The sequence below is a fragment of the Aegilops tauschii genome, chromosome 7, assembly GCF_002575655.3.
Source record: "Aegilops tauschii subsp. strangulata cultivar AL8/78 chromosome 7, Aet v6.0, whole genome shotgun sequence".
NCBI lineage: Eukaryota > Viridiplantae > Streptophyta > Magnoliopsida > Poales > Poaceae > Aegilops > Aegilops tauschii.
In genome coordinates this window covers 421,663,337-421,734,605 of record NC_053041.3, presented here as the reverse complement: position 1 = coordinate 421,734,605, position 71,269 = coordinate 421,663,337, and the positions used below count along the sequence as shown (strand labels likewise).

Below are 71,269 nucleotides of genomic sequence, written 5' to 3'. Positions count from 1 at the left end.
CATATGGGCCAAAACGTGGGCCTATAATCAGCTTGGGCCATTAGCAGGTCTAAACCTATAGTAGTTTCCCGCCTTTAATAGGCCATGGGCTACATATTTACTATAGTGACACTGGGCTTCCTACGGGCCGTAGAAACAATGGGCCATCTACGGGCTGTATCATCAATGGGCCTTAGACGGGCCGTATGATCGATTGGCCAAACATGGGCCAAAAACAGACCGCATTATGGCTGTAAACGGGCTAGAGTTGGAGTCGTCCGTTCATGGGCCGACCATAACGGGCCGTCGTTAATAGGCCATATTTGATGACACTATAAAAACGGCCCAACGTATTAACGGGCCACAAACGGGCCGACTGTAACCACGGGCTGAATTTGGCCCACAAGCAGAAAATGGCAGTAACGGGCCGTAAGTAACCGAATGCTGGAAATGAGCCCAAGAATAAATGGGCCCTGAGAAGGCCGAAAGATAACATGGGCTGCAAACGGCCCAATGGATTAATGGGCCGTTAATGGGTATAAAGTGATACACTGTTCATTACGGGCCAGTTTCACCACGGGCCGTTAATGGGCCAAGAGTTACAAAGGGCCTCATCTGGGCCGAAAGACGTCATGGGCCATACATGGGCCGGAACTTAAAATGGGCTGGAATCATATTGGACGGCCCAGATGACGCTACTGGGCCTAATTCGGATAGGTCGTAACGGGCCCTAGGTTAGCGGGCTGTAAATGGGCTATATGCGAACATGCCGTTAACATGCTTTCCGTGGGCCGGCCTGCCACCTTTTGACCAAGTCAAACGGGCCGGCCTTTTCATAGGAATGGGCCTTTGTTGGGCCGTGCCACGTGTCGACGTATCATAGGCGCCTTCTGTCCAATGAGTGGATGACATCTGTCCCAAAGGTGAGCCGACACGTGTTTCCTCCAGCCAATGATGACTTTACACATGGAAAATCCCCATTGGTCGGGGCTGTTAGCGGGTTATCGGATCCAAAACCGGACCCGATAGCTTAACGGCGTTCCATTACGCTGGATGCCACGTGTTGGTCACCCTTGACGAAAGCACTTCTGTGACGCGCGATTTATCGTCATGGAAGTGGACACTTCCGTGATGATAATTTTGGTAATGTCATGGAACACTTCTACGACAGCACATGTATGACTATCTTGATTCTGTCATAAAATTGTCATGGATGTACATGCATGACAAAAAATGCGACCTACTGTGACAAACACGTATCATCACGGAAGTGTATTTTTTTGTAGTGCTAGCTGCGATGGCCTCACATCTAAGTCTTTTTTCGAGGGCATCCGCTGTGACAAAACAACGACAGGTTGGGCCGGGCTTGGGAGAAACAGTCCCTAGCAACATGGCCCCAACGTTTGCAGGCTCTACAGTTAATCCAATTTATGCAATTGGGCCGAGCGTGACTAGATGAGTGACAACAAACACATGAAGATTCCTGTGGGCGTTTTTGAAAATGTGTTGATCCCGCCTTGTTAGTGGTAATTGCTCTATTGATGGCATTAGCTCATGTGAGTCAAATTTGACCTGACGATGGAGCCTGGTCTGAAATCCCCCCATGAGCAGCAAAAGATCTAGAATTATTGTTGATCTGATCATGGTAGAAACTAGGTGTTCTAAGAGCTTGAAGGTAAGATTTCCTAGGATGACGACGAAAGATATGAGTCCATGCATCCTTTCTTTTGGAGATATTGACCGAGCTCCCAACAAGAATTCAGTCCATCGTTGCCCGAAGTAGGAAGTTGACATTGAGGAGAGGTAGAGAAATGTTACCTCCCTTGATGATCGAGAAACCAACCTCTTTAGATGACACCGAAAATCTTACAGATTCTTCCGTGAGTCTAATCTATGATCTAGTGAACTCAGCAACAAGGAGAAATTCCTCAAGATCTTTGTCTTCCTCATAATTGATTGGAACCCCCATTTCCTCAACACTTCGGCTGCAAAGTCCTAACCGATATCGAAGTTGAGATCCGCCAAGGCCATGGTGAGTAGATGAACACATTGTTGATGTAGATTGGGTGATGATGCAAGCTCGCCGGAGTAGAATAGGATCCGATGGGTGGATTGGATTGTCTGTAGGGGCCGAGTGGAAACCAGCGGCTAGGGCGTGGGGGCTAGGATTTCTGCCTCCCATCGGTGGCGCCGCTGATCTACCACGTTTCATGTGGCCTTAGGGCCATGTGTGCGTGCTGGATCCTAGACCTTACCGGCGGGAGGGCTCCGTTGTTAGGTGCTTCTTCAAGTTTTGTTAGGTTTTGTGTCCTGCTCAGTAAGACGAGACAACGGCGGCTCCTTGAATATGGAATAAGATCCCCCCCCCCCCCCCGCCTAGCCCCCGTCCCGGTGGTGCGTCATCGTCAGAGGGCGCGTGGAAGTGTGTATCCGACGAATCTCATGGGATTCAGTCAGTGCTTTGCCCGGATCCGGTCTTTGTTCGTCTTTGTTCGAGTGTCTTCAGGTTGGATCCTTTCAATCTACACTCTTCTTCATCCGCGGCAGTTGTTGTACTCATGTGTTGGTCCTATGGGGCCTTAGCACGATGACTTTCCGACTTTCTACTACAACAAGTTGTGTCCGGCTCCGGCGAGAGAGAGGTGACAATGGCGCCGTGCCTTCGACTCGCTTCAGTGCTAGTTGATAAGTCTCCAACGTATCTATAATTTTTCATTGTTCCATGCTATTATATTATCAATCATGGATGTTTTATATGCATTTATATGCTATTTTATATGGTTTTTGGGACTAACCTATTAACCCAGAGCCCAGTGCCAGTTTCTGTTTTTCCTTGTTTTTGAGTATCGCAGAAAAGGAATACCACACGGAGTCCAATTGACCTGAAATTTCACGGAGATTGTTTTTGGACCAGAAGAAGCCCACGGAGTACCGGAGATGGACCAGAAGAGTCCCGCGGCCACCACGAGGGTGGGGGACGCGCCCTACCCCCTGGGTGGGCCCTACCCCCCTGGGGCGCCCCCTACCTCGTGGCTGCCTCGTGGACTGAGGGAGTCCTGGATTAGGGGGTCCTCGGACAGCCGGACTATAACCTTTGGCCAGACTGTTAGACTATGAAGATACAAGACTCAAGACTTCAACCCGTGTCCGGATGGGACTCTCTTTGGCGTGGAAGGCAAGCTTGGCAATATGGACATGTAGATCTCCTCCCCTGTAACCGACTCTGTGTAACCCTAGCCCCCTCCGGTGTCTATATAAACTGGAGGGTTTTAGTCCGTAGGAAAACAACAATCATACCATAGGCTAGCCTCTAGGGTTTAGCCTCTACGATCTCGTGGTAGATCAACTCTTGTACTACTCATATCATCAAGATCAATCAATCAGGAAGTAGGGTATTACCTCCATCGAGAGGGCCCGAACCTGGGTAAACATCGTGTCCCCCTCCTCCTGTTACCATCCGCCTTAGACGCACAGTTCGGGACCCCCTACCCGAGATCCGCCGGTTTTGACACCGACATTGGTGCTTTCATTGAGAGTTCCACTGTGTCGTCATCATAAGGCTTGGTGGCTCATCTTGTTGTCAAGGACAACATCACTTCTGGGGGAGCCCTGGCTGTAGGCCAAACTCTCCGACTAGGCGGTTTCGTCATGACCGCCTATTCGGCCGCTGCGCCGACGATGACTTCTCGGGTCATCGAAAACAGCCTCCACGTCGACTCGGAATTCGCCGAGCAGTTGGATCCAATGGAGCTCTCTTCCTTGAACGAGCTCTTGGATCGCGTCGCCGCCTTGGGAGTCGCTACGGACTATGATTAGATCGGGCTTAAACCCGACCAAAGGGAGATCAACTCCCCGCCGGTCACCCATCAGATAGCGGTGGTGGAGGAGCAATGCGGCGATTCTTCCTCTTTCTTGAGGACAAACTATGTCCGGATTCCCGAGCTCTCCGAGCCGGATACCCGTCTACGGGAGGACATGGCCCAAACCTTGAACCTAGAATCAGGCAGCGGGCCAGACCTATTGGGCAACATCCCGGAGCCCGAACTTCCAAGATCGGAAACTCCTCCGCCCTTGGGTCTTAGATCGGGTCAGGGTTCGGACCTAAATCCACCCACCCACCCAGATATAAGCGATCTTTCCCACATTAGACAAGAGCCCCAGGAGACAGTACACCACTATTGGGCCAGATTCCTCCTTGTAATGAACAAGGTCAAGGACTGTCGCGAGGAAGACGCAATTTCATTGTTTTGCAATAATTGCACGGACAAGGGAATCCTCAACGCCATAAGTCGCCGTGTAGCACACTTCGCTGACTTGGCGGCCATAGTACGGAAGTACTGTGCGATGGAAAGCACCTGGAAAACCCAAACAAAATTTTGGGATCCTCCGGCTCTGACAAAACCCCGAGTCCGAACTAAAAGGGTGCACTCTCGTAAGGCACCTGATCCAATTACAAAGAAGCAAAAGCCCACTACAGGGCGTGGAACCGTATTGGAGGGATGGCTTAATGGGCCCTGCAAAATTCATAGTACAGCGGATACCATGCCAACACACAGCCTTAGAGCATGTTGGGTACTCCGGCAGGTGGCCAAGAGCGGTGAGGATCTCCTCATCAACAATACCGCAGAGCATCATCCCGTGGAAAACAACAATACAGTATTAACAGTCTTCGAGACCTTCGCCTCAAATAATAGGCGTAAGCGAGCACTCCGCAGCCTTGCCGAAGTCTGCCACGTGGCAGCAATAAATCCATGGAGCGATACGGCTATCACCTTTAATGCTAGTGACGAACCTAAATTCCGAACATCCCGAGCACCAGCTGCCTTGGTCCTTAGCCCAATTGTGGATGGCTTCTGGCTTACTAAAGTGCTCATGGACGGCGGCAACGGATTAAACCTCATCTATGAGGAGACCCTCCGAAAAATGGAAATAGACAGAAGCCGCATTGAGCAAAGCAGCACGACCTTCAGAGGAATCATCCCTAGTCGGGAGGCACGATGTGCTGGGAAAATCACACTAGATGTGGTATTCGGCACGCCGGAGAATTATAGGTCTGAAGAAATCACATTCCAAGTGGCCCCATTCAATAGAGGATACCACGCCCTTCTAGGGCGGGAGGCATTCACGATCTTCCAAGCTATACCCCATTACGGGTACATGAAGCTCAAAATGCCCGGGCCCAATGGAATAATCACTCTAATTAGTGATCCGGACATAGCACTCCGCGCCAAAAATAAAACAGCCGCACTGGCCCTCGAGGCGTTATCCGAAGCCCTTGCGGCCGAGGAATTAACTGCGCTGCGCTCTACAGTGGACAGAGACGATGTGACACTTGACAAAAGATCCAAATCCACCTCTTTTAAACCAGCGGATGAGATAGTCAAATTCCAAGTCCACCCAACGGACCCTACAAAAATAGCATCCATCGGGGCATAGTTAAACCCCAGAATAGACGCCGCACTATGGGAGTTCTTGCGCGAGAATTGGGACATATTCGCCTGGCATCCTTCTGACATGCCAGGAATCCCACGCAGGCTGGCCGAGCATAGCCTTAACATTTTAGAGGGGTTCAAGCCGGTCAAGCAGACTCTTCGGCGTTTCTCTGAACCTAAGCGACAAGCCATGGGAGAGGAGCTAGCCAAGTTACTGGAGGCCGGATTCATTAGAGAAATAAAACATCCGGACTGGCTAGCAAACCTGGTGATGTTACCAAAGAAGGATAAATCCTGGTGCCTATGTGTCGATTTCAAGGACCTTAACAAGGCTTGCCCCAAGGATCCCTTCCCCTCCCCCGCATCGATCAAATTATCGACGCTACTGCAGGACACGACTCATTGTGTTTCCTCGACGCATACTCCGGATACCATCAAATCAAGATGGCGGAGTCCGATCAAGCCGCAACGGCATTTATCACCCCATACAGCCCCTTCTGTTTTAACACCATGCCTTTCGGGCTTAAGAACGCCGGTGCAACCTATCAACGCATGATTCAGACATGTCTGGAAACACAGATCGGCAAAACAGTGGAGGCATACGTAGACGATGTGGTCATTAAAACCAGACACGTCGAATCATTAATAGACGACTTGAGGCTTACGTTCGACAATCTCCGAACATACGACATCAAGCTCAATCCGGAAAAACGCGTTTTCGCCGTGCCCGCCGGAAAGCTCCTGGGCTTCATCGTCTCTACTAGAGGAATTGAAGCAAATCCGGCTAAAATCCGAGCTATGTCACAGTTGTCTATCCCAACAGACCTCAAGCAAATCCAGAAATTAACTGGATGTGTGGCGGCCTTAAGCCGCTTTATCTCCCGATTAGGAGAAAAGGCACTACCCCTTTATCGCCTTCTTCGGCGCACCGAACACTTCGAGTGGACGGATGCGGCCACGGCCGGATTGGAAGAAATAAAATCCATCCTGGCCACCAACCCAATCTTGGCCGCGCCAAATGTCAGCAAACCGATGTTGTTATATATAGCGGCAACTCACCAAGTTGTAAGCGCAGTGCTCGTCGTCGAACGAGAGACGGACGGACATAAATTCCCACTTCAAAGCCGGTATACTATGTATCCACTGTCCTCACTCCATGCAAATCACGGTACCCACATTATCAAAAGATAGCATACGCGGTATTCATGGCATCCCGGAAATTACGACACTACTTTCAAGAGTGTTCAATTACGGTGGCCTTGGAAGTACCACTCAACGACATAATAAATAACCGCGATGCCACGGGCCGGATTGCTAAATGGGCTATCGAGCTCCTCCCGTTCGACATAACATATAAACCACAGTGAGCCATTAAGTCGCAAGTACTGGCCGATTTCGTCACCGAATGGACGGAAGCCGAACTCCCTAAAGAGTACGGCGCGTACTCCAATTGCATCATGCACTTTGACGGTTCAAAGATGCTGGCGGGCCTGGGGGCAGGCGTCGTCCTGACATCCCCCACCAGAGATACAGTCCAATACGTACTCCAAATATTATACACAGACTCCAACAATGCAGCGGAATATGGGCCCTGTTGCATGGTCTCCAGATAGCAGTCTCCATGGGCATTCAATGCCTAGAGGTGCGTGGGGATTCGAATCTCGCAATATCTCAAATAAATGGAGACTTTGATGCCAAGGACCCAAAAATGGTGGCTTACCGCAACGTCGTCCTCAAAATGTCAGCTCGGTTCGAGGGGCTCGAATTCCACCATGTGGTCCGAGAAAACAATCAAGCGGCGGACATCCTCGCCCGCATCGGCGCTAAGCGCGACCCTGTCCCACCCAATATCTTCTTGGAAAGGCTGTTTAAGCCATCCGTGGTATGGGAAGGAGAGACCGGCAACAATAGTCCGGACTTGGCCACAACACCAGATACCAAACACTCTGACGTAATCAGAGGCTCTGCCACCGAAATAACACCTTCCGCCCACGTGATTATGGCTGTCATCGCCCCGTGGACAGAACCCTTCCTGGCCTACCTAACTAGGCAGGAACTACCTGAGGACCCAAACAAGGCACGTTGCATTGTGCGGCGGTCTAAAGCCTACAAGGTCCACGAGGGAGAGCTTTATAACAAAAGCGCTACCGGAGTCCTTCAAAGGTGCATCTCCGAAGAGGAAGGACGGCAACTTTTGGCAGAAATTCATGCTGGACTCGGTGGTCACCACGCCGCACCTCGGGCCCTTGTAAGCAAGGCCTTCCATACAGGTTTCTACTGGCCGACGGCCCGAGCAGACGCACAGGACCTTGTCCAACGTTGCGTCGGTTGCCAGCTTTTTGCAAACCAAAGCCATATGCCGCCTACCGCTCTCCAAACAATCCCCATTACTTGGCCCTTAGCGGTCTGGGGGCTTGATATGGTCGGACCCCTCAAAGGGGGAAGCCATAAGAAAAAATACTTATTGGTCATGGTGAATAAATTCACCAAATGGATAGAAGCCAAACCAGTTAAAACGGCCAAATCCGGACCAGTGATAGACTTCATATCTGGGGTTGTACATCGTTATGGCGTCCCCCACAGCATCATCACCGATAACGGCTCGAACTTCACAGCCGACGAGGTAAAACTTTGGTGCAGCAACATGGGCATCAAGCTCGATTACGCTTCTGTCTATCACCCGCAAACTAACGGTCAAGTCGAGCGAGCAAATGGTCTTATCATGAGCGGCATTAAACCCAGATTAGTGCGGTCCTTAAAGGAATCAAACATGCATTGGGTAGAGGAGCTCGACTCCGTACTATGGGGGCTGCGGACCACGCCGAATCGCACTACTGGATACACACCGTTTTTTATGGTGTACAGCGCAGAGGCGGTACCGCCCTGCGACATAATTCATGACTCACCTCGAGTGCGCATGTATGAAGAGAAAGAAGTCGAGCTTCATTGGCAGGACAGTTTGGACGCCCTAGAGGAGGAGCATGACGTGGCAAAAGCCCGTTCCGCATTCTATCAGCAACAGGCTCGAAGGTATCAAAGCAGAGAAGTACGGGCCAAAACCTATAACGTTGGCGAACTCGTTCTACGCCTACCGGAGAAGAAAAAGAACAAGCTCAAGCCCAAATGGGAAGGCCCCTTCATTATTGACCAAGTTCTGACCGGTGGAGCGTACCGTCTGCGGGATGCATCGGACAATCGACTCGAGCCAAACCCATGGAACGCAGCCAGACTTCGAAGGTTCTACGCCTAGTGCCGGACTCTATGTTCGCCTCCTTACCTCCGTCAATTTTTTACATATCCGTTATCTGTCTTTTATCTCTTTCTTTTTTCCTTTTTCTTCAAGGCCTTAAAAGGCTAAATTGTGTCTTGACTACACAATCTTGACGCGCTAATCGCGCTCATTATACCTGGGGGCTTCTTATACATAAGCTTAATATAACTATTTTCCGGGCTCTATGCCCCACACATGTGTTATTCTTCCACATGTACCTTTTTTCGCCATTATATGCATCAATATGACTTAAATTTTGGCCAAGCTGGGTTGCCTGGCTCTTGTGTTTATGCCCCACGTTCCCGTTAATTCGGCTAGGGCATAAGGGGAGCACCTCTGTGATTGTTACTGCCGGGTCAGCCGGATGTGTACCTCAGACTGGGTGAAGCCGAAAGCTAGCGTTCTTAAGGGAATACTCGGTCGGTGAACAAAAGATGACTTTTATTTATTTTAATACATGCCCCCAGATGTTTATAGCCTGCGTCTCTTTTCGCAGTTCGGACATGCACATTAGGGCATGCGTACCCAGGGAAAGGAACCCTTAACGGAACTATTCTCCCTGGAAGATGTTTCTTACTATCCATGTAATATAACATAGCTAGTTGGGTACTTGTCTGTTCAAGCACTTATGACCCCTACGCCTGGTTTCCACGTATACCCCGGTTTTTACATAACTGAGCGGGTATTCGGATACACTCCGGACTGTCGGGTCTAGAGGTTGAAGCGAAAAGGTCCGCCATGACAAATGATTTACAATCCGGCTAGGGACAATACATGTCACTTGAAGTACACAGTCACTTAGACTGACTAAATTCTTCTTCTATACCATCCAACAGGCTGCCTAGCCTACAATCCTGTTGGGAATACTTTGCGGCTAATTCTACTTGGTCATACACCAAACTGACGGGGATCTCTTTCCCATCGGGCCCCACAGGTCTGACCTCGGCCATGTGGTTTGGGTCAGCCTTGGTATATCGCATCTTCACCATGGCCCAGGCTTCCCTTGCACCTTGTCGGCAGCATAATCGGAAGCGACGCCGCGCTCCCTTGAGCTTCTCTACGAGCTCCCCCATGCCCCTGGCAGGGAGGCGGATGGCCACAAGGCTTGGGCAATGCTCTGCATCACCTGTCGAACTTGTTCGTGCAGTTGTGAGAGCTCTGGCAGAAGATCACCTGCACACCCGGGCATTTCCTCTGCGGGACGACCCGTAAGCATACCTACAGATATAACTCTGTTAGTCGGTTTCTTCGCCGAACTCTATAAAAAGTTCGCTCAAGCACTTACTAAAAATGCCGCGTCGAAGCCTCTTATTCTCCTTTACGGAGTCAGCAAGTTGGGCCCGAACATCTTTCAGTTCAACACTCAGCCGGATATTGGCATCTTGGAGATCGTTTTTCTCCTGCCTAACCTGCTTAAGCACGCGCTCGCCAGCCTTTAACTGTCGTTGAGCATGCTGCCCATTCCCTTGCACTACCTCCGGATTAACCCCGGGATCATCTGCAGAATCTATTGTTAGATTTGCATGCATGCCGCATACTAACTGGTACAGGTCATTCCTTTTGATAGAAACAAGCGTTACCAGAGGGGGCCTTCTCGGACTCCTTCATTGCGGCAACTGTGGCCCGTAGCTAGGCTTTGCACTCTTCTAGCTCTTGAGACAATTGGGTATTCTTCTCCGTAAGAACCTGCACATATAATGATCCTTAAATCAGTTGTGTCAACTGCTTCAAGTCTCAGGGGCTACTGATATACATAATCATCAGATTTTCTTACCCGTATATCCTTTACATACTGGTCTGTGGCTCTGGCAAGACCATTTTGAGCAGCACGGATGTACGCGTCTCCTGAGTTGAAGGCATCGAACGCCTCTTGGGAGAAACAAGTGTCACGGAGTACGGCCCGGCGATGCCTGTGATTCATAGCGCTCTCCACTTCGGAATGTGTAGCGGATATCCTATCCGCATCCTCTGTAGGAGGAACATCCGGCGTTCGCCCCATGTTAGCGTCCGCCTCTATGTCCGGCTCTGGAGCCTGACTGGTGGAGGCATGACCGGCAGCCTCTCCGGATATAGTCCGGCGAGCGTTTTTCCTGCTAGAAAATATGGACGTTATTATATTTTAAAAGACGACAACCATGGAGCAGGGTTCTGTATCATACCTCTGCGACGGCGTCTCAGTCCTGACCGCCTTTCTTTTAAGCCTACCCGGCTTCAGTGCCCCTTGTTGGTGAATCACTGCGGGTTCGGCATGGCGTCCCGAGGGCCTTCCCTGTAAGACACCATTTGTGTGTGGTAGGTGAAGTGCAGAAAAGGGGATCCTTCTCGGAAGTTGGGACTCCGGTTTTACTTACATGCGATGCAGGGAGTAGTCCAGGATAATCAGCTATGATGGCCACCATGGCATCATCACAGCTCAATTGATAGAACGTCCTGTCAATCAATTCCACAAATATGTCCGGATCCTCGTCGAGTTCGGGATCGAGGGCCCGATCAGGGTCCTCTAGTTGTGGAGGCGGGCTGTGGACCTCCCTCACAGCTTTTCACAGCTCCTGCTATGAAATGGCAAGGTAAATATTTATGACAAGGAATGCGGGAAGGTCTGGAGTAAAAAGTGACAGCTCACCCAGCTTGGAGGGTTGTACATGGAGAATCCATCTCGTGGCTTAATGCGGATGAACTCCTCTTCCTCTCCCTTATATAAATCGGACAGTATCTTTGCTAGAGCAGCGACGGAGTCCGGCCCCTTACGACCGCAGCGGGTAGCATCGTCTTCTCCATTGAAGTGCCACATGGGTTGTCCCCGATATTGAAGTGGCTGCAGCCCCCGCATTATACATATTGCCATAACCTCGATTATTGTCAGTCCTGATTGAGCCAGCATTTTTATCCGGCCCATCAGGGAAAGGACTTCTCCGTAATCTTCCTCCTGGGGGCTCCGAGGGCGCCAGCTGCGGCGTTTCTTCAGGGGAGCGTTGTCGAACTCAGGAAGGCCCATCTGAATAGGGTCCGGAAGGGGGACGTCCTCCATATAAAACCACTCCGAAGGCCAGTCCTCGGATGTCTTCTTCGGGGTACCGGACAGGTATCCGGTCCCGGCGATGCGCCATATTTCGGCTCCGCCCACTTGGTATATTGACCCCTCCTATGTGCGGGGTACGAGGCAGAATAGCCTCTTCCATAGCTCGAAATGAGCTTCACAGCCCAGAAACAGCTCGCAAAGGGCGACATAGCCAGTGATGTGTAATATGGAGGCGGGAGTGAAATTATGCAGCTGGAGGCCGCAGAACTCCAGGAACCCGCGGAGGAACGGATGAATTGGAAATCCAAGCCCTCTTAATAAGTAAGGGACAAGGCATACCCGCTCCCCCATGGATGGGTTGGGAAAGCTCTCCGCCTGCTCCCTGCCATTATAGGTGGCGAGCCCGGCTCGAACGGGGACCATATACGCTGGAGGGAGAAATCCCTGGGTCTGTAACTCTACTAACTGGCTGTGGGGGACGGAACACTTCTTCCAATTGCCGGGCTTAGGGCTACGGGAGCGAGAGGAGGAGCTGCGATGGCCGCCCATGTTGGAATGGATTTTTTCCGGGCGCGCTCCGATGGATACTCGCTGCGGGAGGATGGTGTAATCTGGATCTGAGAATCCCTGTCTCTTTAATAGACGATTTACTCGCATGGCTAGGGTGGCAAATGCAAAAATGCCCCGGCTTCTCGCATTCGCTCGACACATGGAAGATAGACATTATTAGGCGCAGAAGCCAAGGAGTGCAACATTTATGGGAAGCCGGACACTACTCAACAGGTATTCAGAATTTGGAGAAGAACCCGCCTTGCAATGCCGAAGACAATCTGCGCGCCGGACTCATCGCCATTCAAGCCTGGTTCGGGGGCTACTGAGGGAGTCCTGGATTAGGGGGTCATCGGACAGTCGGACTATATCCTTTGGCCGGACTGTTGGACTATGAAGATACAAGACTCAAGACTTCAACCCGTGTCCGGATGGGACTCTCCTTGGTGTGGAAGGCAAGCTTGGCAATACGGACATGTAGATCTCCTCCCTTGTAACCGACTCTGTGTAACCCTAGGCCCCTTCGGTGTCTATATAAATCGGAGGGTTTTAGTCCGTAGGACAACAACAATCATACCATAGGCTAGCCTCTAGGGTTTAGCCTCTACGATCTCGTGGTAGATCAACTCTTGTACTACTCATATCATCAAGATCAATCAAGCAGGAAGTAGGGTATTACCTCCATCGAGAGGGCCCGAACCTGGGTAAACATCATGTCCCCCGCCTCTTGTTACCATCCGCCTTAGACGCACAGTTCGGGACCCCCTACCCAAGATCCGCCAGTTTTGACACCGACATGGACCCCCCTGACTTGTTCGCGATGCCAACACCTCTTATATATCCCCAAACTTCCAGAACATAACCTAGATCGGGAGTTCCGCCGCCGCAAGCCTCTATAGCCACCAAAAACCAATCGGGACCCTATTCCGGCACCCTGCCGGAGGGGGGATCCCTCACCGATGGCCATCTTCATCATCCCGGCGCTCTCCATGACGAGGAGGGAGTAGTTCACCCCTTGGTGCTGAGGGTATGTACCAATAGCTATGTGTTTGATCTCTCTCTCTCGTGTTCTTAATTCGGCATGATCTTGATGTATCGCGAGCTTTGCTATTATAGTTGGATCTTATGATGTTTCTCCCCCTCTACTCTCTTGTAATGGATTGAGTTTTCCCTTTGAAGTTATCTTATTGGATTGAGTCTTTAAGGATTTGAGAACACTTGATGTATGTCTTGCATGTGCTTATCTGTGGTGACAATGGGATATTCACGTGATCTACTTGATGTATGTTTCGGTGATCAACTTGCGGGTTTAGTGACCTTGTGAACTTATGCATAGGGGTTGGCACACGTTTTCGTCTTGACTCTCCGGTGAAAACTTTGGGGCATTCTTTGAAGTTCTTTGCGTTAGTTTAATAGATGAATCTGAGATTGTGTGATGCATATCGTATAATCATACCCACGGATACTTGAGGTGACATTGGAGTATCTAGGTGACATTAGGGTTTTGGTTGATTTGTGTCTTAAGGTGTTATTCTAGTACGAAGTCTAGGATAGATCGAACGGAAAGAATTGCTTCGCGTTATTTTACTACGGACTCTTGAATAGATCGATCAGAAAGGATAATTTTGAGGTGGTTTCGTACCCTACAATAATCTCTTCGTTTGTTCTCCGCTATTAGTGACTTTGGAGTGACTCTTTGTTGCATGTTGAGGGATCGTTATATGATCTAATTATGTTATTATTGTTGAGAGAACTTGCACTAGTGAAAGTATGAACCCTAGGCCTTGTTTCCTAGCATTGCAATACCGTTTACGCTCACTTTTATCATTAGTTACCTTGCTGTTTTTATATTTTCAGATTACAAAAACCTATATCTACCATCCATATTGCACTTGTATCACCATCTCTTCGCCGAACTAGTGCACCTATACAATTTACCATTGTATTGGGTGTGTTGGGGACACAAGAGACTCTTTGTTATTTGGTTGCAGGGTTGTTTGAGAGAGACCATCTTCATCCTACGCCTCCCACGGATTGATAAACCTTAGGTCATCCACTTGAGGGAAATTTGCTACTCTCCTACAAACCTCTGCACTTGGAGGCCCAACAACGTCTACAAGAAGAAGGTTGTGTAGTAGACATCAAGCAATTTCTGGCGCCGTTGCCGGGGAGGTGAGTGCTTGAAGGTATATCTTTAGATCTTGCAATCCAATCTTTTAGTTTCTTGATTTATCACTAGTTTAGTTTATAAAAGAAAACTACAAAAAAAATTGAATTGAGGGTGCTCATATGCTTCATCTTTTTAACGTCTTCCGTGAAAATAAGGATTCCGATAATTGTGCTCAATTGCTAGAGGAGAATGCATTACAGTGTTTGGCACTAAATATTGAATGATGAGCATGATTGCGATGTTGTTAGTATGAATTCTTTGAATATCCATGATGCTAATGATATGCAAAGCCACAAGCTTGGGGATGCTATGTTTAATGAAGATTATATTTTTAGTCCCCCAAGTTTTGATATGCAAATTTATTATGATGATAGCATGCCTCCTATTTATGATGATTATTGCGATGACACTTATGCTATAAAAAGTAGTGATGATTATATTTATAAAACTTGTCATGATTATGATTACCCTTTTTCTGAACATTACTCTTTTAATGTGGAAACAATTTATAGTATTCGAGTTTCTTGTGATACTCCCACTATTCCGAATGAGAAGAATTTTGCTTATGTGGAGAGTAGTAAATTTTCTATGCTTGGGGATCATGAAAAGAATGCTTTATGTGATGGTTATATTGTTGAATACATTCATCATGCTACTGAAAATTATTATGAGGGAGGAATATATGCTTGTAGGAATTGCAATAATATCAAGTTTCCTCTCTATGTGTTGAAAATCTTGAAGTTATGCTTCTTTTACCTTCCTATGCTAGTTGATTCTTGCTCCCATAAATTATTTGCGCACAAAATCCCTATGCATAGGAAGTGGGTTAGACTTAAATGTTCTATTCATATTCTTCATGATGCTCTCTTTATGTTTCAATTCTTATCTTTTATGTGAGCATCATTGAAATCATCATGCCTAGCAAGGGGCGTTAAACGTTAGCGCTTGTTGGGAGGCAACCCAATTTTTATTTTTGTTTTTTGCATTTTGCTCCTGTTTAGTAATAAATAATTCATTTAGCCTCTGTTTAGATGTGGTTTTATGTTTTAATTAGTGTTTGTGCCAAGTAGAACCTTTGGGAAGACTTGGGTGAAGTCTTTGCGATCTTGCTGTAAAAAACAGAAACTTTTGCGCTCACGAGATTAGCTGCCATTTTTTACTGCAGAGTTATTTTAGGTTGATTATTTTTTCAGATGATTAATAGACAAATTCCTCAGGTCCAAAAATTTATTTCAGAATTTTTGGAGTTACAGAATTATTCGGATGGTACAGATTACTACAGACTGTTCTGTTTTTGACAGATTCTGTTTTCATTATGTTGTTTGCTTATTTTGATGAATCTATGAGTAGTATCGGAAGGTATGAACCATAGAGAAGTTGGAATACAGTAGATATTACACCAATATGAATTTAGAATGAGTTCACAACAGTACCTAAGTGGTGATTTATTTTCTTATACTAACGGAGCTTACGAGTTTTCTGTTAAGTTTTGTGTTGTGAAGTTTTCAAGTTTTGGGTAAAGATTCGATGGACTATGGAATAAGGAGTGGAAAGAGCCTAAGCTTGGGGATGCCCAAGGCACCCCAAGGTAATATTCAAGGACAACCAAGAGCCTAAGCTTGGGGATGCCCCGTATGGCATCCCCTCTTTCGTCTTCGTTCATCGGTAACCTTACTTGGAGCTATATTTTTATTCACCACATGATATGTATTTTGCTTGGAGCGTCATTTTATTTTCTTTTGTTTTGCTTGCTGTTTGAATAAAATACCAAGATCTTAAATTCTTAAATGTTAGAGAGTCTTCACATAGTTACATAATTATTCAACCACTCATTGATCTTCACTTATATCTTTTGGAGTAGTTTGTCATTTGCTCTAGTGCTTCACTTATATCTTCTTAGAGCATGGCGGTAGTTTTATTTTGAAGAAATTGTTGATCTCTCATGCTTCACTTATATTATTTTGAGATTCTTTTAGAACAACATGGTAATTTTCTTTGGTTATGAATTTAGTCCTGATATGATAGGCATCCAAGAGGGGTATAATAAAAACTTTCATATAGAGTGCATTAAATACTATGAGAAGTTTGATACTTGATAATTGTTTTAAGATATAAAGATGGTGATATTAGAGTCGTGCTAGTTGAATAATTGTGAAATTGAGAAATACTTATGTTGAGGTTTGCAAGTCCCGTAGCATGAACGTATGGTAACTATTGTGTGACAAATTTGAAGCATGAGGTGTTCTTTGATTGCCTTCCTTATGAGTGGCGGTCGGGGACAAGCGATGGTCTTTTCCTACCAATCTATCCCCCTAGGAGCATGCGCGTAGTGCTTGTTTTTGCTGACTTGTATATTTTTGCAATAAGTATGTGAGTTCTTTATGACTAATGTTGAGTCCATGGATTATACGCACTCTCACCCTTCCATCATTGCTAGCCTCTTCGGTACCGTGCATTGCCCTTTCTCACCTCGAGAGTTGGTGCAAACTTCACCGGTGCATCCAAACCCCGTGATATGATACGCTCTATCACACATAAGCCTCGTTATATCTTCCTCAAAACAGCCACCATACCTACCTATTATGGCATTTCCATAGCCACTTCGAGATATATTGCCATGCAACTTTCCACCGTTCAGTTTATTATGACACGGTTCTTCATTGTCATATTGCCTTGCATGATCATGTAGTTGACATCGTATTTGTGGCAAAGCCACCATTCATAAATTTTCATACATGTCACTCTTGATTCATTGCCCATCCCGGTACACCGCCGGAGGCACTCATATAGAGTCACATTTTGTTCTACTATCGAGTTGTAATCCTTGAGTTGTAAATAAACAGAAGTGTGATGATCATCATTATTAGAGCATTGTCCCGTGTGAGGAAATTTAAAAAAAAAGAACGGCCAAATAAAAAAAAAAGAAGTCCCAAAAAAAAAGAGAAAGGCCAAAAAACAAATGAGAGAAAAAGAGAGGAGGGGCAATGTTACTATCCTTTTTTCACACTTGTGCTTCAAAGTAGCACCATGATCTTCATGATAGAGAATCTCTTATTTTGTCACTTTCATATACTAGTGGAAATTTTCATTATAGAACTTGGCTTGTATATTCCAACGATGGGCTTCCTCAAAATGCCCTAGGTCTTCATGAGCAAGCAAGTTGGATGCACACCCACTTAGCTTCTTTTATTGAGCTTTCATATATTTATAGCTCTAGTGCATCCGTTGCATTGCAATCCCTACTCCTTGCATTGACATCAATTGATGGGCATCTCCATAGCCCGTTGATTAGCCGCGTCGATGTGAGACTTTCTCCCTTTTTGTCTTCTCCACACAACCTCCATCATCATATTCTATTCCATCTATAGTGCTATGTCCATGGCTCGCGCTCATATATTGCGTGAAAGTTGAAAAGGTTTGAAAATGCTAAAGTATGAAACAATTGCTTGGCTTTTCATCGGGGTTGTGCATGATGGGAGCATTTTGTGTGACGAAAATGAAGCATGGCCAAACTATATGATTTTGAAGGGATGAGCTTTCTTTGGCTATGTTATTTTGAGAAGACATAATTGCTTGGTTAGTATGCTTGAAGTATTATTATTTTTATGTCAATATTGAACTTTTGTCTTGAATCTTATGGATCTGAATATTCTTGCCACAATAAAGAAGATTAAATTGATAAATATGTTAAGTAGCATTCCACATCAAAAATTCTGTTTTTATCATTTACCTACTCGAGTACGAGCAGGAATTAAGCTTGGGGATGCTTGATACGTCTCCAACGTATCTATAATTTTTGATTGTTCCATGCTATTATATTATCAATCGTGGATGTTTTATATGCTATTTTATATGATTTTTGGGACTAACCTATTAACCCAGAGCCCAGTGCCAGTTTCTGTTTTTTCCTTGTTTTTGAGTATCGCAGAAAAGGAATACCAAACGGAGTCCAGTTGACCTGAAATTTCACAGAGATTGTTTTTGGACCAGAAGAAGCTCACGGAGTACCGGAGATGGACTAGAAGAGTCCCGAGGCCACCACAAGGGTGGGGGCGCGCCCTACCCCCCTGGGCGCGCCCCCTACCTTATGGCCGCCTCGTGGACCCCCTGACTTGTTCCTGACGCCAACACCTCTTATATATCCCCGAACATCCAGAACATAACCTAGATCGGGAGTTCCGACGCCGCAAGCCTCTATAGCCACCAAAAACCAATCGGGACCCTGTTCCGGCACCCTGCCGGAGGGGGGATCCCTCACCGGTGGCCATCTTCATCATCCCGGCGCTCTCCATGACGAGGAGGGAGTAGTTCACCCTCGGGGCTGAGGGTATGTACCAGTAGCTATGTGTTTGATCTCTCTCTCTCTCGTGTTCTTGATTCGGCACGATCTCGATGTATCGCGAGCTTTGTTATTATAGTTGGATCTTATGATGTTTCTCCCCCTCTACTCTCTTGTAATGGATTGAGTTTTCCCTTTGAATTTGTCTTATCACATTGAGTCTTTAAGGATTTGAGAACACTTGATGTATGTCTTGCATGTGCTTATCTGTGGTGACAATGGGATATTCACATGATCTACTTGATGTATGTTTCGGTGATCAACTTGCGGGTTCAGTGACCTTGTGAACTTATGCATAGGGGTTGGCACACGTTTTCGTCTTGACTCTCCGGTAAAAACTTTGGGGCACTCTTTGAAGTTCTTTGTGTTGGTTTAATAGATGAATCTGAGATTGTGTCATGCATATCGTATAATCATACCCACGGATAGTTGAGGTGACATTGGAGTATCTAGGTGATATTAGGGTTTTGGTTGATTTGTGTCTTAAGGTGTTATTCTAGTACGAACACTAGGATAGATCGAACGGAAAGAATAGTTTCATGTTATTTTACTACGGACTCTTGAATAGATTGATCAGAAAAGATAACTTTGAGGTGGTTTCGTACCCTATAATAATCTCTTCGTTTGTTCTCCGCTATTAGTGACTTTGGAGTGACTCTTTGTTGCATGTTGAGGGATCGTTATATGATCTAATTATGTTATTATTGTTGAGAGAACTTGCACTAGTGAAAGTATGAACCCTAGGCCTTGTTTTCTAGCATTGCAATACCGTTTACGCTCACTTTTATCATTAGTTACCTTGCTGTTTTTATATTTTTAGATTACAAAAACCTATATCTACCATCCATATTGCACTTGTATCACCATCTCTTCCCCCAACTAGTGCATACAATTTACCATTGTATTGGGTGTGTTGGGGACACAAAAGACTCTTTGTTATTTGGTTGCAGGGTTGTTTGAGAGAGACCATCTTCATCCTACGCCTCCCATAGATTGATAAACCTTAGGTCATCCACTTGAGGAAAATTTGCTACTGTCCTACAAACCTCTGCACTTGGAGGCCCTACAACGTCTACAAAAAGAAGGTTGTGTAGTAGACATCACTAGTAGTCGTTGCTAGGTGGTCTACGGATCTGAATGAAATCTTTGTTATTTTTGGTGTTCGTTGTACTGCCATGATTGAAAATAAATAAATTGAAAGTTTCCCCATTTTCTTAGAAAATTGTTGTCATAGATGCTCTTAGGTAGCATGATGATTTTGAAGAATTTTCTACTGTGGCAATTCTAATGAGAATTAAATATTCTCTCTAGTACTTCCTCATTCACAAATATAAGTTTTTTACATTTTTTCTGAATATATGGATGTGTTTAATGTGTTTCTTTATTCATTTTAGTTTGTATGTAGTTTATATTAATAAAATATTAAAAACATCTTATATTTTATAGAAAAACATCTTGTGTTTGTGAACAGGGTAGTAATAATAAGGGCATCTCCAAGACGGACCCGCAAACCTCCAGCAACTGTCCGGACTGTGTTGTCTGGATCCCAAAAGTCATCCAACACGGTCTCGTATCGGTCCGTGGAGTGGTACAGACGTTGATTTCTCCCGCAAATTGAAGACAAATATGGGGCATTTGCGGGAGTTCGGGTCGATCCCAAGCCCGCTTCTGACCGCCCTGGCCCACCAAAAATCCCTTCGCCCACCCGTGCTCGCTTCCCGCCCGGCGCCAGCTGCCCGCATTCATGCCGCTGTACAGCGCGCCGCTCCACATTGAAGGTAGCTCAGGGCGCACTCGTTCTCTCACTGCCACCGCCATTGAAGCGGCACGCCGGCCGAGGACGACGCGTGCACGCCTGACTGAGTATGCCTCCTCGCCGCATTAAAACGCCTACATTAAACCCGCGTGGAAGCCGAGAAACCTCCTTCAGACACACATCCATTCACGAGCGGGCCAACATTAAACGCAACGCTGGGCAGGCTCCTCCCGTCCGCTCTGTATATAAACCAGGCCAGACGCCGGGCAATAATCGCACCACTCCACCGCTCCCTATCTCCTCCTTCCATCATTTTCTCCAATCTTTTGATGGCATCCGACGAGGGAATAACAGTTCTCCGGTATAAAAGCCGGCTGGGTGGCCACCCGAGCCTGGCCGGATACGAGCGTGGCACCTCGCTGCTCCACCTCCCTCACCTAGCCCGACGGAGTAAGTTGCCCCAAGACGGCGCGTGGTTCAGCAACTCGTCGCTCCAAGTCAGCTCGCGGAGGAGTGGCGACTTGCTCCAGGCCGGCACAGCGGGGAGCATGGCGGCACGGGCATCGTCGCCTCCAGTGCCTGCGACCGCGCCATTCGCCGTCAACGTGCGCATAGGCACGCCATGCAGGCAGAGAAAGAAGCCGGCTACGCGGATGTCGATGAGGTGGTGGCTAGCACATCCGCGCCCGCCGCCATCATCAAGGAGAAGTAGAACACGGGAGGCCACCGTCGCTTTGGTCCCAGGAAGGCCACCGCCGGTGACCTTATTCTTTATCTCAGACCATCCTGGGCACCCGACTGAGCCCCATGGAAGCACCCATCCCCTCCGGCTCAAGCACCCTCTTTGCAACTCTAATGAGCGACGCAACCGGCCATAGGGAAGATACGGGGAAGAATATGCCTCTGGGGCTCCCGGCAGTCCGGTTAGCAGGCTGCCGGACACGGGAAAGACAAAGGGATCCGCCGCAGCCGGTCGTAGACTAATGTAGGGTATCCATATCGTGGGAACGGAGCTCCGCATGACCGTACGTGTACATAGTTTTAGCTTTTTATAGTTGAAAATATGTTTAAAATGTAACCGTTTTCATCCGTTTTGTACGAAAGTATGAAATCCGGCCTTGTTTGCACGAATTTCATTCGATTTGTTGAAAAATAGTTTGAAATATATGCAGACGGCATTGGATAGTGTTCTTCCGCATTCATGACCGCGGACTGATCCCTATTATCCGTGGATGGATGCGGGAATAAATTTAGGGGTTCAAGTTGAAGATGCCCTGGGTAAAATATCTGAAAGTACCGCTGTCAAAGTCCGCCCCCACTCCCGTCACAAAGGTGCTCCCGTCGCTACGCCATGGCGATGGCGTCCTGGTCCTGGGTCCTCTCCGCGTGGATCCCGCGAGCAAAAACAAAAAATGAGGAGGAGTTCATACTCGCCAGCTCCAACTCAAAAGTCTCGTTAGGCGTGCGCGAAAGCGAAAATCTCGAGCCGAATCAACCGAAAAAGGAGGTTGAAGAAGAACAAGTCCGCGCGTGCCGGTGCCCGCCTACCCCCGCCCCCGCCCCACTACCCGCGCCCGCCGCTTCGTCGTCAACCCACCTTACCTGCCCCCCACTCCGTCTCCCCTCGCGCCGTTCGCTTACCCAGATCCGCCAAGACCATCTCCCCGCCTCCGCTTTCGGTTTCTTGGAAATGGGGGCGCCGCCGTGGAGGCTGCTGTGCTGCTGCTGCTGCCGCGAGTCCGATCGCAATGGGGTGGACGACCTCAAGCTCAAGCCCGACGCCGCCGGTGCGTCCCCGATCGGTTTCGATTTTGATCTCTGAGCATCCTTCCTGCCTGTGTGCTGATTGAGGAATTTTCAGATGGGGAGGAGGGGGCGGCGGGGGACTGGTACGACCTCCCGCCATTCCAGGACTTCACCTTCCAGCAGCTGCGCCTCGCCACCTCGGGCTTCGCCGCCGAGAACATCATCTCCGAGAGCGGCGACAAGGCGCCTAACGTCGTCTACAAGGGCAAGCTCGACGCCCAGCGCCGTATCGCCGTCAAGCGCTTCAGCCGCTCTGCCTGGCCCGACCCGCGCCAGTTCATGGTGGGAATCCCTTTGAGTATCCACAAGACTCCACTTTTAATTGTTTCGCTGGTTTTCTCGTCGATCCTGAAAATAGAGTCATCCACACGCATTTTGGTGCTGTTCGAACGGCACGTCGCACGTGTTGCTTTTCTTGGATACACAAATACAGCTTGTAGATGAAATAGAGGCATCACCTGTATTTTTTTACTCCCAAAATAGTTTACATGCACCAGCTGCTACATTTAGCCACCGAATTTCTCTTACTCTGCACCTGCTAGCTTCAACCCATAAGGGAGTTCAGAATAATGCAAATTGTGTCCTTTTGTCTGGACTAGAATCTTTCTTCAAATTTTGCAACTGGCCCAGTACAACATTCAGAACGTCGGAGTGACCCTTGGGAAATGGTTCTATGCTTTCAGGAAGAAGCTAAGTCTGTTGGCCAGCTCCGGAACAAAAGAATCGTAAATTTGCTTGGTTGTTGCTGTGAAGCCGATGAAAGATTGCTTGTTGCTGAGTACATGCCCAATGACACACTGGCGAAGCATCTGTTCCATTGTGAGTTGATCTCTCGATGTTGTGGCTATGTCTTCATGAAGAAAGTTTGCCAATTTCATCTATTTTCCCTTTTAGTTCCACCAAAGCCGTGGCTGAGAATGTTTCTGTAGGAGGCTGCAATCATGATTTTTTATGGATAGTTTGCACGATGAGTATTTAGCAGTTGCACATGGTCCTGTGCTGAAAATGTACTTAACTGAACATGTGCATAATAAATTGGAAGCTTGATTGCAGCAAATAAAAGAGACTGTGTTGATTGTTATTTTGTGTGTTTGTGAAATTTTTCTCATGCTAACAATATACCCATAAAAAGCAAATTTCACTGTAAATCCTATCACATTCACAGTATAATGACTGTTATACAGTACTCCCTCCGTAAAGAAATATAAGAGCGTTTAGATCACTACTTATGCCTTCCTCAGTTATTCCTTTTATGTTGATCAAAATGTGATTCTTATTTCACATCACATTTACCATTTCACAGGGGAGTCACAGGCAATGGTATGGCCCATGAGATTACGGGTTGTTCTGTATCTTGCCGAGGCTTTAGACTACTGCATAAGCAAGGAGCGGGCTCTCTATCATGATCTTAATGCCTATAGAGTTCTGTTTGATGATGTGAGTATCATGTGTACTGTTATTTAAATGTAGACATCACCCTGCCAATGTCAGTATGCTTGCAACTTTCTAGATTGTTAACAGTTGACACCCTGCAGGACTGCAACCCTAGGCTTTCATGTTTCGGCCTAATGAAGAACAGTCGGGATGGCAAAAGTTACAGCACCAATTTGGCATTCACTCCTCCTGAATATATGAGGACTGGTGAGTCCTTAATTCCCGGAATGTGCTAAAAATAGCTTAAAATGGGTACCTTTACTGCGGTTGTTTAGAGGAAGAGCCTTGTGTTAGGCTTTGTTGCTATGGAGATATCACTAGCCACTAGTTATGTCTGGCATTTTTATTACAGTACCATTAAAAATGCTGTCAGGATTATCAGAAATTTGGTGCTTTTGCAACTCAATTAGTCTATTCACTGAAGGTGGCTCATATATCTGATGAATGTATGAAATTAGCTTACACCGGTATGAAATTAGCAAACTATAGCCTTCTGCAGTTACATAGAAGGGAGGAGATAAATTCTAATATTGTAATAGCCTTTCTTTTGGTCTCGGGATTGATGCATATTTTCAATAAATACAATACCATATCCTCAAAAAAAGAAAAAAAAACTCCCTCCGTCCCAAAATAAGTGTCTCAACTTTGTACTAACTTTAGTACAAAATTGCACTAAGGTTGAGACATTTATTTTGGGACGGAGGGAGTAAATACAATACCAGTTTGCTCTTTGAACATTCTTTTATCAAACATGCACAAGACTGCGTGTCTTTTTGTGTTAAGAAGAAGAGCCTCGAAATGAAGCAAACCGTTCAACCGGAGAAAACAGAAAGAAGCGAAGAGAAAGCTAAGAAAAAACTACCTAGGCTACTGAAAAAAAAAAGCTAAAACAAAAACAGAAACCGTACAGGGACAGGAGCCTAAGCTACGTCCGAAGGCCGAGCATGCAGAGGCAGTCTCGGGGCAATCTGACGAAGCACCTTGAAACACGCAGTCCTTGCGCACGTTCTAGAGCTACCACACTGTTAGGAATTTAGGATGATCAGCGAACGCGCTCGTTTCGTCTTGTCAGGTCCAGCTCGGGTTGCCGCATTCTCTAACCAGGTGTTGAAGTTGTCATCAGGTTGAGGTGCAATGGCCTGAAGATCGAAGACACGAAGCTCCTCAAACCAGACTTGCCTGGCGAACGCACAGCCCGAGAGAGATGAGAGATGGTTCCATCTTCCCGTAGTTAAAAAAGGCGTGCCTAAGCAAGCGCTTAAGTGCGCCTAGGCTCTAGGCGATAGCAAAACGCCTAGCGCATAACTGCGCTTAATCTGCGCATAATTGCGCATAAGCATGCGCTTTGATCAGAAAAGCACAAGGCGGTGGCAAAACGCACAATTAAAGCCTAGCGCTTTTTTGAACTATGATCTTCCTGGTCACAAAAAGGGCAAGCATCCCGGTGCTGCAGGCCGCGACGCTCCAAGCGATCTGAAGTCCAGCACCCCTCCTTAGTGGCGAGCCTGGCACAATGTTTGCACTTAAGAGGTGCTCAGGTGCCCAGCCTCACCAGATTGAATGCCAGAGAGGTGATTCGACCAAATCGGCGGACAACTCGGTGTGTGCGGACTTCACTGTGTACTGCCCAGATGTCGAGAAGCGCCAGATGAACTGGTATTCTGAGGGGCAGAACCATGGTGTCGACGATCTCAGCCAAGTGGAGAAATTCAAGAATTCCTTGCATGTTGAGCGCCCCTGAGATGTCTGCCACCCAGCACTGCCCGGCGCAAACTGCACGTACCCTTCGCCCCTTGACCACACAAGTCCCAACCACTGCCAAGACCATAGGGGCCAGCTCCTTGATAGATTGCCCCTCGATCCAGTGATCTGTCCAGAATAGTGCTCGATTGCTTTCGCTGACGACCACCTTGGAAGCAGCGTGCGCTAAACCACAGATGTGGTGGATGACCTTGAGTAGTAATTTTGCCCAAAGGTTTGGAGGTGTCGGACCTCTGCAGACATGGCCTATGAGTGCTCAGCACCCATCCCATCTTCTGGTGTCTTTGATACTGAGGCCGCCAAACTCGACCGGACGGCAAACCTCGCGCCAAGCGACCGTGCAATTGCGGCCATTCGAATCCCGGTGAGCACACCAGAAGAAGTTTCACTGCTTCTTGTCGATGGCTTCCCTAAGCCAATTTGGTATCTCGACAGCAAACATAGTCTGGATGGAAGCAGCAGACATCACGAACTGCACCACGGCTAAGCCCCCTTTTTTGGTCAGCATACCAGTCCATCAACCGGCAAACTTGCTGTCGATCTTATCCAGAAGAGGGTAGTAGTCCTCCGTCTCTCCAGATCAAGAGGGGGACTCCAAGATACCTGATGGGAAATTCTTGGATCGGACAGGTCAGGTGCTGCGTGATGACCGCTATCTCGTCGGCTTTTTATGTGCAGACCTGTAGCCACGCCAAAGAACATCAGGAGGCACAGAATGATGTCGCATTCCTGGGGATCTGGGTTGAGGAATACAACGACGTGGTCAGCGTACAAGGATGTTGTGACATACACCACGTCTTCCCGTCGCCTCGGCCAGCAAACTATGCCCCCCTCCAGATCAAGAGGGGGACTCCAAGATACCTGATGGGAAATTCTTGGATCGGACAGGTCAGGTGCTGCGTGATGACCGCTATCTCGTCGGCTTTTTATGTGCAGACCTGTAGCCATGCCAAAGAACATCAGGAGGCACAGAATGATGTCGCATTCCTGGGGATCTGGGTTGAGGAATACAACGACGTGGTCAGCGTACAAGGATGTTGTGACATACACCACGTCTTCCCATCGCCTCGGCCAGCAAACTATGCCCCCCCCCCCCCCCCCGCCCCCCCCCCCCCCCCCCCCCCCCCCCCCTCACCCCCCGCGCGCAGCACCATGGTGATGAAACGGGTTGATGATTTATGAAGATGCATATAGCAGTTAGCGGGAGGCATTATGTATTGAATTTTTTTAGTTGCAATAAATGGAGTTTTTGTTCTTCTAATTTGTATTGCCTTGGCCTAGTGCACATGTGAGGATCCATTTTAGTCATTGAGCTTATAAAGCTATGGGTTGGCTCTAACGCTTCAGTTTTACCTGCAGGAAGAATAACTCCGGAAAGTGTCATATACAGCTTTGGCACATTGTTGTTGGATGTTCTTAGTGGGAAGCATATTCCTCCTAGCCATGTAAATTTTCTTGCCTTGATTTCTTTATTAGTATATCTATGTTGCTCTGATCATTTTCGTCATAGTTCTGTCATGACCATCATCTTTGACATAGTTTAAACTTTAAAGCATGTTGAAGGGTGCTTTAGTGATTGATGTATGTGGGATAAGTGAATAAACCAGTATTTTACTTTGAACTTTACGGCATCTATACATGCCTGAACTTGTATATAATCTAAAAGTGACAGTAGGATGGAGTGGAAAATATTTAATAACTGGGTAAAACTTAAGAAGAACAATCAATAATGTTTTGTTGTAACGAAACTGATTTACTGCCAATATGTCCAGGCTCTTGATCTGATTCGTGATCGAAACTTCAGTATGCTCATAGATTCCTGTTTAGAGGGCCAATTTTCGAACGAGGAAGGAACAGACCTGATGCGTTTAGCTTCAAGGTGCCTGCATTATGAACCACGAGAGCGGCCTAATGTAAGATCTTTGGTTCTTGCACTGGCTTCTCTTCAGAAGGATGTTGAGGTGAATATATATCTTGTCATGCATCTTCAGTATAGAATAAAAGCATGCCCCTGTTCCTTGATTTGTCTACTTAAGTGTTTTGAACTCAAGGTTGTGTACTACTGATATGTTTTGCAGTCCCAATCTTACGATCTGATGGATAAGCCCCGTGGTGGTGCATTTACTCTTCAATCAATTCATCTTTCTCCTCTTGCGGAAGCTTGCTCCAGAAAGGATCTTACTGCAATACATGAACATCTAGAAACAGCTGGCTATAAAGACGATGAGGGAACAGCAAATGAGGCAAGTATTTTTTTCCCCTTTGATTCACTGTCTACTTGATGTGTACTTAAAGGTAAAACACCATGCGCATTTATATTTTTTACTAAAGAAAAGAAAATTTACTTGGGTGTTAAATAAATGAATAACAATGTATTAGAGTTTAGTGGATTTTTAATATTTCTGTTAGGAGCATTTCACCTAACTTGTTTCTTCTCGGTTGCAGCTCTCATTTCAGATGTGGACTAATCAAATGCAAGCTACAATTGACTCAAAAAAGAAGGGCGACACTGCATTTCGACAAAAGGATTTTAGCATGGCCATTGATTGCTACTCTCAGGTTGCCCCTCATTTGCCTATTTGGTTTCTCTTATCATTGGGTCATACTCAATCCATGACACCATATATGATTTTTATAATACGGCTTGAATTTGGTGTGCTCCATCTTTTGCAACAACCACGACTAAGTTGCTTGGCCATATATCTTTCTTTTGAAAAAATGTAGCTTTAAGCTGGTTATATTTGATCACAAATCTCTGTTCCTGGAGTTCATTTTTGATTATCTTTCTTAATTGTCATGCAGTTCATTGATGTTGGTACCATGGTTTCACCGACAATTTATGCGAGGCGTTGCTTATCATATCTCATGAATGACATGCCACAACAAGCTCTGGATGATGCAGTGCAGGCTCTGGCGATATTTCCTACATGGCCAACTGCATTTTATCTTCAGGCTGCGGCCCTATTTTCATTAGGAAAAGAAAACGAAGCTCGAGAAGCACTCAAGGATGGTTCGGCTGTGGAGACAAGGAGTAAGGGGCATTGAAGATGGATAGCTGAACATCAGGTATATAATCCCTCCCCTCTTAACATAAGGCCGTGTTCATAGCCTGGTAACCTAGTTACTATAAACTGCTAAACAACATATGCCACAAGTGCTTGAGTTCTGGAAGAAGAAAATTTGAAAATCGTAGCATCATTTGGATAGTGAAGTATCATCACCATTATTCTAGTGAGAATCTTACATGTTTTTGTTCAGGTGCTCTCATTTGGACATAATTTGTTGGAGACAACAGCAGTTGTTAATCTGGCTTAGGCGCATGGAGACTGTCAGTTAGCCTTGTGATACATATATAATTTGTGGTGTATATACGAAAAACATGCATAGATAGAATAGACTGGAGAGAAGGCAGGACAGAGGAGATACCAACGTTGAATAAAAATGTTTATCCTACATGGAGTTAACAAGGGGAGAGGAGGTGAGGATGTTCATCCAGGTCGCCCTGCCACATAAAAGAGGAGATACAGAAAAGAAAAGGTTGCCATCTGTTCTGTCAAACATCATCATCACCCATCAGATCATGTTAGTGTTGGTGATAGATTGTAGGGTTTGTAGAGCAAGTGTTGTTTGGTCTTTTTGCTCTTGTCTTGGTTCTCGGCTCAGCTGGGCACTGTGATTTGGGTCATGTACGATTGGTATTATTAGGAGTGTAGTTGAGAGAAGATTGCTGAACTCTCCTGTAATGGTTCAATCGTGGGCACAGTGTGAGCTTTGTATATTTGTGAGAAGGCTCTATTCGGAACAGATCATGCTACTTTGTTGGTCCCATAAGCCATGAAATGGTTGGTGGCATACAGTGCGTTTCCTGGTATGTTGCGATCAGTTGGGGTATTTCTATTTTTCTCTTGTTCTGGTAATGGACAACATCCAAAATGTACTCCAAGCTATGTGTTGTGTTTCCTAAATAGTAGTACGTTCTTTATAAATACCAGCGCCACAGTTTCATGATTTTAAATTACATAAATAAGTAGATATATCCGTCTGAGCGACAATTAATATGGATGGCAGGGAGTATTATACTTTTTGCTTCTTCTATATCTAAGTTGTTTTGTCCCTTTTTACTCAGACTAACAGTTACAGGTTTACACAAACTACTCATGCATTTCAAGATATAAACTTGACCAACAACTAGATCAATAATTTGTGATTTCTGTTATGCAGAAATTTGTGTCATTTTGCCACGACCTTTTTTTTTTGAACATCAGTACAGACACAAGCGCTCATATACATGCGTATATACTCATCCCTATGAACGCACACACGCACACCCTACCCCTATGAGCACCTTTGAAAGACTGAGCCGGCATATTATCTTGAAATTTACGAAGTCACCGTAGGCACCTCGTCGTCGAGGGGAACATCTCCTCCCACTGAATGCGCATCGCCGGAAATCCTGAAATAAATCCAAGAATAAATGCGAGCACCAAGATTTGAACCCATGTTTCACTATGGCCGTGGAAACACCACAAATCGGAGCAAGAGCATGTAAAAATGAGGGATTTTATTTTTGACACTGTACAGGCAGACTGTGTTCAAAAAGAAAAAATCCCGCCTCCCTCATTTTTTTAGATGTTCTTATGGCAACTCCGACGCATTCTGTCCCGCATGTCCGTTTGGGTCCAAATTTGCCTTGCAAGAAACTTTGCAAGGCACGGGATGTCGGCAAGAGAAAGAGGAGAAAATAAAAGCCTACAACGAATTTCAAAAGAAAATGCTCGAGATGGAGGCCGACATACATGCAAAGAAGCTCGAGACAGAGGTGACCAACGCGAGGACCAAAGCAAATAGAGGTGGCGCTCGCTTGCATGGTGAAGGAGGTGGAGATCACGACGGTGGGCTTGAGCAAGGTGTCTCCTAGAAGAAGGCCTTGGTTCAAGAAGATGTAAAAGGGGATGCTGGGGCAAGATGGTTGATCTATGGCCGAGAGCGCCATCTTTTTTGTATGCCGGCATGCCCACGGCCGAGATGTATGGCATGGTTGAACTACCACCATCTTTGTGTGCTGGCAAGTGCGCCGTCGCTGGCAATTGCGCCGGCATGAACTATTGTGTTTTTTTGCAGGCTACCATGTATGCCGACCGCTGGCATGGGCGCCTTCATGAACTGTGGACTCTAGCATGAACTCTGGGCGCTAGCCTTTTTTAGCTTAAATTTGTTTTGGACGCGGAAAATGCGTCGGTCAGTTGAGTGCACCGGTCAGACGCATGCGGACAATACGCTTACTACCGACCCAAATAGACGAAAAAGGGACAAAATCCATGTTCCTTTGTGTCAACCCACTGAAGTTGCCCTACTCTGATATGCGGTCCTTCCACGGCCATAGTTGAACAATGTGCATTCTACTCTCCGCTATGTTTAATCGAGGGAAAAACATTGACTTCGATTTTATTTTCCTTTCTTAAGGAAGCAATAGGCCAACAACAAATGTGTTAAATATAAGGTGACTCAAGTTTTGACTTTCGGTCCGCGTAAAACCATGTACTCCTTTTGTCTCAAAATAAGCATCATAAAGTTGTACTAAGTCAGCGACACTTACTTTGAGACTGAGAAGTATAATTTAAGGGACTTGTAAAAATAAAAAACCGAGTTTTACTTAACAACGGTGCTATTTCTATATCAGAGGTACTATAGACATCTGTGCTATAACAATAAGCACAAATACTTAAGAAAAACCCAATTTATTTTCACCAGCACCTTACATTTTATATGGGCTAAGGGCATCTTCAAGGCGGATCCATAAACCGCCCGCATCCGTTCGTACCACGCTGCTCAGACCGCGGAAGCTATCCAACACGGACTTGTATCGGTCCGCGGGACGGTCAGGACGCGATTTCTCCCGCAAATCAGAGACAAAAGTGGGGGAGCTTTACAGGAGTCCGGACATGCGAAACGTGGGAATTCGACACCCCCGGCCCACCCAAAACCCTCTCCGGGCCCCATGACTCCATCCTCCCCATTTTCTCTCCTTCCTTCTTTCTCTCTTCCCTTCGCCGCCGCTCAACCACCCGGCCACCACACCACTCCCCTGCCGGAACTCTACGTCTCCGTCACCTCCAGCGCTCCAATAGGACTCCACCCCCGCTTCTCCTCTGTCTCCGTTCAACCCCTGTCCTCCGAACACCATGCCTGACAATTGTTCGATAAGATGGTGATGGTGCAAGCGGTCCTTGAAGACGCGGAGCGTGCGGAGGACCTGTTAGAAATATGCCCTAGAGGCAATAATAAATTGGTTATTATTATATTTCCTTGTTCATGATAATCGTTTATTATCCATGCTAGAATTGTATTGATAGGAAACTCAGATACATTTGTGGATACATAGACAACACCATGTCCCTAGTAAGCCTCTAGTTGACTAGCTCGTTGATCAATAGATGGTTACGGTTTCCTGACCATGGACATTGGATGTCGTTGATAACGGGATCACATCATTAGGAGAATGATGTGATGGACAAGACCCAATCCTAAGCCTAGCACAAGATCGTGTAGTTCATTTGCTCAGAGCTTTTCTAATGTCAAGTATCATTTCCTTAGACCATGAGATTGTGCAACTCCCGGATACCGTAGGAATGCTTTGGGTGTACCAAACGTCACAACGTAACTGGGTGGCTATAAAGGTGCACTACAGGTATCTCCGAAAGTGTCTGTTGGGTTGGCACGAATCGAGACTGGGATTTGTCACTCCGTGTAAACGGAGAGGTATCTCTGGGCCCACTCGATAGGACATCATCATAATGTGCACAATGTGACCAAGGAGTTGATCACGGGATGATGTGAGTTACGGAAACGAGTAAAGAGACTTGCCGGTAACGAGATTGAACAAGGTATCGGGATACCGACGATCGAATCTCGGGCAAGTAACATACCGATTGACAAAGGGAATTGTATACGGGATTGATTGAATCCTCGACATCGTGGTTCATCCGATGAGATCATCGTGGAACATGTGGGAGCCAACATGGGTATCCAGATCCCGCTGTTGGTTATTGACCGGAGAGGTGTCTCGGTCATGTCTGCATGTCTCCCGAACCCGTAGGGTCTACACACTTAAGGTTCGGTGACGCTAGGGTTGTAGAGATATTAGTATGCGGAAACCTGAAAGTTGTTCGGAGTCCCGGATGAGATCCCGGACGTCACTAGGAGTTCCGGAATGGTCCGGAGGTGAAGAATTATATATGGGAAGTCCAGTTTCGGCCACCGGGAAAGTTTCGGGGGTTATCGGTATTGTACCGGGACCACCGGAAGGGTCCCGGGGGTCCACCGGGTGGGGCCACCTATCCCGGAGGGCCCCATGGGCTGAAGTGGGAAGGGAACCAGCCCTTAGTGGGCTGGGGTGCCCCCCTTGGGCCTCCCCCTGCGCCTAGGGTTGGAAACCCTGGGGGTGGGGGGCGCCCCACTTGGCATGGGGGGGAAGCCACCCCCCTTTCCCCTTGGCCGCCGCCCCCCCTTGGAGATCTGATCTCCCAGGGCCGGCGCCCCCCCAGGGGTCCCTATATATAGTGGGGGGAGGGAGGGCAGCAGCACTACAGCCCCTGGCGCCTCCCTCTCTCCCTGCAACACCTCTCCCTCTCGCAGAAGCTTGGCGAAGCCCTGCCGAGATCCCGCTACTTCCACCACCACGCCGTTGTGTTGCTGGATCTCCATCGACCTCTCCTTCCCCCTTGCTGGATCAAGAAGGAGGAGACGTCGCTTCTCCGTACGTGTGTTGAACGCGGAGGTGCAGTCCGTTCGGCACTCGGTCATCGGTGATTTGGATCACGACGAGTACGACTCCATCAACCCCGTTCATTGGAACGCTTCCGCTCGCGATCTACAAGGGTATGTAGATGCACTCCTTTCCCCTCGTTGCTAGTATACTCCATACATGGATCTTGGTGATGCGTAGAAAATTTTGAATTTCCGCTACGTTCCCCAACAGTGGCATCATGAGCTAGGTCTATGCGTAGTTTCTATGCACGAGTAGAACACAAAGCAGTTGTGGGCGTAGATGTTGTCAATTTTTCTTGCCACTACTAGTCTTATCTTGTTTCGGCGGTATTGTGGGATGAAGCGGCCCGGACCGACCTTACACGTACGCTTACGTGAGACAGGTTCCACCGACTGACATGCACTAGTTGCATAAGGTGGCTAGCGGGTGTTTGTCTCTCCCACTTTAGTCGGAACGGATTCAATGAAAAGGGTCCTTATGAAGGGTAAATAGAAATTGGCATATCACGTTGTGGTCTTACGTAGGTAAGAAACGTTCTTGCTAGAAACCTATACAAGCCACGTAAAAACTTGCAACAACAATTAGAGGACGTCTAACTTGTTTTTGCAGCATGTGCTATGTGATGTGATATGGCCAGAAGATGTGATGAATGATATATGTGATGTATGAGATTGATCATATTCTTGTAATAGGAATCACGACTTGCATGTCGATGAGTATGACAACCGGCAGGAGCCATAGGAGTTGTCTTTATTTTTTGTATGACCTGCGTGTCATTGAATAACGCCATGTAAATTACTTTACTTTATTGCTAAGTGCGTTAGCCATAGAAGTAGAAGTAATCGTTGGCGTGACAACTTCATGAAGACACAATGATGGAGATCATGATGATGGAGATCATGGTGTCATGCCGGTGACGAAGATGATCATGGTGCCCCGAAGATGGAGATCAAAGGAGCAAAATGATATTGGCCATATCATGTCACTATTTGATTGCATGTGATGTTTATCATGTTTTGCATCTTATTTGCTTAGAACGACGATAGTAAGTAAGATGATCCCTTATAATAATTTCAAGAAAGTGTTCCCCCTAACTGTGCACCGTTGCGAAGGTTCGTTGTTTCGAAGCACCACGTGATGATCGGGTGTGATAGATTCTAACGTTCGAATACAACGGGTGTTGACGAGCCTAGCATGTACAGACATGGCCTCGGAACACATGCGAAACACTTAGGTTGACTTGACGAGCCTAGCATGTACAGACATGGCCTCGGAACACAAGAGACCGAAAGGTCGAACATGAGTCGTATAGTAGATACGATCAACATGGAGATGTTCACCGATGATGACTAGTCCGTCTCACGTGATGATCGGACACGGCCTAGTTTAACTCGGATCATGTATCACTTAGATGACTAGAGGGATGTCTATCTGAGTGGGAGTTCATTAAATAATCAGATGAACTTCATTATCATGAACATAGTCAAAAGGTCTTTGCAAATTATGTCATAGCTTGCGCTTTAGTTCTACTGTTTAAGATATGTTCCTAGAGAAAATTTAGTTGAAAGTTGATAGTAGCAATTATGCGGACTGGGTCCGTAAACTGAGGATTGTCCTCACTGCTGCACAGAAGGCTTATGTCCTTAATGCACCGCTCGGTGTGCTGAACCTCAGCGTCGTCTGTAGATGTTACGAAACATCTGACATACACGTTTTGATGACTACGTGATAGTTCAGTGTGTGATGCTAACGGTTTAAAATTGTGGCGACAAGACGTTTTTGAAACGTCGCAGAACATATGAGATGTTCCAAAGACTGAAATTGGGATTTCAGACTAATGCCCACGTCAAGAGGTATGAGACCTCTGACAAGTTTCTTAAGCCTGCAAACTAAGGGAGAAAATCTCAATCGTTGAGCATGTGCTCAGATTTTCTGAGTACTACAATCGCTTGAATCGAGTGGGAGTTAATCTTCCAGATGAGATAGTGATGGTTCTCCATAGTCACTGCCACCAAGCTATTAGAGCTTCGTGATGAACTATAACATATCAGGGATGGATATGATGATCCTTGAGCAACTCGCGATGTTTGACACCGCGAAAGTAGAAATCAAGAAGGAGCATCAATTGTTGATGGTTAGTAAAACCACTAGTTTCTAGAAGGGCAAGGGCAAAAGGGATACTTCATGAAACAACAAGTCATTTGCTGCTCTAGTGAAGAATCCCAAGGTTGAACCCAAACCCGAGACTAAGTGCTTCTGTAATGAGGGGAACTGTCACTGAAGCAGAACTACCCTAGATACTTGGTAGATGAGAAGGCAGGCAAGGTCGACAGAAGTATATTGGATATACATTATATGAATGTGTACTTTACTAGTACTCCTAGCAGCACCAGGGTATTAGATACCGGTTCGGTTGCTAAGTGTTAGTAACTCGAAATAAAAGCCGCGGAATAAACGGAGACTAGCTAAAGGTGAGATAACGATATGTGTTGGAAGTGTTTCCAAGGTTGATGTGATCAAGCATCGCATGCTCCCTCTACCATCGAGATTGGTGTTAAACCTAAATAATTGTTATTTGGTGTTGAGCATAAACATGATTGGATTATGTTTGTCGCAATACGGTTATTCATTTAAGGAGAATAATGGTTACTCTGTTTATTTGAATAATACCTTTAATGGTCTTGCACCTAAAATGAATCTCGATCGTAGTGATACACATGTTCATGCCAAAAGATATAAGATAGTAATGATAGTACCACATACTTGTGGCACTGCCACTTGAGTCATATCGGTATAAAACGCATGAAGAAGTTCCATGTAGATGGATCTTTGGACTCACTCGTTTTTGAAAAGATTGAGACATGCGAACCATGTCTGTTGGTATATATGCATGAAGAAACTCCATGTAGATGGATCGTTTGGACTCACTTGATTTTGAATCACTTGAGACATGCAAATCATACCACATGGGCAAGATGACTGAAAGGCCTCATTTTCAGTAAGATGGAACAAGAGAGCAACTTGTTGGAAGTAATACATTTTGATGTATGCAGTCCAATGAGTGCTGAGGCATGCAGTGGATATCGTTATGTTCTTACTTCACAGATGATTTGAGTAGATGCTGAGTGTATTTACTTGATGAAACACAAGTCTGAATTATTGAAAGGTTCAAGTGATTTCAGAGTGAAGTTGAAGATCGTCGTGACAAGAGGATAAAATGTCTGTGATATGATCATAGAGATGAGTATCTGAGTTACGAGTTTGGCACACAATTAAGACATTGTGGAAAGTGTTTCACAATTAATACCGCCTGGAACACCACAGTGTGATGGTGTGTCCGAACATCATAACTGCACCCTATTGGATATGGTGCATACCATGATGTCTCTTATCGAATTACCACTATCGTTTATGGGTTAGGCATTAGAGATAACCGCATTCACTTTAAAAGGGGCACCACGCAATTCCGTTGAGACGACACCGTTTAGAGAAACATAAGTTGTCATTTCTTAAAAGTTTGGGGTTGCGATGCTTATGTGAAAAAGTTTGAAGCTGATAAGCTCGAACCCAAAGCGGATAAATGCATCTTCATAGAAAACCCAAAACAGTTGGGTATACCTCCTATTTCAGATCTGGAAGCAAAAGTAATTGCTTCTAGAAACGAGTCCTTTCTCGAGGAAAAGTTCCTCTCGAAAGAATTGAGTGGGAGGATGGTGGAGACTTGATAAGGTTATTGAACCGTCACTTCAACTAGTGTGTAGCAGGGCACAGGAAGTTGTTCCTGTGGCACCTACACCAATTGAAGTGGAAGCTTATGATAGTGATCATGAAACTTTGGATCAAGTCACTACCAAACCTCGTAGGTCGACAAGGATATGTACTACTCCTAAGTGGTACGGTAATCCTGTCTTGGAAGTCATGTTGCTAGACAACAATGAACCTACGAGCTATGGAGAAGCGATGGTGGACCCGGATTCCGACGAATGGCTCGAGGCCATGACATCCGAGAGAGGATCCATGTATAAAAGCAAAGTATAGACTTTGGAAGAAATACTTGATGGTCGTAAGGCTGTTGGGTGCAGATGGATTTTAAAAGGAAGACAGACAATGATGGTAAGTGTCACCATTAAGAAAGCTCGGCTTGTCGTTAAGATGTTTTCCAACAAGTTCAAGGAGTTGACTACGATGAGACTTTCTCACTCGTAGCGATGCTAAGAGTCTGTTGGAATTGTATTAGCAGTCTTGCAGATAGGATGTCAAAACATTGTTTCCTCGACGATTTTCTTGAGGAAAGGTTGTATGTGATACAACCAGAAGGTTTTTGTCAATCCTGAAAGATGCTAACAAGTATGCAAAGCTCCAGCAATCCTTCTAAGGGCTGGAGTAAGCATCTCGGAGTTGGAATGTATGCTTTGATGAGATGATCAAAGTTTTTGGGTTTATACAAAGTTTGTTAGAAACTTGTATTTACAATAAAGTGAGTGGGAGCGCTACAACATTTCTGATAAGTATATGTGAATGACATATTGTTCCTCCGAAATGATGTAAAATTTCTGGAAAGCATAAAGGGTTGTTTGAAAGGAGTTTTTCAAAGGAAGACCTGGATAAAGCTGCTTACATATTGGGCATCAAGATCTATAGAGATAGATCAAGACGCCTGATGATACTTTCAAAGAACGCACACCTTGACATGATTTTGAAAGAGTTCAAAATAGATCAGCAAAGAAGGAGTTCTTGGCTGTGTTACAAGGTGTGAGTATTGAGTAAGACTCAAGACCTGACCACAGCAGAAGAGAGAGAAAGGACGAAGGTCGTCCCCTATGCTTTAGACGTAGGCTCTACAGTATGCTATGTTGTGTACCGCACATGAAGTGTGCCTTGCCATGAGTTGGTCAAGGGGTACAATAGTGATCCGGGAATGGATCACATGACAGCGGTCGAACTTATCCTTAGTATGTAGTGGACTAAGGAATTTTCTCGATTATGGAGGTGAAAAGGAGTTCGTCGTAAAGGTTTACGTCGATGCGAACTTTGACACTAATCCGGATGACTCTGAGTAGTAAACCAGATTCGTATAGTAGAGCAGTTATTTGAAATGGCTCCAAGTAGCGCGTGGTAGCATCCACAAGATGACATAGATATTCGTAAAGCACACACGGATCTGAAAGGTTCAGACCCGTTGACTAATAACTGTTGGAAATATGCCCTAGAGGCAATAATAAATGGTTATTATTATATTTCTTTGTTCATGATAATTGTCTATTATTCATGCTATAATTGTATTGTCCGGAAATCGTAATACATGTGTGAATACATAGACCACAACGTGTCCCTAGTAAGCCTCTAGTTGACTAGCTCGTTGATCAACAGATAGTCATGGTTTCCTGACTATGGACATTGGATGTCATTGATAACGGGATCACATCATTGGGAGAATGATGTGATGGACAGGGCCCAATCCTAAGCATAGAATAAAAGATCGTGTAGTTTCGTTTGCTAGAGCTTTTCCAATGTCAAGTATCTTTTCCTTAGACCATGAGATCGTGCAACTCCCGGATACCGTAGGAGTGCTTTGGGTGTGCCAAACGTCACAACGTAACTGGGTGACTATAAAGGTGCACTACGGGTATCTCCGAAAGTGTCTGTTGGGTTGGCACGGATCGAGACTGGGATTTGTCACTCCGTGTGACGGAGAGGTATCTCTGGGCCCACTCGGTAATGCATCATCATAATGAGCTCTATGTGACTAAGGCGTTAGTCACGGGATCATGCATTGCGGTACGAGTAAAGAGACTTGCCGGTAACGAGATTGAACAAGGTATTGGGATACCGACGATCGAATCTCGGGCAAGTAACATACCGATTGACAAAGGGAATTGTATACCGGATTGATTGAATCCTCGACACCGTGGTTCATCCGATGAGATCATCGTGGAACATGTGGGAGCCAACATGGGTATCCAGATCCCGCTGTTGGTTATTGACCGGAGAGGCGTCTCGGTCATGTCTGCATGTCTCCCGAACCCGTAGGGTCTACACACTTAAGGTCCGGTGACGCTAGGGTTGTAGAGATATATGTATGCGGAAACCCGAAAGTTGTTCGGAGTCCCGGATGAGATCCCGGACGTCACGAGAGGTTCCGGAATGGTCCGGAGGTGAAGAATTATATATAGGAAGTCCAGTTTCGGCCACCGGGAAAGTTTCGGGGGTTACCGGTATTGTACCGGGACCACCGGAAGGGTCCCGGTGGTCCACCGGGTGGGGCCACCTATCCCGGAGGGCCCCGTGGGCTGAAAGTGGAAGGGAACCAGCCCTTAGTGGGCTGGGGCGCCCCCCTTGGGCCTCCCCCCATGCGCCTAGGGTTGGGAACCCTAGGGGGGGAGCTTCCCCCTTGCCTTGGGGGGCAAGGCACCCCTTCCCCCCCCTTTGGCCGCCGCCGCCCCTTGGAGATCTGATCTCCCAAGGGCTGGCGCCCCCCCAGGGGTCCTATAAATAGTGGGGGGGGAGGGAGGGCAGCAACACACAGCCTTGGGCGCCTCCCTCCTCCCCTGCAACACCTCTCTCTCTCGCAGAAGCTTGGCAAAGCCCTGCCGAGACCCGCTACATCCACCACCACGCCGTCGTGCTGTTGGATCTCCATCAACCTCTCCTTCCCCCTTGCTGGATCAAGAAGGAGGAGACGTCGCTGCACCGTACGTGTGTTGAACGCGGAGGTGCCGTCCGTTCGGCACTCGGTCATCGGTGATTTGGATCACGGCGAGTACGACTCCGTCATCCATGTTCATTGGAACGCTTCCGCTCGCGATCTACAAGGGTATGTAGATGCACTCCCTTCCCCTCGTTGCTAGTATACTCCATAGATGCATCTTGGTGAATGTAGGAAAATTTTAAAATTATGCTACGATTCCCAACAGTGGCATCATGAGCCAGGCCTATGCGTAGTTACTATGCACGAGTAGAACACAAAGAAGTTGTGGGCGTTGATGTTGCCAATTCTTCTTGCCGCTACTAGTCGTTTCTTGTTTCGGCGGCATTGTAGGATGAAGCGGCCCGGACCGACCTTACACGTACGCTTACGTGAGACAGGTTCCACCGACTGACATGCACTAGTTGCATAAGGTGGCTAGCGGGTGTCTGTCTCTCCTACTTTAGTCGGAACGGATTCGATGAAAAGGGTCCTTATGAAGGGTAAATAGAAATTGGCAAATCACGTTGTGGTCATACGTAGGTAAGAAAACGTTCTTGCTAGAAACCTACAAACCACGTAAAAAACTTGCAACAACAATTAGAGGACGTCTAACTTGTTTTTGCAGCAAGTGCTATGTGATGTGATATGGCCAGAAGATGTGATGAATGATATATGTGATGTATGAGATTGATCATATTCTTGTAATAGGAATCACGACTTGCATGTCGATGAGTATGACAACCGGCAGGAGCCATAGTAGTTGTCTTTATTATTTTGCATGACCTGCGTGTCATTGAATAACGCCATGTAAATTACTTTACTTTTTTGCTAAACGGGTTAGCCATAGAAGTAGAAGTAATCGTTGGCGTGACGACTTCATGAAGACACAATGATGGAGATCATGATGATGGAGATCATGGTGTCATGCCGGTGACAAAGATGATCATGGTGCCCCGAAGATGGAGATCAAAGGAGCATAATGATATTGGCCATATCATGTCACTATTTGATTGCATGTGATGTTTATCATTTTTTTGCATCTTATTTGCTTAGAACGACGGTAGCAAGTAGGATGATCCCTTATAATAATTTCAAGAAAGTGTTCACCCTAACTGTGCACCGTTGCGAAGGTTCGTTGTTTCGAAGCACCACGTGATGATCGGGTGTGATAGATTCTAACGTTCGAATACAACGGGTGTTGACGAGCCTAGCATGTACAGACATGGCCTCGGAACACACGCAATACACTTAGGTTGACTTGACGAGCCTAGCATGTACAGACATGGCCTCGGAACACGGAGGACCGAAAGGTCGAGCATGAGTCGTATAGAAGATACGATCAGCATGGAGATGTTCACCGATCTTGACTAGTCCGTCTCACGTGATAATCGGACACGGCCTAGTTAAAGTCGGATCATGTTTCACTTAGATGACGAGAGGGATGTCTATCTGAGTGGGAGTTCATTAAATAATTTGATTAGATGAACTCAATTATCATGAACTTAGTCTAAAATCTTTACACTATGTCTTGTAGATCAAATGGCCAACGTTGTCCTCAATTTCAACGCGTTCCTAGAGAAAACCAAGCTGAAAGATGATGGCAGCAACTATACGGACTGGGTCCGGAACCTGAGGCTCATCCTTATAGTAGCCAAGAAAGATTATGTCTTAGAAGCACCGCTAGGTGATACACCAATCCCACAGAACCAAGACGTTATGAACGCTTGGCAATCACGTGCTGATGATTACTCCCTCGTTCAGTGCGGCATGCTTTACAGCTTAGAACCGGGTCTCCAAAAGCGTTTTGAGAAACATGGAGCATATGAGATGTTCGAGGAGCTGAAACTGGTTTTTCAAGCTCATGCCCGGGTCGAGAGATATGATGTCTCCGACAAGTTCTTCAGCTGTAAAATGGAGGAGAACAGTTCTGTTAGTGAGCACATACTCAGAATGTCTGGGTTGCACAACCGCTTGTCTCAGCTGGGAGTTAATCTCCCGGATGACGCGGTCATTGATAGAATCCTCCAGTCGCTTCCACCAAGCTGCAAGAGCTTTGTGATGAACTACAATATGCAGGGGATGGAAAAGACCATTCCCGAGGTATATTCAATGCTGAAATCAGCGGAAGGGGAGATCAGAAAAGAACATCAAGTGTTGATGGTGAATAAAACCACCAAGTTCAAGAAGGGCAAGGGTAAGAAGAACTTCAAGAAGGACGGCAAGGGAGTTGCCGCGCCCGGTAAGCCAGTTACTGGGAAGAAGTCAAAGAATGGACCCAAGCCCGGGACTGAGTGCTTTTATTGCAAGGGAAGTGGTCACTGGAAGCGGAACTGCCCCAAATATTTAGCGGACAAGAAGAAGGCCGGCAACACCCAAGGTATATGTGATATACAAGTAATTGATGTGTACCTTATCAGTACTCGTAGTAGCTCCTGGGTATTTGATACCGGTGCGGTTGCTCATATTTGTAACTCAAAGCAGGAACTACGGAATAAACGGAGACTGGCAAAGGACGAGGTGACGATGCGCGTCGGGAATGGTTCCAAGGTCGATGTGATCGCCGTCGGCACGCTACCTCTGCATCTACCCACGGGATTAGTTTTAAACCTCAATAATTGTTATTTAGTGCCAGCTTTGAGCATGAACATTGTGTCTGGATCTCGTTTAATTCGAGATGGCTACTCATTTAAATCCGAGAATAATGGTTGTTCTATTTATTTGAGAGATATGTTTTATGGTCATGCCCCGCTGGTCAATGGTTTATTTTTGATGAATCTCGAACGTGATGTTACACATGTTCATAGTGTGAATACCAAAAGATGTAAAGTTGATAACGATAGTCCCACATACTTGTGGCACTGCCGCCTTGGTCACATTGGTGTCAAGCGCATGAAGAAGCTCCATGCAGATGGACTTTTGGAGTCTCTTGATTACGAATCATTTGACACGTGCGAACCATGCCTCATGGGTAAGATGACCAAGACTCCGTTCTCCGGAACAATGGAGCGAGCAACCAACTTATTGGAAATCATACATACCGATGTGTGTGGTCCAATGAGTGTTGAGGCTCGCGGAGGATATCGTTATGTTCTCACTCTCACTGATGATTTAATTAGATATGGATATGTCTACCTGATGAAACACAAGTCTGAAACCTTTGAAAAGTTCAAAGAATTTCAGAGTGAGGTTGAGAATCAACGTGACAGGAGAATAAAATTCCTACGATCAGATCGTGGTGGAGAATATTTAAGTCACGAGTTTGGTGCACACTTAAGGAAATGTGGAATAGTTTCACAACTCACGCCGCCTGGAACACCTCAGAGAAATGGTGTGTCCGAACGTCGTAATCGCACTCTATTGGATATGGTGCGATCTATGATGTCTCTTACCGATTTACCGCTCTCATTTTGGGGTTATGCTTTAGAGACTGCCACATTCACTTTAAATAGGGCTCCGTCGAAATCCGTTGAGATGACACCGTATGAATTATGGTTTGGGAAGAAACCTAAGCTGTCGTTTCTAAAAGTTTGGGGATGCGATGCTTATGTCAAGAAACTTCAACCTGAAAAGCTCGAACCCAAGTCGGAAAAATGCGTCTTCATAGGATACCATAAGGAAACTATTGGGTATACCTTCTACCTCAGATCCGAAGGCAAGATCTTCGTTGCCAAGAACGGGTCCTTTCTAGAGAAGGAGTTTCTCTCGAAAGAATTGAGTGGGAGGAAAGTGGAACTTGATGAGGTGATAGTCACCCCTTCCGAACCGGAAAGTAGCGCAGCGCAGGAAAATGTTCCTGTGGTGCCTACACCGACTGGGGAGGAAGTTAATGATGATGATCATGAAGCTTCGGATCAAGTTACTGAACTTCATAGGTCCACAAGGACACGTTCCGCACCAGAGTGGTACGGCAACCCTGTCCTGGAAATCATGTTGTTAGACAACGGTGAACCTTCGAACTATGAAGAAGCGATGGCGGGCCCGGATTCCGACAAATGGCTAGAAGCCATGAAATCCGAGATAGAATCCATGTATGAAAACAAAGTATGGACTTTGACTGACTTGCCCGATGAGCGGCGAGCCATAGAAAACAAATGGATCTTTAAGAAGAAGACGGACGCAGATGGTAATGTGACCATCTACAAAGCTCGACTTGTCGCTAAGGGTTATCGACAAGTTCAAGGGGTTGACTACGATGAGACCTTCTCACCCGTAGCAAAGCTGAAGTCCGTCCGAATCATGTTAGCAATTGCCGCATACTATGATTATGAGATATGGCAGATGGACATCAAAACGGCATTCCTTAACGGCTTCCTTAAGGAAGAGTTGTATATGATGCAGCCGGAAGGTTTTGTCGATCCTAAGAATGCTAACAAAGTATGCAAGCTCCAGCGCTCAATCTATGGGCTGGTGCAAGCATCTCGGAGTTTGAACATTCGCTTTGATGAGATGATCAAAGCGTTTGGGTTTACACAGACTTATGGAGAAGCCTGTGTTTACAAGAAAGTGAGTGGGAGCTCTGTAGCATTTCTCATATTATATGTGGATGACATACTATTGATGGGAAATGATATAGAATTCTTGGAAAGTATAAAGGCCTATTTGAATAAGTGTTTTTCAATGAAGGACCTTGGAGAAGCTGCTTATATATTAGGCATCAAGATCTATAGAGATAGATCAAGACGCCTCATTGGTCTTTCACAGAGTACATACCTTGACAAGATATTGAACAAGTTCAGTATGGATCAGTCCAAGAAGGGGTTCTTGCCTGTATTGCAAGGTGTGCAATTGAGCACGGCTCAATGTCCGACCATGGCAGAAGATATAGAAAAGATGAGTGTCATCCCCTATGCCTCGTCCATAGGGTCTATAATATATGCCATGCTGTGTACCAGACCTGATGTAAACCTTGCCGTAAGTTTGGTAGGAAGGTACCAAAGTAATCCCGGAAAGGAACACTGGACAGCGGTCAAGAATATCCTGAAGTACCTGAAGAGGACTAAGGATATGTTTCTCGTTTATGGAGGTGACGAAGAGCTCGTCGTAAAGGGTTACGTCGACGCTAGCTTCGACACAGATCTAGATGACTCGAAGTCACAGACCGGATACGTGTACATTTTGAATGGAGGAGCAGTAAGCTGGTGCAGTTGCAAGCAAAGCGTCGTGGCGGGATCTACATGTGAAGCGGAGTACATGGCAGCCTCAGAGGCAGCGCAGGAAGCAGTCTGGATGAAGGAGTTCATTACCGACCTAGGGGTGATTCCCAATGCGTCGGGCCCGATGACTCTCTTCTGTGACAACACTGGAGCTATTGCCCTTGCGAAGGAGCCCAGGTTTCACAGGAAGACCAGGCATATCAAGCGTCGCTTCAACTCCATTCGTGAAAGTGTTCAAAATGGAGACATAGATATTTGTAAAGTACATACGGACCTGAATGTAGCAGATCCGTTGACTAAACCTCTCCCTAGGGCAAAACATGATCAACACCAGGACGCAATAGGTGTTCGATTCATCACAATGTAACTAGATTATTGCTTCTAGTGCAAGTGGGAGACTGTTGGAAATATGCCCTAGAGGAAATAATAAATGGTTATTATTATATTTCTTTGTTCCTGATAATTGTCTATTATTCATGCTATAATTGTATTGTCCGGAAATCGTAATACATGTGTGAATACATAGACCACAACGTGTCCCTAGTAAGCCTCTAGTTGACTAGCTCGTTGATCAACAGATAGTCATGGTTTCCTGACTATGGACATTGGATGTCATTGATAACGGGATCACATCATTGGGAGAATGATGTGATGGACAGGACCCAATCCTAAGCATAGCATAAAAGATCGTGTAGTTTCGTTTGCTAGAGCTTTTCCAATGTCAAGTATCTTTTCCTTAGACCATGAGATCGTGCAACTCCCGGATACCGTAGGAGTGCTTTGGGTGTGCCAAACGTCACAACGTAACTGGGTGACTATAAAGGTGCACTACGGGTATCTCCGAAAGTGTCTGTTGGGTTGGCACGGATCAAGACTGGGATTTGTCACTCCGTGTGACGGAGAGGTATCTCTGGGCCCACTCGGTAATGCATCATCATAATGAGCTCTATGTGACTAAGGCGTTAGTCACGGGATCATGCATTGCGGTACGAGTAAAGAGACTTGCCGGTAACGAGATTGAACAAGGTATTGGGATACCGACGATCGAATCTCGGGCAAGTAACATACCGATTGACAAAGGGAATTGTATACCGGATTGATTGAATCCTCGACACCGTGGTTCATCCGATGAGATCATCGTGGAACATGTGGGAGCCAACATGGGTATCCAGATCCCGCTGTTGGTTATTGACCGGAGAGGCGTCTCGGTCATGTCTGCATGTCTCCCGAACCCGTAGGGTCTACACACTTAAGGTCCGGTGACGCTAGGGTTGTAGAGATATATGTATGCGGAAACACGAAAGTTGTTCGGAGTCCTGGATGAGATCCCGGACGTCACGAGAGGTTCCGGAATGGTCCGGAGGTGAAGAATTATATATAGGAAGTCCAGTTTCGGCCACCGGGAAAGTTTCGGGGGTTACCGGTATTGTACCGGGACCACCGGAAGGGTCCCGGGGGTCCACCGGGTGGGGCCACCTATCCCGGAGGGCCCCGTGGGCTGAAAGTGGAAGGGAACCAGCCCTTAGTGGGCTGGGGCGCCCCCCTTGGGCCTCCCCCCATGCGCCTAGGGTTGGGAACCCTAGGGGGGGGAGCTTCCCCCTTGCCTTGGGGGGCAAGGCACCCCTTCCCCCCCCTTTGGCCGCCGCCGCCCCTTGGAGATCTGATCTCCCAAGGGCTGGCGCCCCCCCAGGGGTCCTATAAATAGTGGGGGGGAGGGAGGGCAGCAACACACAGCCTTGGGCGCCTCCCTCCTCCCCTGCAACACCTCTCTCTCTCTCTCGCAGAAGCTTGGCAAAGCCCTGCCGAGACCCGCTACATCCACCACCACACTGTCGTGCTGTTGGATCTCCATCAACCTCTCCTTCCCCCTTGCTGGATCAAGAAGGAGGAGACGTCGCTGCACCGTACGTGTGTTGAACGCGGAGGTGCCGTCCGTTCGGCACTCGGTCATCGGTGATTTGGATCACGGCGAGTACGACTCCGTCATCCACGTTCATTGGAACGCTTCCGCTCGCGATCTACAAGGGTATGTAGATGCACTCCCTTCCCCTCGTTGCTAGTATACTCCATAGATGCATCTTGGTGAACGTAGGAAAATTTTAAAATTATGCTACGATTCCCAACAATAACGTCTCTCACAAGCATAACATGATCAAACCAGAACTCATTGAGTGTTAATCACATAGTGATGTGAACTAGATTGTTGACTCTAGTAAACTCTTTAGATGTTGGTCACATGGTGATGTGACCTGTGAGTGTTAATCACATGGTGATGTGAACTAGATTATTGACTCTAGTGCAAGTGGGAGACTGTTGGAAATATGCCCTAGAGGCAATAATAAATTGGTTATTATTATATTTCCTTGTTCATGATAATCGTTTATTATCCATGCTAGAATTGTATTGATAGGAAACTCAGATACATGTGTGGATACATAGACAACACCATGTCCCTAGTAAGCCTCTAGTTGACTAGCTCGTTGATCAATAGATGGTTACGGTTTCCTGACCATGGACATTGGATGTCGTTGATAACGGGATCACATCATTAGGAGAATGATGTGATGGACAAGACCCAATCCTAAGCCTAGCACAAGATCGTGTAGTTCATTTGCTCAGAGCTTTTCTAATGTCAAGTATCATTTCCTTAGACCATGAGATTGTGCAACTCCCGGATACCGTAGGAATGCTTTGGGTGTACCAAACGTCACAACGTAACTGGGTGGCTATAAAGGTGCACTACAGGTATCTCCGAAAGTGTCTGTTGGGTTGGCACGAATCGAGACTGGGATTTGTCACTCCGTGTAAACGGAGAGGTATCTCTGGGCCCACTCGGTAGGACATCATCATAATGTGCACAATGTGACCAAGGAGTTGATCACGGGATGATGTGAGTTACGGAACGAGTAAAGAGACTTGCCGGTAACGAGATTGAACAAGGTATCGGGATACCGACGATCGAATCTCGGGCAAGTAACATACCGATTGACAAAGGGAATTGTATACGGGATTGATTGAATCCTCGACATCGTGGTTCATCCGATGAGATCATCGTGGAACATGTGGGAGCCAACATGGGTATCCAGATCCCGCTGTTGGTTATTGACCGGAGAGGTGTCTCGGTCATGTCTGCATGTCTCCCGAACCCGTAGGGTCTACACACTTAAGGTTCGGTGACGCTAGGGTTGTAGAGATATTAGTATGCGGAAACCCGAAAGTTGTTCGGAGTCCCGGATGAGATCCCGGACGTCACGAGGAGTTCCGGAATGGTCTGGAGGTGAAGAATTATATATGGGAAGTCCAGTTTCGGCCACCAGAAAGTTTCGGGGGTTATCGGTATTGTACCGGGACCACCGGAAGGGTCCCGGGGGTCCACTGGGTGGGGCCACCTATCCCGGAGGGCCCCATGGGCTGAAGTGGGAAGGGAACCAGCCCTTAGTGGGCTGGGGCGCCCCCCTTGGGCCTCCCCCTGCGCCTAGGGTTGGAAACCCTGGGGGTGGGGGGCGCCCCACTTGGCTTGGGGGGGTGGGGAAAGCCACCCCCCCTTTCCCCTTGGCCGCCGCCCCCTTGGAGATCTGATCTCCCAGGGCCGGCGCCCCCCAGGGGTCCCTATATATAGTGGGGGGAGGGAGGGCAGCAGCACTACAGCCCCTGGCGCCTCCCTCTCTCCCTGCAACACCTCTCCCTCTCGCAGAAGCTTGGCGAAGCCCTGCCGAGATCCCGCTACTTCCACCACCACGCCGCCGTGCTGCTGGATCTCCATCAACCTCTCCTTCCCCCTTGCTGGATCAAGGAGGAGACGTCGCTGCTCCGTACGTGTGTTGAACGCGGAGGTGCCGTCCGTTCGGCACTCGGTCATCGGTGATTTGGATCACGACGAGTACGACTCCATCAACCCCGTTCATTGGAACGCTTCCGCTCGCGATCTACAAGGGTATGTAGATGCACTCCTTTCCCCTCGTTGCTAGTATACTCCATAGATGGATCTTGGTGATGCGTAGAAAATTTTGAATTTCCGCTACGTTCTCCAACAGGACCATGTTTTTAATTTCAAGGGCTTGACCAAGGGTCATCGAGTGCTCAACCGCAACAGGGCCTGCGGCCATTTGACATGGCCGGCTACTTTGCCCCCGATGCACTACTCGCTGACCTTTTTTCGCAGGCGTTTCCGGATGCGCAAGACTGTCTTCGATCGTTTGTACCATGGCGTCCGGTCCTACATTGACTACTTCATTCTGAAGAAGGACGCTGTGGGAACGATTGGCTTCTGGTTACCAGAAGCGCACGGCCGCACTCCAAATGTTTGCATATGGCACGACTGCTGATTCGTGGGACGAGTACCTACCGATGTATGAGAGCACATGCAGAGATGCCATGGTCAGGTTTGCAACTGTCGTGGTTGAGGTGTTCAGACCTCAGTACCTGAGAGACACCAAGAGGCTCTTGGCAATCTCAGAAGCAAGATGATGGCCAGGTTTGCTTGGATCTCTTGACTGCATGCATTGGAAATGAAGAGTTGTTCGAAAGCTTTGCAAGGGCAATATCAGAGTCATGTTAAGAAGCCCACCATCATTCTTGAAGCAGTTGCATCACAGGATCTTTGGATTTGGCACGCTTTCTTTGGCATGTCCAGGTCTCACAATGACATCAATGTGCTGCAACGATCGTCGTTGTTTGTGAGGCTGACTGGAGGAAAAGTTCCTCATTGCCACTATATTGTCAATGGACACGAGTACAACATGGGCTACTATCTGGTTCACGGTATCTATCCTCCATGAGCTACCTTTGTCAGCACCATCTCAAACTCAATTGGCCAGAAAAAGGCTCACTTTGCCCAAAGACAAGAAGCAACTAGAAAGGATGTCCAGAGGGCATTTGGAGTTCTGCAGGCCCGTTTTGCAGTTGTTCGTGAACCTGCTAAACAATGGGATCCGGAAACCTTGTGGGAGGTGATGACATATTGTGTGATTATGCACAACATGATCGTCGAGGATGAGGGCGACGATACTGCCGCAGCTCTGGAATTTGAGAACATGGGTGATCCTATCCAACTTCCGGACCAGAATCCGGTTACATTTGAGTTTATTCAAATGCATCAACAAATTTGGCATCGACCAACTCACGAGCAGCTGAAAGAAGATCTGATTGAGTATGATCAGTGGGCGGTTAAAGGAGACAACAATGTTGGGTTGCATTTTCTGAACTTTTTAAAATTTAAACAAGTGCTGCATGCGGCTATTTGAACGTCTGTACCCTTTGCATGCGACTATTTAATTGTGCGGACTTTAAAAATATATGCAAAAAACCGGATGTATGCTAATGACGTTGATGTCGTCTTTTCGTATTCGTGTCCGTCCGTGGACTGGTCTTCTGTTTACGGAGGGATGGGGAGAAAATTTGTGGGTCGAGATGCTCTAACAAGCAAACAGACAGCACGGCATCGGCATGAAAGTATACAAAGCAAGTTGTGAGAGCAAGGGAGGAAAAAGAAAGAAAATTGGGCGGAGAAAACCGTGAACTTAGAATAGAAAACGGTAGTCGACGGCAGTACGGCACGGCGCCGCTCGAAACCCCCACATCCATCGCACCTCTCCTCCCAAATTCCCAATCAGTTATACTACACGCCTGCCTCCCTCCCTCCGTCTTCCTGGACCCAAGGCCAGATCAGATCAGCTCAGGCCGCCTCCGCTTCCCGACCCCAGTTCCAATTTCGATTCCCACCCCCACCCCCGCCCCTCGGGACCGAGGAGGAGGAGGAGGAGGAGGAGGATGGCGATCGTGTACGCGCTCGTGGCGCGGGGCACGGTCGTGCTGGCCGAGTTCGCCGCCGTCTCGGGCAACGCCGGCGCCGTCGCCCGCCGCATCCTCGAGAAGCTCCCCTCCGAGGCCGAGGCGCGCCTCTGCTTCGCGCAGGACCGCTACATCTTCCACGTCCTCCGCTCCCCCGCCGACGGCCTCACCTTCCTCTGCATGGCCAACGACACCTTCGGACGTCAGTACTGCTAACCCCCTCCCTCACTCAGCCTCTAGTTAGTCAGTTATGCTGAATTCAGGAAGCTCTTGTTAGATTCGGCTTCTCCTCTCAGCGGGATGTGCGGCAAACATGACGTGATCTGAGATGTTGGGATAGAATTGCGTTTTTCGGTTCATCATGGACAGTTCTTTCAGTTTTGTGTACTGAAGCAGACCAATTATAGATCATCATCATGCCTTGCCAGCATCTAGTAGTCTATGTGCAATCATTCTGCTTGTTGCTAACACTTTGCCATGCCGTCTGTTCATGATGCAGGGAGAGTTCCCTTCATTTATCTCGAGGACATCCAGATGAGGTTCATGAAGAACTATGGCAGGGTCGCCCATTCTGCGCTGGCCTATGCCATGAACGACGAGTTCGCCAGGGTGTTGCACCAGCAAATGGAGTTCTTCTCCAGTAACCCCAGTGCCGACACGCTCAACCGCCTCCGGGGTGAAGTCAGTGAGGCAAGTACCACGAGATGCTTGCATTTGGGACATTTCTGTTGTATGTCCTTAGTTAGCAGTGCTGGGCTTACAGTGCTTATGCTTGCAAAAACCTGCAGATACACACCGTCATGGTTGACAACATAGAGAAGATTCTGGACAGAGGCGACCGCATCTCGCTTCTTGTAGACAAGACCTCCACAATGCAGGACAGCGGTTTTCACTTCCGCAAGCAATCCAAGAGGCTTCGGAGAGCTCTCTGGATGAAGAATGTCAAGCTTCTGTAAGTTCTACACATCTCTATCTTCCATAATTTACTTTCTACAATGGTTTTTATAGTGTGCAAATCCCTATTTATACCAGAAAGCACCTCCAGATCTGGTATCTACAAAACCAGATTCCAGCCTGTTAGAGTTTTCCATGTCTCCAGATTCAGTCTGGCTGGAAACTGTCATTTCCGAACAAAAGCAACTGTTAGTTTCATGAGAAACACAAGATGGAGAAATTATGTGTTTCGCTTAAAGAATATATGGGGAAATGATACATATAAGAGTGAATTACACTGTTCGGGTAAGGAGTAATTTTAGAGGAGCTTTCGTAATTTCAACTAAATTCTAGAGCTCTGTAAAGAAATACCCCTCATCCAAACATCCCCTAAATCTATTGTTTAATTGATTAAGTTAGTGTGGTGTGTCATGACTGAAATCACTGAAACCCCTGTTCCGAGTAGGAAACCCCTGTTCAACTAAATTCTAGAGCTCTGTATTGGCAAGTGCAGCCAAGCAAAACCAATAGCTGTCTATAACACCATAGTTTCATTTTTATGCACTTCTACGTGTTTGGCAGCTCCTGAGATGTTTCTTGTTCTGTGTTTGTTGCAGAGCGGTGTTGACGGGGGTCATTGTGCTGCTACTTTACCTGATCATTGCTGCTTTCTGCGGAGGCCTATCCCTTCCATCGTGCAGATCATAGAACACTAGCTCTACACCTCCATACATGATGTTCCAAGTTCGGCTCAGCTTCCAGAGCTAAAACCTTATGTTTTGGTCAACAGATTCGCAGTTGAGTTCTCGGTAGATTGTTTTTGCTCATACAAGTCGATATGAAATGTTTGTACAAAAACCGGGTCCGTGTGTACAGTATGAAATGTCGTTTGTGCTTCCTTTGGGTATGTTGTGGCACTAGTTAGAGTTGCTCGGTGCACTGGTTCGTCGAAATTATTACTGATGTATAGTACCTCCCTTTCTGGAAAAGATGTGAACACTGAACAGGGCATGTTTCCTTTTTATCTTCTTTTTGCTTACTCTGCTTGGGCGTTGAGCAAATTGTCAGCTATATTGCGATGGATGTTTTGGAAGCAGTAACGTCTGTAGATCTGAATGCTTTTGTGCTCTGCTTACATCTTGGATGGTGTGGAAGCAGCGCAACGAGAGTACCTTAGAGCATGCCAGGCCTTCCCTTCCCTGCTCGCCAGGATTAGAGCGGAAGCCAGGGTCCGGCATCTGGGCTCCTACTAGGCCATCTCCCAGGCTTCGAACTTGTTTTTCTTTTGACTGAACTGAAGCGCAAGGCTCTTGCGTCGTCCCGAGAAAATAAGCACTTCTGTGCAATATTATGGTTGGGTTTTTGAGTTTACTCAGCTGTAGTACTCCCTCCCTTTATTTTTACTCCGCATAAGATTTGTTTGAAGTTAAACTATGCAAACTTTGACAAATTTATATTAAAAAATATCAACATTTTACAATACTAAAGTTTTATAGTATGAAATTTAATTTCATGATGCATCTAAAGTTATTGATTTTGTTTTGTGAATGTTTATATATTTTTATAAAGTTAGTCAAACTTTATAATTTGACTTGATATAAGTTTTATATGCTGAAGGAGGGAGTACATCATTGCCATGCCAGCCACCTTGTTTGAACTTTTGCCTCTTTATTTTTTTTGCTCAAATATGTGAGGGTATCTGTACGCTTCGTTTTTTAAGTTGAACTGCTCCCGGTCATGTCCTGTACTCCTATTCCGGCATCGGTGAAATGCAGAGCAGTTAGAAAAGCAAATTCCAGCGAACTAAGCAACCACTCCTGCAAACCCAAACACACTAACTACATCCCTCTCAACTTCTTCACCATCAAGCTCTTGAATCAATCATTCCTCCAACTATTCCATTACCTCTGCACCTGATCTGCATGCTCCATGTGTGCATATATGCTGCATTGCGGCATGGTCTCTACGCAGCAAGCAATCTTCATCTTCTTCTCAATCTCCCAGACAAGCAGGAAGCACCTAGCAGCTGAGCAGAGCAGCCAGCCATCCCAGCCAACATGAGCAGCACCAACGAGGCCACCGTCATCCACATGGACGACACCACCGGCAAGGCCCCGGCTACGGCCGCGCCACCGCCAGCAGCCGCACCCGCGCCGGTGCAGCAGCAGCGCAAGTCCGGCGGCGGCGTGCCGTTCATCCTGCGCAGCGGCGCCGAGGGCTTCCGTCGCTGCATGGCCTTCGTGGACCTGCTGCTCAGGGTGGCGGCCTTCGGGCCCACGCTCGCGGCCGCCATCTCCACGGGCACCTCCGACGAGACGCTCTCCGTCTTCACCGAGTTCTTCCAGTTCCGTGCCAGGTTCGACGACTTCCCGGCCTTCACCTTCTTCATGGTCGCCAACGCCGTCGCCGCGGGGTACCTGGTGCTGTCGCTCCCCTTCTCCATCGTCGGCATCATCCGGCCCAAGGCGACCGGCATCAGGCTGCTGCTGCTCGTCTGCGACACGGTCATGGTGGTGCTGGTGACGGCCGCTGCGTCTGCGGCGGCGGCCATCGTGTACGTGGCGCACGAGGGGAGCCGGCGCGCCAACTGGGCGCCCATCTGCATGCAGTTCCACGGCTTCTGCCAGCGCACCAGCGGCGCCGTCGTCGCCTCCTTCCTCGCCGTCCTCGTCTTCATCGTCCTCGTCCTCCTCTCCGCCTGCGCGATCCGCAGACAACGCTAGGCTACCTACGTGCCATCGCCGACCGAGGTCGCTCCATGCTTTTGAATCCATTCTGGTCTTGATTGTGCTTTCTTTACTTTACTGCGATTTGATCATCGATTGTGCTTTCTGCGCCATCTCATCTCATATACTCCTGCTCTCTGGTGTAAGGTGTTCGTCAATCAATTGTTCGTCGATCACTGTGGAATGTAACTATGTAAGTGTATTGATTAATCAATTTGAACATTTTCGATTTCCAGCGCGAAGCAAGCAAACAAGAGAGAAATTCAGATGGTCAGTTCCATCATCCATCTCATATATACTCATGTACTCTGCAATGCAGCAGTGTTAAGTGTATCGATCAATTTCAACATTTCCGATCTGTCTCCATCCCATCAGCTGGCAGAACAAACGAAAAATAAAGAAAGAAAGAAATGCAAAGCAGAGATGCATGGATGAATGATGATGGCAGTATATATCACTGTTGCTTCTGGTTTTGCTTGCTGCGGTAGTATGCCATGCCTCGGATGCCGTCGGGGTCCATGGCGAATCCCAGCGGGCGGTAGAACCCGACCACCCTGGGCTCGGCGTAGAGCACGATGTTGCCGACGCCCTTGCGCCGGAGCTCCGCCACGAGGCGCTCCATGACGGCGCGGCCGAGCCCGAGGCCCTGGCACGACGGCTCCACCACCACGTCCCACACAACCGCGTTGAACACCCCGTCCCCGGCCGCGCGCGCGAACGCCACGGGGCGCCCCGTCGCCTCCGACGCCAGCCATGCCACCTCGCTGTGCTCCAGCGCGCGCCGGAGACGCTCCTCCTGCCGCCGAGGGAACCCCACGCGCGCGAACACCTCGTTCAGCGCCGCCACGTCCAGGCCCTCCGCGGTGCGCCGCACCGCGAAGCCCCGGGACGACAGCTCCGAGTCCGACACCGTCAGCTGGACGCCCGCGACGGCGCCGCCGGCGGACGCGGCGGGACGGCGCAGGAGGAACGGGTTCCTCCTCGGGCTGAGCTTAACGGCGGCGTGGAGGAAAGCGCGCGCGCGGACGCGGGGCTGCAGCTGCGGTTGTTGCATGGCTGATGTGCTGATGGCTTCGGACTCCTGTGGCCATGGACTGCTTGCTTATCCTTCCCCGTCTGTTAGCTTAGCTTTCTTCCCGCCACTAATTCTGTTACACAGGTTGTCGGGGTTATCTGCAAATATTAAAAATACTGATACTTTACGCAACTAGTTTCAGCTTACTTTTCTTTTCGCGAATACGGTAGGATGCGTATCTTTTCATTGATATGTTGGGAGTGTGTATCAAGCATTGCAGAACAGTCTTCGCAGTATAGCTAAATCCAGCGAATTGACCTCCACGCATACAGATCGTCTTTCTCCCCTTCCTGTGTTCTGTACCAAGCCTGGAGCTAGGGCTAAGCAAAATCTAGGCGAGCTCGCTCTCTGTGCTGGTCCCTCCTTACACCAGATGCGCCCTCCCCCCTTCCCCGGCTGATTAGGAGCCAACCATCCTCTTTTTACTGATAAAGGATCCACGGTATAATCACTAATTTTGGTTCTTCTATCCACGTTCCCAATACTTCGGTTCGCCGATTCAATGCAGTGGCATTTGGTAAGTTGAATAGTATGAGCACCGAATCAATGTGCGACATGCAGTTCAAATGGATAATTTTACCAGTAATTATAGGCGACTGGAAAAATAGATGAGGGGAAATATATTTGTACAATCTGTATGTCAAGCACAAGGTTTGACTCCCTGTTTTGATCCTTTATTAGTAAAAATTATTAAGTAGAAAGTGCACTTTGCATTGTCCAACTTAACTTATTGAATGCATTGCAAGTTCATCTTCGTGATTTTATTATATAGTTCATCATTTCCCTGAAACTGGTGTTTTCAGTTCGTATATACAATGTAGTAACCCATCAGTCGCAGAATGTTGGCATTCCTTATAATCCGTTTGCAAAATCTCATAAATTATGAGGTCCCTGTAATCTGCAGTATAAGGGATACAAAAATTATCCTCAGTTGCAACTATAAGACTGGAAAATAGACAGTTAGTACTTTTATATGAAGATATCAGTGCTCCAGCAGGCCTTGGCTCATGTTTATAATTTTTTTTTGAAACGTGGGGCAAAAGATTTGCCCCTTTTCATTAATTAGGAGAGGGAAAAGGTCTTTCAAAGTTACAGAGGACAAGAAAATAAAAGCCCCAAGCATGGGGTGCATATCACATCCGCACTACCCTCCCGGTAGAATGTGGCCCAAATGTTTCGCCCCCGCGGTCGCCCAAAGAATCGCCGCTTTTTGGATGGTGCAAAGAAGGATGGTTGGAGGAGCAAAGTTGCGTCGAAAAACCCTTGCGTTCCTTTCGTCCAGATCGACTTGCATACTCATGTTTATAAATGTTTCCACGTGATGGTTAATACTTTTATATGAAGAAACCAGTGCTACAGCATCCGTCTCCTCGAGCTTAGTGCTTGCATAACTCAAGCTTAGTGCTAGCAGGCAGAATACAGGTACTGCCAGCCTGCTTATTTTTTTCAATGTCGGTGTTCAGCGTTTACTCAGTTTAGGGCCATCAGTTGCTAAATGTTAGAAGGGAGAGAGATGATTGATGGAATAGTTGTTGTATTGCTTGAGCCTCGTGGGCATATATATATATAGAAGTACAATGATCTACTTGGAGTACAAGACAAGCCAGAACAAATCCTAGTCTATCTCGTCTTTCCTAATAATCAATATACTCAACATCCCCCGCAGTCACAACGGTAGCGACGCAGACGGTAAGAGTGGAGAAGAATCCGAAGGCAAGCCGACGGACATCCCCCCACAGGCATAACGGTCGATGCATCGCGGAAGTCGTGGCGGGAGTGAAACCCGACGGGGTTGCTCAAGCAAGGCGGTAGCCCTTTGTGCCGTTTGTCGAGGTAGCCGAGAGCGTAGGTGGTGAAGCCGTAGTCGAGGTAGCCGTGCGAAGAACGCTGTGGTCGGTGTCGAGTCGGGGGTCGCCGGTGTCGAGGTAGTCGCCGTGGAGCCGCGGAAGAAGAGCAGCGGCGGGGGCGGCCTAAGGAGGCGGCGGCGGCTAGAGAAGGAGCGCGGCGGCGGTGCTCGAAGTAGGCGATAATGAACCCGACAGCGTGACGAAGACCGGCGCGGACGGTGACGTTCTCGCGCCAAGGGAGGCGGCGCGACACATATCACGTGGAAGTCAACGCGCGTGGATGGCGGTGGACCGCGGGCCGCAGCGTTACGGCCCGAAGGGGCGACGCAACGGCGATGGGCAGGTCGGGGCGACGGCGGAGAAGACCTCAGGGCGGTTGCAGGGATCGCGTGCCACGCTCGCTACGGCCCGACGGGGCGACGCAGCGGCAGCGCGAGGGTCGGTGCAGCCTCAGGGACGGCCTCGGTGCGGCGGTTGACCGCGGGCCGCGGCACTACGGCCCGAAGGGGCGACGCAACGGCAGCGCCAGGTGGTGCAACCACGGGACGGCTTCAAGGTGACGGTGGGGATCATGTGCCGCGGCACTACAGCCCGAAGGGGCAACGCAGCGGCGGCGCAGATCGGTGCAGCCACGGGAAACCACGGGGCGGAGACGCTGCGGTTTAAGGGACGATGCAACTGCAACCCGTTGCTCGATCGGTGAAGAGACGCGTAAACTTGAAGTTGATCTTCACTTAATCTTACGGAGACATGCATTGGGTGATCCGCCGAGACGCGCGATTAGCAAAATTGAGAAGACGCGGACGAGCGGTTATGCACTCCAGCCCGTGTAACACGTCCTTGTCCAGAACGTGCACCCGTGCACGTGTCTTCATGTGCATGCATGTGAAGCCATGGCTTCTGGATGCGGACGGTCAGAACGTGCACCCGTGCACGTGTCTTCATATGCATGCATGTGAAGCCATGGCTCCTGGATGCGGACGGCGGACTAACATAAATAGTAACATCACATATATCTACTAAAATAGATGATGTGACAAGTAATAAATAAATAAAGAGAGATGTGGTAACATAGTTAGTTACTACTAGTATGAGTAACATCACACATATCAAGGCAAGATGAGTCTATAGCCTAATAAATGAAGTGTTGCATGTTACCACACATATGTTACTCCTCACTATAGAGGTAGTAACATAGAGTAGTAACATGCCCATGTTACTACCCTATGTTACTACCCATTGTGGCTAGTCTTAGCGGCAGCCACACTAGCGCATGCGCGTGACCGGCAGCAGCGCAGGACGCGTGAGGAGCCGCCGCGTCAACAGATGACGCCGCTAAAGCGGGGTGCCGTGCAGCAACCGATTGATCCGATGTCGAAGTTGACGCGCGCTGCAGATGACGAACGGTGGCGGGTGACGCAAGCCGATATGAGATTGGAAAACCAAAAAAAACTACCAATCAAAACGACCGACGAGAGAGAAAAAAAGCCGAATCAAAGGATCGGGAAAAAGACTCTCTAGGGCAGCCGTTCAACATGACCGACGGACGAACCCTAGGTACGGGCGGCGCGGCCCCCGGCGGCGGTCATGGAGGCCAACCGTTCCGGGGCGGCGCGCTGGTGCGGAAGCAGCTAGGGTTTAGAACCCGGAAACTGATACCATGTTAGAAGGGAGAGAGAGGATTGATGGAATAGTTGTTGTATTGCTTAAGCATCGTGGACATATATATATAGGAGTACAATGATCTATTTGGAGTACAAGACAAGGCAGAACAAATTCTAGTCTATCTCGTCTTTCCTAATAATCAATATACTCAACACTAAAATCTAGTTTAATCATAGATTGTTCCTATCATCGACGCCTGCAACTCTACACTAACATTGACACCGGTGTGTTTGTCGCAGATGGATCAATTGCTTCATTAGATAAAAGAAACAGCACACCCTGCCAACAATACGATAATTCTCGTTGAGTCAACATATATTCAGGACCATACCTTCCAGAGGTATACTCTAATAATACGGTACTTGTATTGCAAGTGAAGCATGAGCAGAATAGGTAAATCGTAAGGGTAAAAGTTTATCCTCAGCTGGTGCAGCAAGACTGGAAACAGACAAACGAGCAGTATGATTATAAACATTTTCCATGTTTTCCTAGTAAAAAGAAAGTTTCCATATGACTATCAGTACTTGCATATGAACAAGTTAATACCTGGGATTTATGGTACAAGTCTACAGTATATTATTTGCTACTCAACTCTTGTCACTCACTTCGTTGATTTTGAATGCCCTTTTTGATGCCCAAGTGAGGAAACCGTCACTAATTTTCATGTTCCAGATTTATCTTGCCAGAATTCTCACTATTAGAACCTGTACTTACAACCAGTTATTGTTCCTGACTTCATTTTTGTGCAGGTTTGATGCAATTGAGGATTAACCCATGTTTTCTTGTGCATCGGCGGGTGAAGACGTTCATGGCTGGGGTCACAAGCGCTTAGATTAGGAAGAAATAAATCATGTAGATGTAGTACGTGGCTTTTGAAGTTCAGATGGACAACTTTTGTAAAGTTTATGTTAGTTTTTGTATCAAATTCTTGCGATGTTCCCACATGTAAATATCCTGACGTTTTACATGGAAATAGCTCAAAAATATTGTGTCCACCGCGATCACATAATTCAGTTATAAACCTTCAAGCATGACAACTGATTGAAGAATAGATCACATGCATCTTTTGCCAAAATCATTTAACACTGCAATTCAGTTTGTGAGAATTTTTGTTGCACTTTGAAGGCCTAAATTCAGTTTACGCTGCATTGCATTTTTCCAAATAAGGTTGTACAGTATTTCCGGATTTTACATTTCCATTGGAGTACATCCTGCAACAATCTCATTTTATTTTCTGAGTGAGATGTGGATGTCCTAGGAAAAGGTCCATAACTAACAGCAAGGGAAAGATGAAATGCATACTGATCTTAGGTTCCAGGTAACAACATCTCAAGATGCCTGGGCAAGATTATCATGTTAGCAGTAGAAGAAAATGTTTTTATTTGTTAACTGTACACCAGTCTCAGGGCCTGGTTCAGTGGTACAGGAAGAGGAAGACATGAACAGGGTTTCAGATGTCGTTTCGTCGATTTAGCTACGCTTCAAGGTCTCCTTTGCAAAACGTACCAGCAGCCAACATCTTAGATATATCCTGTCCCTTCCATTACGATCTGAGGGCTCATGTGTAGCTGGTGCATCTGGTGCATGAGTTATCTCGTTGCACAGGATACATCCTGTGGGGGGGGGGGGGGGGGATGGCAAGCTTACTATCTTGTGCACAGGAGGCAAGAAGTAAGCTGCAAAGCGTTGGTGACGGGTCGCTCAGCCCGTGTACAAGGTGTGGTGACTACTCAAGTAATGATCTAAGTCCGTGGGCGCCCGCTCTAGCACACGAGCATGGCAAACTTACTATCTTGTGCACAGGAGGCAAGAAGTAAGCTGTAGAGCGTTGGTGACGGGTCGCTCAGCCCGTGTACAAGGTGTGGTGACTACTCAAGTAACGATCTAAGTCCGTGGGCGCCCGCTCTAGCCCACGAGCATGACAAACTTACTATCTTGTGCATAGGAGGCAAGAAGTAAGCTGCAGAGCGTTGGTGACGGGTCGCTCAGCCCGTGTACAAGGTGTGGTGACTACTCAAGTAACGACCTAAGTCCGTGGGCGCCCGCTCTAGCCCACGACCGGGCCTCATCTTGCATAAACGCAATCAATCTTGGCACGGAGGGGGTCTCACCATCGAAGATGCAACCATTGCGGTGGCGCCAGATAGACCAAGCCGTTAAGACGGCCAGCGTGGCGAGTCCTTTACGGTGGCAGGCGGGGGAGCTGGAGATGGCCAACGTGCACCATGGGAGGAATCCCTCGTTGCCTGATTGTGCGCAGACGGTGGCACGAATCCAGGCAAGGATGTCATGCCAGACTTGCCTAGAGAAGGGGCAGCCGATGAGGATGTGCTGCATCGTCTCCTCAGACTGATCGCAGAGGACACATCGGTCGTTGTGTGTGTGGGGGGGGGGGGGGCGTGGCGGGCGAGTCTCGCGGCGGTCCAGCAGCGGTCCAAGTCAGAGAGCCAGGTGAAGATCTTGACGTGGAGAGGGGCCCAACATCTCCAGGTAATGCGCCAGAAAGGGGCGTCAGTCGATCCAGCGAAAAGCGCCCGATAGCACGACCTTGCAGAGTACTTGCCGTTGGCCGTCCAGCGCCAAGAGAGGTGGTCGGGCGTGGTAGAGAGGGTGAAGGGTCGGAGCAGCTGCCACAAGTGCACATACTCGACAAGTGCTCGAGGAGTCAGCGCGCCATGAAGATCAGCGATCCAGCGTCGATCAGACAGCCCTTCGGCGACCGTGCAGGACTTGCGTCGCCGTCGTGGTACGAGAGGTAGCAGCGAAGGGGCAATGTCGGCTATGGATTTCCCATGGAGCCAGTAGTCCGTCCAGAAGAGGCATGAACGGCCGTCGCCCACTGTCCAGGTGGTAGAAGTTCTGAATATAGCCGTAGTGTCGGCGTCACTCGGGAGGTGCAGGTGCACCCAAGGCTTGGAAGGGTCGGTGCGCTGCAACCAAAGCCAGCGGGCACGCATGGCAATACCCTGACGATGAAGGTCAGGGATCCCCAAACCACCAAGCTCGAGGGGTCGACAGACGCGCTGCCAGTGTACAGGCCCGTGGCCATTCTGCGTCTCCTTGCGATCATACCAGAGGAATTCGCGAAGGATCCGGTTAATCTGCTTAAGCACGGGGGGGGGGGGGGGGCGGCAGAGAGCAAGAAGCACCAAGATGTGGGAGGGCATCGCCGATAGCACGTGGCAGACTAGAGCCAGCCTCTCGCCACGGGAGAGAAGCATGGCACGCCAAGAGGCTAGCTTCTTGGAGAGCTTGTCGGCGATCGGTTGCAGAGAAGAGGCGGATGGCTTCCTCACCGAGAGGGGGATCCCAAGATAGGTCATCGGGAAGGGCGCCACGACGCAAGCAAGCTCAGTGTTGATCGTGAGTAAGTCCGGGTCCTCGCACCGGATGGGGGTCGGCGAGCATTTGGTGAAGTCCGTGCGGAGCCCAGAGACCTCACCAAAGACATGAAGGAGCTCGCGGATGACTTGCAGGTCCTGGCGAGGGGGATGGCAGAAGATGACGACATCGTCCGCAAAGAGGGAGATGCTCGAGGGGGCATGTCGGGTGGTAAGTCGCTGAAGCAGGCCATGGCGGTGCGCATGGAGCAGCAGGGAGTTCAGAGCGTCGATGGCGATCGCGAACAGCATGGGGGAGACGGGGTCGCCCTGGCGAAGCCCTTGGGCGTGCGCGCGCGGGGGGGGGGGGGGGTCCGTTAATGAGGACCCAGGTGCTGGCGGTGAATAGAATGATGGAGATCCACTCAATCCAGCGTTTGCCGAAGCCAAGGTGACGCAACACGTCGAGGAGGAATGGCTAAGAAACGGTGTCGAAGGCCCGTGCGATGTCGAGCGTGAGGAGAACCCTGGGAACTCGTAGGTTGTGGAGCTGGCATGCGGTCTGTGCTACCTCTTGAGCACTGCGTTGGTTTTCCCTTGAAGAGGAAAGGGTGATGCAGCAAAGTAGCGTAAGTATTTCCCTCAGTTTTTGAGAACCAATGTATCAATCCAGTAGGAGGCCACGCACGAGTCCCTCGCACCTACACAAACAAATAAATCCTCGCAACCAACGCGATAAGGGGTTGTCAATCCCTACACGGTCACTTAAGAGAGTGAGATCTGATAGATATGATAAGATAATATTTTTGGTATTTTTATGATAAAGATGCAAAGTAAAATAAAAGGCAATAAAAATAGCTAAGTGTTGGAAGATTAATATGATGGAAAATAGACCCGGGGGCCATAGGTTTCACTAGTGGCTTCTCTCAAGAGCATAAGTATTACGATGGGTGAACAAATTACTGTTGAGCAATTGACAGAATTGAGCATAGTTATGAGAATATCTAGGTATGATCATGTATATAGGCATCATGTCCGAGACAAGTAGACCGACTCCTGCCTGCATCTACTACTATTACTCCACACATCGACCGCTATCCAGCATGCGTCTAGAGTATTAAGTTCATAAGAACAGAGTAATGCTTTAAGCAAGATGACATGATGTAGAGGGATAAACTCATGCATTATGATATAAACCCCATCTTGTTATCCTCGATGGCAACAATAAAATACGTGCCTTGCTGCCCCTACTGTCACTGGGAAAGGACACCGCAAGATTGAACCCAAAGCTAAGCACTTCTCCCATTGCAAGAAAGATCAATCTAGTAGGCCAAACCAAACTGATAATTCGAAGAGACTTGCAAAGATAACCAATCATACATAAAAGAATTCAGAAGATTCATATATTGTTGATAGATAAACTTGATCATAAACCCACAATTCATTGGTCACAACAAACACACCGCAAAAGAAGATTACATCGAATAGATCTCCACGAGAGAGGGGGAGAACATTGTATTGAGATCCAAAAAGAGAGAAGAAGCCATCTAGCTAATAACTATGGACCCGAAGGTCTGAGGTAAACTACTCACACATCATCGAAGAGGCTATAGTGTTGATGTAGAAGCCCTCCGTGATCGATGCCCCCTCCGACGGAGCTCCAGAACAGGCCCCAAGATGAGATCTCACGGGTACAGAAGGTTGCGGTGGTGGAATTAGGTTTTTGTCTCCGTATCTGGTAGTTTGGGGGTACGTAGGTGTATATAGGAGGAAGGAGTACGTCGGTGGAGCAACAGGGGGCCCAAGAGGGTGGAGGGCGCGCCTAGGGGGGTAGGCGTGCCCCCTACCTCGTGCCCTCCTGGTTGATGTCTTGATGTAGGGTCCAAGTCCTCTGGATCACGTTCGTTCCGAAAATCACGTTTCCGAAGGTTCCATTCCGTTTGGACTCCGTTTGATGTTCTTTTTCTACGGAACTCTGAAATAGGCAAAAAACAGCAATTCTGGGCTGGGCCTCCGGTTAATAGGTTAGTCCCAAAAATAATACAAAAGTGTATAATAAAGCCCAATAATGTCTAAAACAGAAATATAGCATGGAACAATCAAGAATTATAGATACGTTGGAGACGTATCAAGCATCCCCAAGCTTAATTCCTGCTCGTCCTCGAGTAGGTAAATGATAAAAACAGAATTTTTGATGTGGAATGCTACTTGGCATAATTTCAATGTAATTTTTCTTAATTATGGTATGAATATTCAGATCCGAAAGATTCAAGATAAAAGTTCAATATTGACATAAAAATAATAATACTTCAAGCATACTAACTAAGCAATTATGTCCTCTCAAAATAACATGGCCAAAGAAAGTTCATCCCTACAAAATCATATAGTTTAGTCATGCTCCATTTTCGTCACACAAGAATGCTCTCATCATGCACAACCCCGATGACAAGCCAAGCAATTGTTTCATACTTTAGTAATCTCAAACCTTTTCAACTTTCACGCAATACATGAGCGTGAGCCATGGATATAGCACTATGGATGGAATAGAATATAATGATGGGGGTTATGTGGAGAAGACAAAAAGGGAGAAAGTCTCACATCAACGAGGCTAATCAATGAGCTATGGAGATGCCCATCGATGATGTTAATGCAAGGAGTAGGGATTGCCATATAACGGATGCAATAGAGCTATAAATATATGAAAGCTCAACAAAAGAAACTAAGTGGGTGTGCATCCAACTTGCTTGCTCACGAAGACCTAGGGCACTTGAGGAAGCCCATTGTTCGAATATACAAGCCAAGTTCTATAATGAAAAATTCCCACTAGTATATGAAAGTGACAAAACAAGAGACTCTCTATCATGAAGATTATGGTGCTACTTTGAAGCACAAGTGTGGCAAAAAGGATAGTAACATTGTCCCTTCTCTCTTTTTCTCACTTTTTTTGGGCCTTCTTTTTTTTTTATGACCTTTCTCTTTTTTTATTCCTCACTTGGGACAATGCTATAGAAAATGATGATCATCACACTTCTATTTATTTACAACTCAATGATTACAACTCGATACTAGAACAAAGTATGTGAAAGGAACTAGATGACGACTAGAGGGGGGGGGTGAATAGGCGTTTTAAAACTATTACAGATTTGGCTTTATCATAATGCGGAATTAAACTAAATGGATACTTTTCAAGCACAAATCCTAAATATGCTAGGCTCAACTAAGTGCACCAACAACCTATGCTAAACAAGATAGACACTTAAGGAAACTAGCAAGCACAAACTATATCACAAGATATGGAAATGTAGGAACAACTAAGCAATTCAACTAGCACAAGATATATCAATATGAGCAAGTATGAATTGCGGTAAGTAAAGGGTGTGGGTAAGAGATAACCACAAGTGAGTCGGAGACGCGGATTTATCCCGAAGTTCACACTCGTGAGAGTGCTAATCTCCGTTAGAGCGGTGCCGAAGCCAAAGCTCCGGGGCGTCACCAAGTGACTCACCGTATTCTCCTTTTCGAGTCACCCCCAACGGATGAGCCTCGATTCACTCGGGGTTGGTCTTGAAGGCGACCACCACACCTTTACAAACTTCTCCTGAGCACACCACAAACAAGGAAGCTTCCGGAGGAACTTGACCACCTAGGCCACTTCAACACCCTTCCCCGGAGCACACCACAAGAGGAAGCTTCCGGGGGAACCTTGGCCACATAGGCCTCTTTCACAATCTTCTCAATGTATCACCAAACCGTCTAGGAGGCGGAGGCCTCCAAGAGTAATAAACTCACGGGCTCACACTCGAACAAATCGATGCAGGGAGCTCAAACCAATGCAACAAATGCAATGCAAGGTCAAGCAACAAATGCTCAACTCACTCTCTCAATCTCATAAGATGCACTCTTGAAAGTAGGAGATTGAAGAGAGGGGATGCTTTGGATATGATCAACAAATGGCTCACTAATCCATCCACAAATCCCCCTTCACATAGAGGGGAGATAGGGGTTTGGGAGAGGTGGAGAGAGGCTCAAAATGGTGTTTAGAATGTGTGTTAACCAACCCCCAACCGGTGGGAGGAAAGGGCCCTTAAATAGCCAAACTCCGAAACTAGCCGTTGGGGCTCCAACGGGCATTTCCTGGGCACCCCGTGCGCACGGGGGTTGAGACCCCGTGTGCACAGTGTCCCGTGTGCACGGTACGAGCCGGTGTGCACGGAGTACCCAGAATTCTGGACAACCCGTGCGCACGGGGGTCAAAGACCCCGTGCACACGGGGTCCTCAGGACAGCCAGCAGCAGCCCACTAAAACATCGATAACTTGGGCATACGGACTCCGAATTCGATGATCTTGGGCTCGTTTTGAAGCTATGGAAAAGCCCAAGGTCCTCACATAGAGAACCACCCAAGATCAACAAGAAAGAATGATGCAAGTAATGCAAAGGTTTGAGCTCTCTACATGCGACGTGATCAAGCTACTTGCCCGAGAGTCCCTCTTGATAGTACGGCTAGCAAACCTATAATCCGGTCTCCTACCAAGCACTATGAGACCGGCAAAACTAGGAAAACCTAGCTAAGGTATACCTTTGCCTTGCACATTCAACATGAGCTTGATGATGACTTTAATGCTTGCCTCAAGTTGGAATCCCTTTCTTGTCCACGACCACTTGGTGAAGATACTCGAATTGCTTCCTCATGATGCAATGAGGGAAGCCTTATCTCAAGCCAATCTTCACATGCACATTATCATGATGTGGAACGCAAGCTTCAAAGCATATAACCTCCGGCTTCTCATCTTGCACTTGGACTCCTCGAATCCGATGACCATCACCACTTGATGTCATCCACACATAGGCTACACGAGATCTTTCCTTTTGATGCAAGCCTATGAGAAACACCTAACCCACATAGACATAACAAACATATAGCATGGGTTAGGTAACAAAGCACAATTCACAATTACTTACCATACCACTAGATCACTTGATCTCACGTGGTACATTGTTTGTGCTTTGTGAGTTGACCACTTAGATATACTCTTCGAGCTTCATCTTGGTCAACCAACATCTTTACTTCAAGCTCCATCTTGGTTTCTTGAAAGCCACAATGAACTCTTCATTTCACTTCATTGCTTCAAGACAATATCACCAAAGACTCTTTCATGACCATATCAAGTTCCACTATGAATATCATCTTGGTCACCACTTGCCCTTCTAAAAACTCCATCCCAAACTCTTGAGAGGCATAATGAATTCGTCACTCTAGTTGCTTGCTTCAAGACTTGATCAACATGATCTTGTCTTGAGAGGCATAATGAATTCTTCACTCTAGTTGCTTGCTTCAAGGCTTGATCAACCGAAACCCAACACATGAGCTCACCATGATCTTGTCTTGAAACCATAACTCGAATTCTTCTCTTTGATTATTCTCTCAAGCCTTGATCCTCAGAAGACCAACTTGAAACCTCGCTGGATATGGAATCTCGAGAGCCAACACCTAGGCCCCGTGAGCACGGGGTATCCAGAGAGTTGACACTCGACCCCGTGCACACGGTATAAGCCCGTGTGCATGGGGTATCCAGAGAGGGATACCATGAGGACTTCTTCGGATGCTTTGATGGCAATATTCACATAACAACCCAAAGAACTTCAAGCATCACTATGGAACATATCTTCATATAAGATCCAATGCACTTGATGCTCCATAGGAATTGTCATTTAATACCAAAGCTTAGAGCAAATATAACTTCATCTATATGGACTTCATCCTTGATTCCATCCAATATCCTTGAGGCATTATCTTCATATATATGGACTTCATCCTTGATTCCATCCAATATCCTTGAGGAACCATCTATGGACAAAACCTTCAAATATATCTCACTGAAAACATTAGTCCATAGAGATTGTCATTCAATTACCAAAACCACACTTAGGGGCTACATGCCCTTTCAATCTCCCCCATTTTGGTAATTGATGACAATCTCAACAAGAGGGTTTATATAATGAATTTAAAACAAGTATGCAATCTATCCGAGAATAAATTGAATACTTGAGGTGGTTTTGATAGCCTCAAATATCACAAAGATAGTTGATGTTATCAAAACCGGTTGTACTAGCATCGAACTACTACACAAGAATTTGATGCTAGTAGAACCACACTATATAGAGCAAACTCCCCCACAATATATGCATGGAAGAACTTGGTGGAGTTTCCTCTATATACACATCCATGCAACAACCACAACAAATGTAGATATGCATGAACCAACTTACTTAACCTAATCCCTCTAAACTTCTCCCCCATTGGCACCAAGTTCCAAAATGGAGAAAAAATCTAGAAGACCAATATAGTATGAGTTCCTCCTTAATTTGTGCATTTCTCATATTGTGAGTGGAATCAAATGCACATATCCAGTTACGAACAAATGAAGAAATTCACACTATATTGAGGATCCATAAAATGCACCAAAAAGATATTATGATATGAGCATAGGAGTGTTCTAAAGAACATAGAGAAGCTCCCCATGATTTGCGCATTATTTAGTTTTGTACTTGGATACAACATGCACAAAATAGGATCATCACTTGACTAAGAAAGGGTCCAAAATATATCCAACAACTCATGAGTGCAATGATATATGCAATACATACAAGCACTCACTACTCAACCTCTTACCGGATCCACCAAAGAATAAAAAGAGACAATTCCAAGGACCGGCAAGGAAACAAAAGGATATCAAAGAGGGATATGCACTTTCTCATGTGTATAAGTTTCTTACGTGGCCAATAATCATCAAGATGAGCATCCACAAAGAAACTTGCACACACAAAAAGATACAAAAGATAAGAACATGATATCCAAGAATGAATCTATTATTTATACAAATTTGATCTTAGCGTAGGGCTTTGTCACATGGCACATGGCACAAGGCACATGGCGCAAACTGATCTCATTTGCATAAAAATGAATTACTAAGCATGAGAGCAAATACCACAACCAAAAAGATTGTTTCTTGCAATTTTATCAATATTGCACATAAGAGCACTTTGAGGAACTGGTATGCAATAAATTGCTTAATTGGCATATTTGGGATAAGTGAACCATGAGCATGGTTTTATAGATCCCCATGATATGCTTCTTCTCAAAAGTCTCATAGATGCAATAAGGAGGTTTAAGCTGTTGCAAGAAACACAAACTCAACAAGTACTAAACATGCCATGATGCAACATACACAATGTTGACTCTAATTTAAACAAACGCATGAAGTAAGTACTTGTTACCGAGAGAGCATTGGTTCAAGGGGCCCTTGATCTAGCCCATGAACATGAGGGACTTGATCTTGTTCTTGGATAGGTAAATGATCTCCCATAGCATCTTGCTCTTGTGTTGGGGGTGATGACTTCCCTTGTGGTGGATCCACAAGAGGGGCTCTTACTCCTTCTTCTTCTACATGGACAAGGGGTGTTTCTTGTGGAGGAATATGACCAATCCCCATTGTACTTGTAGCTTGGGAAGGAGCCTCATCACCTACAACACTTGAAACAAATTGCTCCGCATGGAAGCTGTTATTCTCATCACACTCCACATTCACCATTTCCTCAATACATCCCGTGGATTTATTGAGAATACAGTAAGTGTGGGAGTTTGATGCATATCCAACAAAAAGACCCAAATTATGTTAACCGGGTTGAATTGATGAGAATGAAACACTTACAACCGAATCGGGTTTTCATTTATCTTCTCCCTCAAATCAAGGAATCAACCAAGCTTGGCTCTAATAATTTTCCATGGTGTCTCCACCTTCCTTGTGAATAAGCCCAGCATCCAATGCTTCTCCACAGTACCTAAAACACATTAAGGTACAATTTGGTCCCCAAACATATTGGGTCCGAAGTAGTTAGGACAACCACAATATATAGGGCAAACTCCACATTAAATATGTGCAAAAGGATATGAACTTGAAGTTCATGCACACTTTTAACCATTAATGATTTTATGGAGTTTACCCTACATAGAGGATCAAGTAGCAAGCAAGGCATGAAGAAGAATATAAATAAATATGCATGCTCATGCCTACCAAGATCTAGAGAGATACAATTTGGACAAACGAACACTTAACCGAAGAATACTCCGATAATATCACAAAGTATTCAAATTGTCCAAATTATATCAAAGTGACGAATCCACACAGGACCGCACACAAAGTACAACATATGAACTAAGCAAAAACCAAAGAGCATATAGGATAAACAATACACACATGCTCAAAGGCTTATCTTACTCAAGTAGATAATAGATAGCACAAGCAGTGAGATAAGGCAAGTTGAAGCACAAGCCGAGAAGAAGATGATCATAAGGTTCTACCACATGAGGAAATACCAATTATAAGAGAATACAAATGGTATTTGGAATTAACACTCGGGGGTAGATTACGAAGATGCACAGGATCATCAACAACTCCAAGGCAAAGAAAGATAAATAAAGCATACTTGGCCGGGTGGACATTTCTGCCCATAGGACCCCGTGCGCACGGGCTAGGTCAGCCCCGTGCGCACGGTGTGTCCAGAGAAAAAACACCACCCCGTGCGCACGGGGGTCTAGGACCCCGTGTGCACGGGGTGTCCAGTGATTTTCACCCACCCCGTGCGCACGGGGGTCAGAGACCCCGTGCACACGGGGTGTCCAGAAACTTACTGAAGAACCTCACAGGACACCGCGACGAAGCACGCAACAAAGGTAAATAACAACCAACAAGAGATAATTAGTGGATACTCTGATAATTTGAATTTCA

General features: G+C 47.1%; 5 protein-coding genes across 5 annotated transcripts; 3 read left to right on the top strand and 2 right to left on the bottom strand.

Annotated features, from left to right (window-relative positions):
- The first annotated feature begins 21,791 nt into the window (after positions 1-21,791).
- LOC109752013 (probable serine/threonine-protein kinase BSK3) lies at positions 21,792-29,292 on the top strand. Its single transcript, XM_020310879.4, has 11 exons — positions 21,792-22,302; positions 22,377-22,603; positions 23,005-23,140; positions 23,625-23,758; positions 23,857-23,962; positions 26,876-26,961; positions 27,289-27,477; positions 27,595-27,759; positions 27,962-28,075; positions 28,319-28,582; positions 28,775-29,292. The coding sequence occupies exons 1-10, from the start codon at positions 21,867-21,869 to the stop codon at positions 28,559-28,561; spliced, it is 1,836 nt and encodes a 611-aa protein (XP_020166468.1). The 5' UTR covers positions 21,792-21,866; the 3' UTR covers positions 28,562-28,582; positions 28,775-29,292.
- A 21,374-nt stretch (positions 29,293-50,666) lies between these two features.
- LOC109752025 (vesicle-associated membrane protein 714) lies at positions 50,667-52,872 on the top strand. Its single transcript, XM_020310891.4, has 4 exons — positions 50,667-51,117; positions 51,415-51,605; positions 51,704-51,867; positions 52,466-52,872. The coding sequence occupies exons 1-4, from the start codon at positions 50,895-50,897 to the stop codon at positions 52,554-52,556; spliced, it is 669 nt and encodes a 222-aa protein (XP_020166480.1). The 5' UTR covers positions 50,667-50,894; the 3' UTR covers positions 52,557-52,872.
- A 1,033-nt stretch (positions 52,873-53,905) lies between these two features.
- LOC109752018 (casparian strip membrane protein 2) lies at positions 53,906-55,647 on the top strand. Its single transcript, XM_020310884.4, has one exon. The coding sequence runs from the start codon at positions 53,906-53,908 to the stop codon at positions 54,569-54,571; it is 666 nt and encodes a 221-aa protein (XP_020166473.1). The 3' UTR covers positions 54,572-55,647.
- Positions 54,837-55,628, bottom strand: LOC109752019 (serotonin N-acetyltransferase 2, chloroplastic). The gene has a single exon (XM_020310885.4). It carries the CDS (start codon positions 55,626-55,628, stop codon positions 55,029-55,031), a length of 600 nt encoding a protein of 199 aa, XP_020166474.1. The 3' UTR covers positions 54,837-55,028.
- Positions 55,648-59,365: 3,718 nt separating the features above from the next.
- Positions 59,366-62,793, bottom strand: LOC141027225 (uncharacterized). Its single transcript, XM_073504208.1, has 3 exons — positions 61,725-62,793; positions 59,493-59,599; positions 59,366-59,440 (listed from the first exon to the last, which is right to left on the bottom strand). Exons 1-3 carry the CDS (start codon positions 62,791-62,793, stop codon positions 59,366-59,368), a joined length of 1,251 nt encoding a protein of 416 aa, XP_073360309.1.
- Positions 62,794-71,269: the final 8,476 nt, after the last annotated feature.

What these genes read in the sequence shown, in the direction of transcription:
- LOC109752019 (XM_020310885.4), bottom strand. Translation starts at nt 55,628, where the DNA reads ATGCAACAACCGCAGCTGCAGCCCCGCGTCCGCGCGCGCGCTTTCCTC.
- LOC109752025 (XM_020310891.4), top strand. Translation starts at nt 50,895, where the DNA reads ATGGCGATCGTGTACGCGCTCGTGGCGCGGGGCACGGTCGTGCTGGCC. An exon ending in GGCCAACGACACCTTCGGAC is followed by an intron (nt 51,118 to 51,414) that starts GTCAGTACTGCT and finishes TTCATGATGCAG; the next exon opens with GGAGAGTTCCCTTCATTTAT. An exon ending in TCCGGGGTGAAGTCAGTGAG is followed by an intron (nt 51,606 to 51,703) that starts GCAAGTACCACG and finishes AAAAACCTGCAG; the next exon opens with ATACACACCGTCATGGTTGA.
- LOC109752013 (XM_020310879.4), top strand. Translation starts at nt 21,867, where the DNA reads ATGGCGATGGCGTCCTGGTCCTGGGTCCTCTCCGCGTGGATCCCGCGA. An exon ending in TCCTGAATATATGAGGACTG is followed by an intron (nt 23,963 to 26,875) that starts GTGAGTCCTTAA and finishes TTTTACCTGCAG; the next exon opens with GAAGAATAACTCCGGAAAGT. An exon ending in AGCATATTCCTCCTAGCCAT is followed by an intron (nt 26,962 to 27,288) that starts GTAAATTTTCTT and finishes CAATATGTCCAG; the next exon opens with GCTCTTGATCTGATTCGTGA.
- LOC141027225 (XM_073504208.1), bottom strand. Translation starts at nt 62,793, where the DNA reads ATGCTGTTCGCGATCGCCATCGACGCTCTGAACTCCCTGCTGCTCCAT. An exon ending in TTGGCGCTGGACGGCCAACG is followed by an intron (nt 59,600 to 61,724) that starts GCAAGTACTCTG and finishes GTCTGTTTCCAG; the next exon opens with TCTTGCTGCACCAGCTGAGG. An exon ending in TTAGAGTATACCTCTGGAAG is followed by an intron (nt 59,441 to 59,492) that starts GTATGGTCCTGA and finishes TATTGTTGGCAG; the next exon opens with GGTGTGCTGTTTCTTTTATC.
- LOC109752018 (XM_020310884.4), top strand. Translation starts at nt 53,906, where the DNA reads ATGAGCAGCACCAACGAGGCCACCGTCATCCACATGGACGACACCACC.